Source organism: Ceratotherium simum, chromosome 18, assembly GCF_057802395.1.
Source record: "Ceratotherium simum simum isolate JZ-2026a chromosome 18, ASM5780239v1, whole genome shotgun sequence".
Classification (NCBI taxonomy): domain Eukaryota; kingdom Metazoa; phylum Chordata; class Mammalia; order Perissodactyla; family Rhinocerotidae; genus Ceratotherium; species Ceratotherium simum.
In genome coordinates this window covers 7192460-7264548 of record NC_141917.1, presented here as the reverse complement: position 1 = coordinate 7264548, position 72089 = coordinate 7192460, and the positions used below count along the sequence as shown (strand labels likewise).

At 38.1% G+C, this 72089-nt stretch overlaps 1 long non-coding RNA gene across 1 annotated transcript; it reads right to left on the bottom strand.

Moving 5' to 3' along the window:
* Positions 1-16719: 16719 nt before the first annotated feature.
* Positions 16720-37775, bottom strand: LOC147914576 (uncharacterized). Its single transcript, XR_015555046.1, has 3 exons — positions 37690-37775; positions 32727-32906; positions 16720-16923 (listed from the first exon to the last, which is right to left on the bottom strand). It is a non-coding gene; the product is annotated as an uncharacterized LOC147914576 (long non-coding RNA).
* Between the last annotated feature and the right edge of the window lie 34314 nt (positions 37776-72089).

Below are 72089 nucleotides of genomic sequence, written 5' to 3'. Positions count from 1 at the left end.
CTGGTATATCTATAACCTATGCTAATAGAATTAAAGTGTTTGGAAATATTAAATGAATAGTATATTATTTTATAGATTTTAAAATACATATTTTAGAAATAGAACAAATGCTTATAGTAATGAGTACAGTTTGAATAAAATATTGTAAGAAACTGAAAGACTGCTAATGAGTACAGAGTTTCTTTTGCGGTAATGAAAATATTCTAAAGTTAGATTTTAGTGATGATTGCACCACACTGTGAATGTATTAAAAACCATTTAATTGTATATTTTAAATGAGATAATTGTGTGTTATGTAAATTATGTCTCAATTATGCTATTAAAATTCAAAGGTAAAACAAAAAAGCTGGTAAATCAATTTGATGATTCTCTAGTTTTATTACATGTTTTACTAGTTTTATTATTGAAAATTGACTCCCCAAAAAAGCCTGATCCTGGATTTGAAGGTAAATATGAGAAGAATTTTAATTAAATGGCAGGTTCCCTTTCAACTGTCACAAATTAATTTCATAGTAATAGGTCTGGGCAGCATTCAGCCTCAATAAGGTCTTATCAGTGGATCTTTAGATTTTGGATATTGTAATAACATTAGCACTTGAATTTCTCCTCTGCACAGAGTAAAGTGAAAGAGCAAAGAGATTTTGATACTATATAGAAAGAGGGATGAAAGGAACATACAAACTCCTACTGAGCTGAAACGTATTGGACTCTTCACTGAAATGTTTCCCAGGCAACTTAGACCAAATATGTGCAAAATAGCAGACTACAAAAAATAGCAACTTCTACAATTACTCTTTCTTTTATCTCTGTTAGGGGCACCCAGCTGCTCAAGTCAGAACCTTGCATCATCCCTGACTCCTTCCTCTCTCTCACCGCCGCAATGGATTGTGTTTGTAAACTATCTCCTGGAACATTCCTTCCCCACCATAACCCAAGTTCATCATAACTTCATTTGTCCCCTAACTTCTGACTTCTCTCTAGTTTGCAAAGCCTTATCTCCTGAACCTCGAGATCCCCTCAGACTGGCTACTCCTGCACTTCAAGCTGTGTCAGGCAACCCTTGATCACAGCATGTATTTTCCACAAACAGCATTTTCTTCTTTGCATATGTTTCCCTGTCTTCCTTATGGATTTTATTCATATTTATAACTGCAGATAAAATTTAACAGTTTCTCTGAAGCCCTGGATGGCCAGCTGGGCTCACCAAGCTCTTTGCCTGGTATATGTTTGACATCACATTGCAATGCCTTCAGTTTTGTTTGTTTTTTTTTTTTTTTCAAATTTTCCATCTCTCCCACTAAATTGTGAGGTCTTTGAGGGCACTCGTCGTGTCCTGTCCATCTCTGAATCCCTACTGCTCGATCCAGTTTCTAGCAGTTTTTGGCCCTAGTAAATGTGTATCAAATTGGATTTAATTTGTTGTTTAATCCATGTATCCTTCTTAGACATGAAATTTTTGAGGGACAGACTCTTCTTAAACGATGTGAATTTCCAAGACTGGTATACAGTGCCTGATAGACAACCGTTTCTTAAAATATGTTTAATGTATATTAATGCGTGTTGATTAATAAAAATAAAAAAAAAATCTAACTCACTTAAAGGAGCACCAAACTGGAATAAAGACACCTGAATTTTAGTAGCATATCTGTGACTATAAGTTTTTAACAAACTACTTTTTCTCTTAGGCTGTCTACTGCATGTTAGGTGCACAGATTCTAGAATGTAAGTGCCTGGGTTTAAATCCTGGTTCTGCCACTTAATAGCTACATGACCTTAGAAAGTAGCTTAATATAGTAGACATCACCACAGTTTGCTGATTTCCAGTTCTCTCTGTTTGGTGCACCCAAGACCACAATCCTTAGCCTCATGCAGTTAGACAGGGACTTGAGATGAGTTCTAGCCAACAGACTGTGTATAGATGTTTGTCTCTTTTGGTACAAAACATTTAAGAACTGGTGCATGACACTCAGCTCTCTCTTTCCCTGACACAGTGACAAAAAAGATATGAACAAAACACATATAGAGAAATTTACACAAATCATATGTGTTCAGGTTTCTGAATTATCACAAAATAAATACAAGCGTATAACCACCAAGCAGATCAAGAAATAGAATTTACCAGCATCTGAAGAAACTCCTTATGTGAACTCTCAATTCTTATCACCTTCCTCCTCTCCAAGTTGATTATTATCCCAGCTTCTAACATCATGGTTTCATTTTGCCTATTTGCCTGAACAGTCCGTGTGTGCCCTTTTGTATACTTTTTATTTCACTCAGCGTCACATTTATGAGATACACCTGTATTGTCCTATGTAGCAGTAACTCACTCATTTCCATTGATGTAGGGTATGTTGTTATAAAAAGCCATCAAAATTTATACGTCCATTCAACTGTTGATGAGCATTTTAGATATTTCCAATCGGAGAGATGTAGCTAGCTTCCGAAATTATCACTCCCTTGAGGTCCTTGATGTATTGAGGCCAGAAGCTACTCTCAGTTCCTTGTCAGGTCATTCTCTTCATCAGCACGAGTGTGCAAGGGGAACCAGAGAGAGAGTGCCAGCAAGACAGAGGTCACAGTCTTTTATGACCTAATTTCGGAAGTGACATCCCATGACTTTCCCAGTGCTCTGTGTACTAGTCCAGCCCACACTCAGGGGCAGTGGATCACATGGTGTATGACTTCCAGGAGGTGGGGAATCATTGGGAGCCATGCCAAAATGTAGTTACCACATCATCTATAGACTCTAAGCCAAAGAATATAAGAAGCCATTAAGTATAAGATGTACTGTCATATTATGTACCACTAAGAAAGTAATACTTCCACCAATCATATTTTAAGACACAATTGATTATAGGATCACATTAATCTGAAATGTTAAAATGTGAAGAAAATATGCATTTTAGATCCAGTAAAATACAGTACTTGGGTTTTTCAGTGATAATCTCAGCAGCTCACTTACGCTATTAGTGGTGGCACTTTAATCATGTAAGCCAGGGGCATCAATAGGAAAGCCCTGCGATGCAGTGATAAGTTCGAAGAATTGCTTATTAAGACATCATCACACGCAACTGGACATCACTATTAATATTAATGTTTTTAAAAATCACTGTGAAAGGAATCTAAGCCGTATTAACATTTTCCTGATTGATCACAGAATTAGCCAAACAAAGCATCCACAGATTTCGAATTTCCTGTGGCACCAAACTTGATCCCATCTACTGGGATATTATTCCCTCAGCCAAAGGACATGGAAAATGTGTGTGTCTGTGTGTGTGTGCATGCACATACATGCATGTGCATGTCATCTGTGAAAAAGGAAGCATAAAATTATTGTAACAATTTGAGAATGGGAGATAAAAATGTTATCTAGAGTATGTTATAGTAAAAAGTAAGAATGAAAACGTATTCTAGCCTAGGCACTCACTAGGGACTGTTGGTATTACTGTGTTAGTTTTTCAGTAAGGAATGAATATATGATTTTTGTCTTTATTTCACACTTCTGAAAGTGGTGATCCAAATATGAGAAACATGCACAGAAAAGTGAGAAACTGTTTAAATAAATTATCCACATAATGGAATGCTACGCAATCATTTAAAATACTGTTGCAAAATAATGTTTGCTAGTGCAGAAATAAACGTTCATCATATTATATTGAGTGGAAAATGTGGCAAAATAATCTGTACATAACATTCACATTTATAATATAAGATATTTCTAGATACATAGAGAGGAATGAAAATATCTATAAAATATTAATACTGATTTTCTAGTTTGGGAGATTATGATTAATTTTTCTTCTCTATTTCGAATATAGAAAAATTTTAACATATATTTTATGTTTATAACTTTAAAAAATTAATTAGCTTACTAACAAGACTCATTGCAATGTTCCATAAATGATGAAGACATAGCCGGTAAGATTAATGTGAATACGTACAAAGTAAATCAATGTTTATGACTCATTTGCCATTTTAATTTAAAAAAGAAAAGGATTCTCTATTTGAAATAATGAAGTGATATGGAATTATTATGAATCCATATATTTCCTTATTAATTGCAGAATGCTATTATGCACAAATAATGTTCCCTGTGCAGTTTTGTTTTTATATTTTGAGGTATGCATTTTATCAGATCCAGAATTCAATTTAGTTTAGAACTCATGGGCAAATAAACAGATATTTCATAAAAGAGGAAACTTTCATGTTTAATTAATATATGGGAAAATCTCCAACTTCAATAGTCATCAAAGACATACAAGTTCAATTGAGAGACGATTTCTCACCCATCATTTTGGCAAAATTTTAAAGGTCTGACAATATCAAGCAGGGATTACAATGTAGGGCAATGAAGGTAGGAGCGTAAATTGGTACTGCCACTGAGGCAAACAAGCAGTGATATCGCTGTTGTTAGTGCTGTGGAGTGGATTCTGCTCCTGGTGCCCCTGTGTACAGCAAGCAGAACCTTGCCCCGTTTTTTGCACCACCCTCTCACTTTCTGGCGCTATATCAGACAACACTCCGCTGCTCTTCATAGAGTTTTCATGGCCAATTTTTTCAGAAGTTGGTGACTAAGTTCTTCGTAGTCTGTCTTTGTCTGGAAGCTCTACTGAAACCTGTCCACCATGAGTGACCCTGCTGATATTTGAAATACCGGTGGCATAGCCTTCAGCGTTACAGCAACATGCAGCCGCCACAGTATGACAACCAACAGACAGGTGGTGTGGTTCCCTGACCGGAAGACGAACCTGGGTCACAGCAGTAAGAGCCCGGAATCTTAACCACTAGACCACCAGATGTCTAGTCAAGTTTAAATGTACATTTTCTATGCCATAACCATTCTCTACACTACAGAAAACCTGCACATGTTTACAAGAACACATGCACAAAGATATTCGTTGCAGCAGTGTTTATAAAATCTCAAAAGAAAAACAATCTAAATGTTTATTAATGTATTATTAAATTAAAATATATTTATATAGTGCAATGTTATACTGTAGTTAAAATAAATTAACCAGTTCTAAAGGTGTCCCCAAATTAGATCTCAAAAATATTATTAGGAATGAAGCATAATTATAGATTTTCAATTATAGGTGGCTGAATGAACAGAGAAAGCAGGAGAAAATTATCAGTAAAACACTTTTAAAAAATCGCTCAGACATGAAGAACAAGACTTTCCAAATTCAAATGCACTGCGGATTGTCCAGCACAGTGGATGGAAATGGAGCCATAGTAAGGGATAACATCGTGAATTTTCAGAACACTGAGAATAAAAAAGAGAAGATTCAACAAGCTTTCAAGTAGGAAAATAATTTTACGTATATATCTATATTATGTATATATATATATATATATATTTGCACATATAAAAGATTAAGCAAAAAACTAATAGATACAGAAAAAATTGCTTTCCAGATTCTGAAGAAAAATTATTTCCATCTTAGAGTTCTACAGAAAGTTGAACTATAAGTCAAGTGCCAGTGTGAAATAAAGACGCTCCAGATAGGTAAGTTCTCAAAAATTTTACATCCCTTGCACCCTGTTCCGGGAAGCTACTAGAAAACATGCTCTACAAATTCCAGGGAGTGTCCTATGACATTTAGACATAAAGGACAAGGAAATTCGGGACACAGGCATCCACCGTTATGGAGAGGTGAAGGAATTCCTCAAGGTGACAGTGAAGGGGGATCCCAACACAGGGGCTGGACAGCAGCCCGGGAAAGAAAGCAGGCCAGACAGAGCAGAGCCAGTCAGAAGGCTGAAGATCAAGTTACTAGCACATGAAACACGCTGAGAACAGATTTATACGATAGGAGAATCTGGGGTTGAAATAGTGACAAACGCACAAGGAAGAAAAACTAAATCACATGCAAGGAAGAAAAATTAATTATAATGTACTATGCAAACACCTATCAATAACAAGCATTAGTAATAATAATAGAAATATGAAATATTGATCTAAGCAAAATTGTGACAATAGTATATTTGGAAGATTAAAGGAAGGAGAACATGTATGTGGGGAAGGGGACATCAGTGTTGTTGGATGCAGGCAAGGCAGCATGAGGTCAGGGGAGGAGGCACCAGGATGGCATGTCCACTGCTTGCCAAGCCATACCTGGGGAGAAAGGTTCTCAGGGATCTGTAGTCCATTTGAACCTGAACTTTGGGAACGAAGGGACGTACAGCACTCAGGGCATTTTACACGATAGATCACTACTCAACCAAGAAGGCCAGGACCCCCTCATTTACTGACCACAAAAGAGCCATCAGACAGCAGGTGTCTGAGAATTGCCACCCTGGCCTCTATAAAATTGATGCCGTGCAGAGGTGGAACTAACCTCCCTTTGCTAACCTCCTGGGCCCCCCTAGGGTTCTTAGCACTAATGCTTTTCTCTTTTTTAAAGCACAAATTCAGCTTAGAATGAGCATATTGCTGTTTCACTGACATCTAAGCAAGAGAAATTCAGTTTGGGCACACTAGTTGCCTTGGTATTTTTATAAGCTTTTTGAATTTCCAGTTCAGGTTAAAGAAAACTGGAATGGTATTTACAATAAGCAGCTGACCACATCTTATGCAGTTTCTAAAAAAAAGGAAGGCAAATCTCTCTATACCTATATGAGAAAATGCATTCCCTAAACACAGATTCTCGTCTTCACGCACACTCACACACACACACACACACGCACCAAAAAAACAAATAGAATATTTCTGAAAAGTAGAACTAACTAGAGTAATTCCATTGTTTATTCAGAGAATATCCTGGTACACATAAATCCAAAGAAAAACTAACCCTATTTTAGGTGGAGGTTATGCCCAGGTGTCAGGTTTCTTGAGTTCTAAGAAAGGCTTTATCTCCTCTGCCTTACCCACTGGAGGTCAAGGTCAACAAAAGACGAGTGTAATTATAGTCCCACCACACCGCCATTTCACCCCCAACTTCTAATGGATGGAGGTCACAACTAGATGTCCAGAATGGGTCTATATTTTTTATCCAGTTCAAATCCCACTCTCCTGTTTTGCTTATACAAAATTTCCCTACCAATATCAGCAAATTAAGCTCTTTGCTGATCATAAAACAATATGAGAGTATTTAAAGTATAACTTGAATGAAAAGCAACATTTAAGTAGTTTTTGACAATTAACAAAAAAAGTATATTAAAAAAAAACAGAATTCAAGAAATATTTAAGAAAAAAAACACCCATACCAGGGTCAATATAAATGGGACTGTATGATTTAATGATCCAGAAAAGTTTAATCAAATAAAAGATAAAAGTGATGGAATGCTGCCTGCTTTTTAAATTCTATTTTATTGTGTCTTATTAAGGAAACATATGGACAGTCCAAATGTAGAATATGAATTTTTTAAATTATAATAAGGTTGCAAATGTATTTAATATATTCAATAAAATTTCCTATTAAATTTTCAGTTTTCTGAAGGACTCCTTTCTTTTGTAATGCAGCTAATTGTCACTTAAATTAATTACACTTCAGCAGAAAATCAAAATAACTTTTTCATTATTCATGTTAAAATACCATGACGCCACAGCAGATTTCACAGGCTATCCATTTTGGTATCCAACACAGGTACACCCCTGGCTGGTGGGACCCTGAGTCTTGCACACTGGGGTATTTCTGATGTCCAATACATAACTGGATTTTTCAAGTGCATTCAAGCTTTTATGTAGGTATTCAACGGAATATCTGAGATTAATTTGTCAGCAGTGGTACACTGCAAAAATGTTTTGTTCTTTCCTCAAATTTAGTGGGTTTTAAAACTTAGGAAATAAGTCAGATTGAAAGTCTCTGACAGAATAAATTCAAAATGGCACAAAACAGCACAAAATATTACAGAATAAATTATCTCACTCTGTTCATAAAACACATCCTAACTCTGAGACGAACTCTGTGGAAAAACTGCTTAGTTCTAATATAAACATCCTAAATCACTTTCAATGCCAAAGAGACCATCAATTAGGGTTACTTTTTTAAAAAAAATAAAAATTGCATATATATAGTGTTTACGATACGAGGATTTGATATACATAGTGAAATGGTTACTACAGTCAAGTTAATTAATATATCCATCTCACATAATTACCTTTCGTGTGTGTGTGTGTGTGTGTGTGTCTGTGTCTGTGTGGTAGATCACCCGAAATCTACTTTGAACAGTGGATTAAGATGAGGGGTCCTTTGACAAGGTATGGCAACTCCCACATAATTAAACACCTCAACTTATGGCAGTATTGTGTCTATCTCTGGCATTTTAGCCTGTCCTTCCAATATTTTAGCTTTTTCTAATATCATCGGCAAGCTTTATTACATGGATTAGCGAAGATTCATGCCAACGTCCTACAGATGTAAGAAGTCATTTTGCACATATCACTGAGGGATGCTCTTGTATTCAAATGGGCTACATCTGCCTATCCATCTCCCGGCTCCATGTCTATGTTCTCCTCCTGCTTCATGGGGTTGGCTGCATCTCCTGAATGGAGAGAAAGCTAATCGGACTTTATTGTGTGGTTGGGGTCCTCACATATTCAGACTAATAAAACATTATATTAAAACTTCAAAGCACTATTCTAGTCACTGCAGTGGCAGGAAGGGGCCTTAAAAAAAGCAAAGCTAATGTTAGAAGAGACAGATTAAAAACCTGTCACCATTAGCACATACCAGGGTCGTATCTCAGAGGAAGCTAGAGCACAAGACTGAGCCTAAATACGGCACTTGTACTTCAGGGTGATGATCAAAGATTCCAGAAGATTCCAGGATTTTATGATAGACTCTGACAATTGCAAAAAACAGTGTGAATAAGATTACAGTTAATGTTTTCTTTTGTCATAAACCTAAAGGTTAAAATATGATTCAGTCCCGTGGACTTTCAATAGCTGCTGTACACTACAAAATTCATCATATCCATTTACGAAGAAAATGTATAATAATGACACTTCTACACTTTTATATTTAAATCTATTATTTCCTGGGCTTAGATCTTTAAATGTGCAAAATGGAACTTTTTTATCTGGAATTTGACAATTTGAGAATGATGTTAATAAAAACATATCTATTTTCCAAATTGTATTTAAACTATATTTTCCTTTCTTGGGAGTTCAAAAAAATATTTGAAAATGTAGACCTGTGGAAAAATGTTTTTCTGGAGTTAGTCTCTTTTCCATCTAAATGAAAATTGAACTTTTATATTGAATATTGGTTCCTTAGATTGAGGAAGAAAAATGTGAGTCTATTGTTGTATTTTGTGACAGAGTGTCAATAACTAATACATCAATGGTTTAGGGTGGAGAAGAAGTCAATTGACAGAAAAAAGGAGGAAAAATCTAAGGGAAAGCAGAATGCACTGCTTCCGTTTCCTAGAAGTAATACTAAAGTTCCCCACTAGCTAATCCATGTGCGCCCCACACAGAAAGCCACACCACATTGCTCCCTACCAAGCAGCACAGGACAGAGAATCTGGTAGAAACTCCATAACATTTAATGGATGTGTAAATAAATAGATGAGTAGACAAATAAATGAATGAATGCTAATGATAATTTTTGGATATCAAATGAATAACTTTCTGTTAGTTCTTAGAACAATACTTTTCTCCTAAAGCAAAAATCACATAGGAAAATGCATCTTCAGACAGAATTTTAATCAATCACGTCTCAAAACGTGAATTTGGGAGTAATTTATGGCATCTGGCTCTTACATTAGGCTCTGAATAAATATATTTAATTTTTAATTTCACTAAATCTCTCTTTCATGCTACTTTCACTCTTCCATCAAGTTGGAAAAACAGTAAATGGATATTTCCCTTAGTCTCGCTGGTACCCAGATAAGAACAGTCACTGTTGCCACAGTCCGAGACCCTTTGAAACTGTCTTCTGATTTGAGGTAGAAAGACTCAGGTCCTTGTGGTGTCCTCAGGGTCTCTGAGTTGTGCAAATTTGTGGGCCCTGGTTTCTCACTGCCTGAACAAAAGAAGCCTGGTGCATGAGACACAGTTCTCATGTACAGTAGTCCCCCTTGTCCATGGGACATACATTCCAAGATCCCCAAGTAGATGCCTGATACCTTGGATAGCACCGAACTCTATATACACTATGTTTTTTTTCCTATACAGACATACCTATGGTAAAGTTTAATTTACAAATTAGGCACAGTAAGAGATTAACAACAATAACAAACAATAAAATAGAACAATTATAACAATATACTGTAATAAAAGTTACCATAGATCTTAGCAACCTCAGCATACGATTTTTTTCTTTCCTTAAGTCAAGAACTTTCACCTTTTCCCTTAAAGGAAGCACTTTACGGCTTCTCTTTGGCATATCCGAATTGCCAGCATCACTATTCTTGTGTTTTGGGGACATTACTCAGGAAAATAAGGGTGGCTTGAACATAAGCCCTGCGAAACCCCTACAGTTGATCTGATAAGCCAGATGGCTACTAAGTGATTAAAGGGCGGGTAGTGTATACAGCACGGATCTGCTGGACAAAGGGATGATTCACATCCAGGCAGGACAAAGCAGGAGGGTGTGAGATTTCATCATGCTATTCAGAATGGTGCACAATTTAAAACTTATAAATTGTTTATTTCAGGAAATTTCCATTTAATATATTTTGACCAGGGGTAACAACCTGTGGAAAGTGAAATCATGGATAAGGGGAGGACTACTGCAGGTCTAACAGCAGCAGTCAGGCACCCAGCAGGGTTTGAAATAAGCATCTGGCTTCTGAATGTCCTGGCTCACCTCAGCAACCCTGGCCCACTTTGAAGTCTGGGGTGACCTTGCAGCTGAGTATATTGATAAAACAACTTGAAGTAATTGCTCTTACTTATGCCTCAGAGGCTCAACAGCAAGGTATGCCCTGGTTTATATCTTCCCATGTTCATTTATATTGATATCCAAAACCCCTTGCTGTGTGTTTGATCAAAATGGATCTCCACTCTACTTCCAGTCTCCCAGGTGGATGTACTGGACATTATCTGGCTGAACAGCCTCCATGAAGATTGGGGAGATGCTCAGAAGTTTTGACCATGTTTGCAAGATTCCTCTGAGGGTTTGCCTCATCTGGATTCAGAGAAGAGATCTCAAATCAATTACGTAGGATCAAAGCTGACATCATTGGTCAGATGAGACATGGCAGAATTATAGATCTGAACCTAGACAGATAGAAGCCCAGATCCATAGGTCTGTTTTCTGGAAGGGTGTGGTGTGTGCAGGGAATAGGAAGAAGAGAGAGACAACTGGTCTCCCTTCCTCATCCTGCAGACCCAACTCTTCTGCCTCAGGGCAGTTCCTTCCCAAGGGGCCCTTGCTTCTTGGTGGCCTTGTTGTTTGATAGATAAGAACTATGTAATATCCAACATCTGGAAGAAGGGGGGAAGTTTGAGATCTCTTTATTTTTACTCTGGTTTCTGCGAAGTTTCAAAGATTAGCATTTCTCTAAATCTTTGAGCATCTATACCAAAAGAGGAGTGAAAACCATGCCAAACAGTTCGTGTAACTGTACTGGAATTTCTACACTCAAGTACCACAGGAATTAAGAAGCAAAGTATCACTCAAGTTATTATCTAGTTGATGCTGTTGTGCTCTTCAGATTGACTTACAGCTTCCTGTGAGTCTATAACCACCATGCTGTCATGATGGACTCAATTCGCTTTACTCTCTGAAGCTTCCTCATGAGGATGCTAAAGAAAAGAAACACATTTCACAGGAATCAAAGAAAAGGAAACTACTGCATTTCTCAGTTCTAGAATTAGATACTAGTGATGGTTTCACAACTTTGTGACATAATAAAAGCCACTGAATTTACGCTTTAGAAGGGTAATTTTATGGTATATGAAATACATCTCAATTTTAAAAGGGTATTAAATTAATTTCTCTCATGAAGTGCAAAAAAAAACCTTTTTTAATTTTTAAATAAACTGAAATATATTACAACATTATGAGGAAGATGGAAGAGAGGGAAAATCCCAGAAATATCAAACTCTTAGACAAGAAATTAAGGGGAAAACCATTAAAAGTAATAAATAAGAAAGAGACTCATGAATATATACAATGTCACAGTGAGAAACATTAGTCCATGAGCTACTTTCCAGTCACAAGCCTGTCAGCCAGAGGGCTAAAACCCTCTTTGACATCACTTTAGTCTGTGTTGGATTAAAATGAACTCTCTTGTCCCACTTCTCAGTGGAAAGGATGATCCCCAGGGAAAGTTGGGAAAATCCTCTTGATTCTGGACAATGGGACCATTTTGGGTGGTTTTCACACTCTTTGTTTTTTGTATGCCTTGAAACGTCCTCCAGGACATCATTTTGCAAATGCCAACATTCTTATAGTGAGGAAGGCATGAGTATGGCCCCTGTTTTACAGCTCCAGACAAATTAGAACAGCAGACAGCTCTTGGAAGGGTGAATTACAAACGCATCAAGTCCAGTTTTATAACATTTTCCATCTCATACAATCTTTAGAAAGGCTTAAAAATGGAATATGGACATGATTTAGGGCAGTGGTTTTCAAACTTTAGCAGGTGTCAGAAACACCTTGGTAACACAGATTGCTGAGACCTTCTCCTGAGTTTCTGGTTCAGTTGGCCTCAGGTAGAAGCAGAGATTGCATTTTGAACAAGTTCCCAGGTAATGATGTTGTTGGTCCGGGGACCACACACTAGAACCACTGATTTATGGAATGAAGGTATAAAATTATATGCTATTTTTTTCAAGGGTCACAGAGGAAGATAATATGCTATTCATTAAATAAAGAACAGTATCATGCTTTTCTCTTCAGATTTTTTTTTCATTAGTTCTAGGGCTTACAGAGATTATGAAACCAGCCCTAATGATAAAGGAGTAATTTGCTTGCTAATCTGGTTTCTCCTTATTCTAGATCCCAGCTAGGAAGAAAATAGCACTTAGGGATCACCTTCTCACTTCTGTTTTGGAATCATTTCACCTTTGGCTTTCAACAAAACTGCTGTATCACCATTTGGATGTTGCATTATTCTTATCCTATTACTATTATAGAAGAGGAAAAAAATAATGTCTTCTCTTTCTTTTTTATTTTTCTGAAACTATCTCATATATGTTATTGCTATTTTCTTAAGAGAATAGTTCGGCTTACCTAAAATCTTTCCCCATAACGTCCATCAGTGCAGCATTCAGTTTTCCTCTTAAGTGGTCAACTGCTGATGATGCAGTCTCTCTACAGAGTTGCTTTTATTTTATTTTTTTCCAATTTCATTTGCTCTGAGTTGCTCTATCCAGCTCACTAGGTATTTTCAATAGGCAGAAAAGAGTCTTTATTTAGTGCCAGAGCATAGCTTGGAACAAGTTCAAAGTCAGCTACTGAAATGAATGCTTGTCGATTTATCTAGGCATTCTAAGGAGGCAATTCTTGGTGCTCATGGAGATAATAGCACCTTATAAATGTCTACAGTATCCACTTCTGCATAAACCACAGATTACTGCCTACAAAGAAACAGTTGTTCCCATTTATATCAGGCCAGTAATAGTTGGATTTTAATGAAAAAGCTTAAGAAACTTACAATAGACAATTGTGACTGTTTAGAATATGAGAAGTCTTCGTGAACTTGAAGACAGAGGGAGATGGAGATGAGACTGAAGCCTGTCTCCTGCTGGGGCAGGTCTGTAGAAGAAAACCTGAGTGGAGCTCAGCACTACATTTGTGGAGACTAGCTGGGTTAAAGATGTGCCTTCTATCTCCTTTCCTGGTCTTTTAACTCATACTTGCCTCTCTTCCTTTCTCTTGTTATTTCTTTGCTCTCTCTTTCAGCTCTCAAGTTCTTTTTTCCTTCCCCCCACTGCTATCAGCTCGTGTTCTCTTGAACTCACTAGAGTCTTTATTTGTATATGAATTCTATAATTTTTTAAAGACTTTATTTTTTAGAGCAGTTTTACGCTTACAGAAAAATTGAGAGAAAAGTACAGAGACTTCACGTGTACCACCTGCCTCCACACCTGCAGAGCCTCTCTCATTACAAACATCCTCCACCAGAGTGGTACGTTTGTTACAATCGACAAACCTACATTGACACATCATAATCCCCCAGCCCTGGAAAGACTAGGAATAGAGAAGGATGTGAGAGAGTGTACAAAAAGGGGATTTTTTTTTGTCTATATAATCACGAGTCAGCATCCTGTCACCCCAGCTGCCAGGAGTATAACTGCCAGGACAAATAAACATAAGTGGGGCATCTTCTCTAAAAAATGCAAAGAGCAGTCTGGGAACACCCAGAGTGGCCCAGGAGGACACCGTCACCCCAGAGTGCAGCTGACTGCAGCAGGCAGCAGAGTATCAGCTCCCTGTTCACACACCCTGAGAGCACTTCCATCAGCCAGTCCTGCCCACGAACACAAACTCCAGGCAGTTTTTCTAGTGCTTGTTCCTCACAGAGTGGACACAAGGATCTCAGAAATGAGAAGAAAGCCTAAAGTGTGAAGAAGGAAGGACCAGATGAACCAAATAAAAAAATCTAACTGATTGCTTGACCTCTCCACCTGAATGGCTGACATATGAAGCTAACACGAAGAGTTCAAAATGGAACTCACAGTCTTCCTCAGAAAGCCTTTCCTGCTTCAGTCCTCCTCATATCTGTGAATGACAATGCCATTCTTCCAGTTGCTCAGGCAAAGATCTCCGTGTCATCCTAAGCACTTAGGCTTTTCTCAGGTTTAACATTCAAACTGTTATCAAATCCTGCCGGCACTACCTTCCAAATCCATCCAGAACTTGACCTCTTCTTGCCATCTCCGCTGCCACCACCCGATCCAAGCCACCAGCAACTCTTACTGGATTACTGCAATAGCCTTTTCAGGATGATTAGTGTCACTGCTTCAGTTCTTTCCTCCTGCAGTCTATTCCCAACAAAACTAGACTCATTGATGGTTTCCATCTCAACCCGAGTAAAAACAAGTCCTTACTCCAAGGACTCCTTCACCTCTCAGTCCTCCCACTGCTCTCTCTCTGGCTTCACGGAGCTGACCTCCTCACTATTCCTAGCACTAGACACACTCCTGATTCATGGCCCTGGTCCTGGCTGTTCCCTCTGCCTGGAACATTCTTCTTTCAGACATCCACATGTCACTGCTTTTCCTCTTTCAAGTCTTTACTCAAATACCAGCTTCTCAGTCGCACTTACCTGACCATCTTATTTAGATAGTTATCCTCCCACCAAAATATGCACAATCCTATCCCCTTTCCAACTTCATCATCCTCCTTATAGCTACCACCCCAAATACTACACATTTCATGTTTCTTTTTTTCTTTTGTTTGAACTTTTGCTCACAATCTAGCAATGTAAGTTGCATGGTAGCAGGAGTTTTTTTCTGTTTGATTACTGCTGTATCTCTAGGGCTGGAATCAACGTCTGGAATATAATCCGTATTCAGTAGCTAACTGAATGAATACATATTTTACCCACAAAAAGATGTCATTGATACCAGTTTTAAGCATAGGCATATTTCAAATTAAAAGTAGTAATATAAGAATACGTTTTTTACATTTTATGTAAAATATAGATGTATATTTATCTTAGACCAAGTGATGAGCTGTTCATGTCTTTTGATGAGGACAAGGAGTATGAATAACGTGGTCTCTCCAAGGTTTTGGTGAATAATGACTGCTGTTACCAAATCATCACAGATTACTATTCCACTCACTTTTCTGAAGAAGTTTGAAATCTTAGAAAATATATATTTTGAACTCATCTTTTTTTCTGTTTTTCATCTTGGATTGGTTTTGTCCTATTGTACTGTAGGTGAGGAAGAAATTTTCCTCTACCCTTCTAGGTTCTTCTGGATGGCCTAAGAATTAAATTGACATGAGACAGAATAACAGGAGAAAAGCAAACAAAGTTTAATAATATGTATACATAGGAGAATTGAGTAACTCACCAAAATGGCCAAAGCCACCACCTTAAATACCATCTTAAGCTAAAGACAAAAGAGAATGTTGGGGGTGATGGTTTGGGATGTCAAAGGCAAGGAAGGCAATTCACATGGAGATAGAAAAGCAAGTGTTTGGTAAACAATGGTTTTTGTGCCTTGCAGAGACAATGGGACATGGAGAGGACTTTGATCAAATGGGCCTTCCTGGGTTCCTCCTTGTCTACCACACCTAGTTCATATTATACTGTAGTTATCTATGGTGATAGCTCCTTCCTGGAACAGGTCTTCTGTCTTATATTCTTTTAGGTAGTTAGAGGGAAGTTCAAAGTTTCTTTGTGATTCTTTTGTTCTTAAAAACAATCAAGCTGAAGGGACACATTTTTGGGTAGCAAATCTATTCCCCTACAGTAGTTGACTCAATCACTGTATTCATTGACAATGTTCTCTTCATTAGCCACTGTGCAGGATCTGGACTGGAATAAGAGTAGATGCCAGAGCCTCTCACTTTTCAGGGAGTTAACTTGTCACTATGCTTCACATGTAAAAATGTGCTCCCTGTAAGCAATGGAATTGACTTTGGTAGTTATGCTCCCAGGAAAGGAAGCAGTAGAGAGAAAATGAAATTTTGTCTGATAATATTGATCAACAGATAGTTTCCCATTTATTAGTAAACTATCATCCAAAATTGGATCATGTGGTGGGAGACAAATTGAGGATTAAATTTCATTCCTCTCAGCAAGTCATTAACTCTAAATTCATTAACTGATTGGATAATAAAAGGAAAACTCATTTTAGAAACCCCCACCTAAAATGCATAATCATTAGTACAGAGCATAAGTTACTTAATTATTTATCAGATTATTCAGGAAATAACTGTGGTCTGATGGAATGGAAACACAAGATGTGTTAGTTTTTTGTTTTGTTTTTTTTAAAAGGAAAAAAAAAATACAGGTGAAAAGCCCAGAGGGAAAAATTCCTAAAATGGAGATGGGGTGATCCGTCCTCCAAGTCTGAAAAAGAACAGAGAGGGAAAAATTTAGTTCAGAGAATAAGATTACTTTAAAAGTAACTTATCCATACATTCTGACCCAGGAAATTTTCGTTGCTATCTCTGAATGTAACTTTTAGAAAGTAGAAAGCCTTACCCCTTGATTGGCATAGGGACTAATTTGTAATTGTTCTCAGAAGGAATTTCAATTTCTGAAGGACTTTTTGCAGCTTTATTGAGGTATAATTAGCAAATAAAATTGCAAAATATTTAAAGTCTACAACATGATGATTTCATATACATAAACGTGAAAAGATTCCCCTCATTGAGTTAACTAACACATTCGTCACCTCACATATTACCTTGTGTGTGTGTGTGTGTGTGTGTGTGTGTGTGTGTGTGTTGGAGAACATTTGCTACTCTCTTAGCAAATTTCAGTAATACAATACAGTGTTATCAACAATAGTCACCATGTTGAACACTAGATCCTCAGACCTTATTCGTCTAATAACTGAAAGTTTGCACTCTTTTACCAATCTCTTCCTAATTCCCCCACACCCAGCCTCTGGTAACCACTTTTCTACTCTGTTTCTAAGAGTTTTATGTTTTTTAGATTCCACATATAACTGATACCATGCAGTATTTGTCTTCTCTGTCTGGCTTATTACACTTGGCATAATGACCTCCAGGTCCATCCATGTTGTCAAAAACGGCAGGATTTCCTTCATTTTTAAGGCTGAGAAATATTCCATTATGTATCTACCACATTGTCTTGATCCGTTCCTTCTTTGATGGACACTTAGGTTGTTTCCATACCTGGATATTGTGAGTAATGCATGAAATAATGCATGAAACAGAGCATGTTTGCACCGAGAAGGAAGAAGTCGCTTGTAGAGAATCAAACCAACCCTATCAACTGGTTGTTGTGTGGAAATCAAGCTCAAAGGTATAGCCTCCATCTCCTCCAGCTCTTGCTCTGTACACGAAGAAGACTGAGTCTCTTCCTTACTGAGGCAGCTCAGCTGAGATTGCTGGCAACCTTGCGTATGAATACGATGCACCCTCATTAAGGATATGAAGTCCGAGAAAACTGCAGACAATACATGTTTACTATATGTCTTATGCACATGCACATAAGGTTCTGCTTATGCACACAGAGCAATCAGAGAAGGATGAAATAATATTGATGTCATGTAAATATAAAAAATAAGCTTTGTCTCCATTGTTTTCCAATTTCAGACCATGAAATAGTTAAAACCAACATGAAAAAAAAGAATAAAGTAGGACAAATCAGACCAACTGATTTCAAGACTTATTATGCATCTACAATAATCAAAACAGTGTGGTACTGATGGAGGCACATATCAGTGGTACAGAACAGAGAAATCAGGAATGGAACCACAGAAGAACGCTAACTGATTTTTAATTAATTAATTAATTAATTTTTTTTTGATTTTTTATTTATTTATTTTTCCCCCCAAAGCCCCAGTAGATAGTTGTGTGTCACAGCTGCTCATCCTTCTAGTTGCTGTATGTGGGACGCGGCCTCAGCATGGCCGGAGAAGCGGTGGGTTGGTGTGCACCCAGGATCCGAACCCGGGCCGCCAGCGGTGGAGCACGCGCACTTAACCGCTAAGCCACAGGGCCGGCCCTGATTTTTAATTTATTTTTAATTGTGGTAAAAAGCATAGCATAAAATTTACCATCTTAACCATTTCTAAGTGTACAGTTCAGTACCGTTGAGTATATTCACATTGTTGTGAAACTAATCTCCAGAACTTTTTTATCTTGCAAAACTGAGACTCCATACCCATAAAACAACAGCTGCCCATTTCCCACCTCCCCAGCCCCAGCAACCACCATTTTACTTTCTGTTTCTGTGAAGCTGACTACCGTAGATACCTCATATAAGTGGAACCATACAGTATTTGTCTTTCTGTGACTGGCTTATTTGATTTAACATACTGTCCTCAAGGTTCATCCATGTTGTAGCAGGTGCCAGAATTTCCTTCCTTTTTAAGGCTGCATAATATGCCATTGTATGTATACACCACATTGTGCTGAATGAAAAATGCCAATCCCAAAATGTTACCCACCACATGATTTCACATATGTAGCATTTTTTGAAATGCAAAATTGTAGAAATAGAAAATAAATCAGTGATTATCACAGGTTAGGGATGATGGTGGAGGGGTTATTAAAGGCAAACTGAGAGATCCTTATGATGATAGAACTGATGAATAAACGAAAAGCAATAGGATATATTGGAGTATATGAGGAAGCCATTCAGTTTAAAACTAATTCAACCTTACCATTTTTTTCCAGAAAAGTCTGACATGGCCTGTTGAGCATGCATTGTACATCTGCTTTAAACATTTACAGTGTCCCAAAGCCAAGAATGATGCCCTTAAAGATAGGGATGCTGCCTCCCCCATATCAGCATTTCTTTAAGGATAAGCATTTCTTCCTTGAAACTAAGGATTAATTACTGACCTGCTTTAGCTCACCTTGTGACCACTGACCTACTGACCACCGACCTGCTGTGCTCACTTTGTGACCACCGGCCTGCTGTGCTCACCTTGTGACCATTGACCTACTGACCACCGACCTGCTGTGCTCACCTTGTGGCCACCGACCTGCTGTGCTCACCTTGTGGCCACTGACCTGCTGTGCTCACCTTGTTACCACTGACCTGCTGTGCTAGCAAAGCATCTCGTGACAGTAGTAAAAGAGAGATTCTTGTCATATGTGATGGATGCTCTTTGTTCCAAGATTGTCTATAACCACTCTGCTTCTTCAGAGAGCTTCCTTCCTTGATGGAAAAGTTCTCCCAGGCCATAGTCCCCAAATTGGCTCATCAGAAACTCATCCCAGTTTTGATTTATAGATTAATTATGGATTATTTGCGCCAACAGAACTGTTTAGAATCTTGACTATGGTACAGGTACACAAATTACACGTGTGATTAAATTGTATAGAACTAAAATGCACTTGCACACACACATACACACAAGTATGTATGAAACTGAGGGAAGTATGTATAAAAATGAATAAGATCAGTGATTTTATACCAATGTTAATACCTTGGCTGTGATAGTTTACACGACCAAGTTTACAAGATGTTTACCATTGGGACAAACTTGGCAAAAGGTTAATGGGATACTTATGTATTATTTCTTTCAACTGCAAGTATCTAAATAAAAATTTCAATTTAAAAACTAACAGTTCTCAAGACCTCTGGGTGTATTTTCTAAATCACGTAAACTTTTGCCTCTCTTTCTCAGGGCTACTGATACACTCTACTACACTACCCAATACTTTGTTTTTGTGGGACAGTAAAGCTTTACTCGTTTTTAATTCAGAAAGTACTGTTATTACAGAAGTTTAAATCATTTTTGGCTACTCTATCTGGTTAATAGAAACACACAGTTTTTTGTTAAAAATAAAAATGAATGTAAGGATTGAAAATTAGAAACAAGAGAACTCTAATCTTTTAAAATTCCCTACAGTTTATTCACTGGGTTTCCAGATTGTCTTTGTTCATTTAGAGTTCTAAAGACTGCCTCTGGGGCACAAGCATGAAAAAGAATACAGTAGACCCCACACATGGGACCTTTGCAATTCAATGCCCTCCTCTGCCTGGACAGCCACTGCAGTGGCCTGAACCATTTGTTTCCTCCCTGGAAGGCAAATCTTACATTCATCAGTATTGATTTCTTTGTCTGGAAATGGCAGCCACTAGTTTTAATCAGTGCCTGACATGTAGCTTTTTGCAACTCGGAGCTGCCTTTCTTTGAGTCCACTGCTCTGAGAATTTCACTATCATTATACAGCAGCACACCCTGACATACAGTACTTTACCTTATGTAGAAAAAAGTGCTCCTTAATTTGACTTCAACATTTATTTATTTGCCTGGCTTACTATGACTTTAGGTTCAGCTGGTCTAGAGGTGTTAAGTCCAAAGGGAGACATGGTTTCACCAGGGGACGCCAAAAATGATCCCATTGAACTGGAAGTTGAGACTGCTCCCCTGAATGAACAGGCAAAAAAGGGAATTACTGTGCTGGCTGGGGTGATTGATCTTGACCACGAAGGGAAAAATGGGTTGCTGCTACATAATGCAGGTAAGGAGGAGCGTGTCTGGAATGTAGATCATCTTGGGCATTTTTTTGTACTCTCACGTGCTGTGATTAGAGTCAATGGAAAACTAGAACAATCTGATTCAGGCAGGACTTGTAATGGCCCAGACCCTTCAGGAATTGTCTGGGTCACCCCACCAGACAAGGAATCATGACAAGTAGAGGTGCTTAGTGAGGGAATATAGAAGGTCCTCAAATTGCTGTCCAATGGTTCCAAAAATAAATAAATAAATAAACAAATAAATAAATAAATAAATAAATACGTGCATGCATACGAAAGAGAGAAAGCAAATGGGGCAGAACAAACAATTCCTGAATTTGAGTAAAGCGTATAGGGAAGTTCCCTGTACTAACCTAGAAATTTTTCTGTAAATTTGAAATTATAGCAAAATAAAAAGTTATAAAAATAAAATTATAAAATTGATGGTTTTAAATGGAGTTTGGAGAGCATTTCAGACTCATAGAAACAAAGTTGTTTTCTGTGGGAAATTACTTGATAATATTTTTAGTAGCTATAAATGTGTAACTATAAAACCTAACTATTACTGTGCACGTGCAGGTTTTTATTAAATCCGACCTTCATGGGATGAAATAGCTGTCCTGGCCTTTCCCCCTTAATCACTGCAGAACTATCATTTCCGGTCACATCTTTCACTTTACACTTTTGTGATCTACCCAGCTGCCACTCACAAAAAGCAGCTTTAATGCACGTAAGAAGATTTGTTTACCCCCATTAGCTAAATGTCCATTCTTCTTCACGGTCATGTTGTAACCAACAGCATAAAATCAGGCTACAATCACATTCCTTAATCAACAGTTCTCATCTTTTTTTTCATTCAAGTTGTGAAATGCTTGCACTTACAGATTACATTGGTTCAGGTTCATTAAAAAGAAAAACTCTAGATAAGAGCAATGCTAGACATAAAGTGTATAAGAGTGAGAAACTGGAGAAAAGGAGACTTCAGCAAGAGTGGTCAGGACAGGCTTCTCTGAAGAGGAGATCTATGAAATGGGTACTGAGTGTGGGCAGAGACTGACGACCTGGGAGAGAGTCTTCCAGGCAGATGGAACAGCAATTAGACCCTTGGTGGGGTTGATAAGCAAAGAGAAAGTCCATGTGCCTATTGCAGAGTGAAGAGGGAGCCAGTGGATTGAGATGAGGCTTGAGAGACAGAAAAACCACAGACTGTGTGTACTTCATTCTGAGTGGAATGAGGAATCCCTGGTAGATTTTAGCAAGAGATTGAGGTGATTCTGATACATTGAACCACATTCCTCAGCACTCTGCAGCTTGTCTGCACAACTGACCAGCATTTCAGAGAAACTGTTTATGTAAACTTGTGTGGGTTTCCAAGATGTCTACACATGAGGTCAAGCTTTCTTGATTCCTCATACATTCTTAGGATAACCACCACCACTAACCCCTCACTATATCTCCCAACTCTCTCCTCTGTTTTAGGTAATCCAAGGGAGACCCCGTCCCTTGCAACCATAAGAACCTTTTCTCATTCTCTATCTCTATCCTTTAACTGATTTAAATGTAAAATAGACGTATTTTTAAATTAGAGTCTGTTGATGAATAAAGTTTTCTTATCTATTAATTTCAATTGCAGAAGTTTAGCATTTGCATTCTCTCATAATTTATACTAACTTGGTTGTGTCTATACCTGCCTGTGCCCCTCTTTAATTTCCCTGTTTACATCATGGCTGTATTGATATAATACAATCATCAATTGCATTTGCATCAATTGCAATTACAATTGTAATTGTAATTACTCAGGTAAGAGAGTGGGAAATATTTGTCACCCAGTGAGTATAAACATAGATGAGTTGCTCTGGTTCAACATAACAAGCAGCTCCTCCCAATTCCTACCAAAATATGCTTTTGGAGAGACATAGATTTGAGGATACGTCCGACACTCCTTTAGAAAAACACCTCTTCCCTATTTTCAGTCCATGTGTTTCAGGTGGTGATGACCCCAAACTTCTGTTCCATTAGTGCTTCTCAGTTGCATCATTATCAGAAGATAAACAATTTCTCTTTGTCCCACTTTTAGTGATGTTGCAGTTAATTAGTGTATTTGGGTGTTGTCTACCTGGTATATCCGTTACACACATAACCATCAACTGTTCACCGAGTGCTATTAACAGCCACTGATGGTGGTCAGTTGCCTAGCTGTTGTTTTTTTAGGGGTTTCCAAATGACTTCCTACTTCTACCATTCCTCCATCCTCCTATCTTTATTAGCCCCATCTTTGGGTATTAGTCAGTAAATTCTTTTGATAAGCTTGACTTATTCCAATTAATACTAATTATTAGTTTTTCAAGGCTCAATTTGTCACCATGATCTCAGTCAACTGCCCTCTAAAATGTCCAGATTTTATTCAGTGGGAAACCACTGGAAAAATAACATCTGGGAAGAGTGACATATACTAAATTTCCACTTTTTTCACAATTGAAACTAAAACAGAAGGTGGACACTAAAAGATAAATCACTCTCTGTTATGTTTAATTTCATTTTGAAGGCTAACATGAAAAAAAATTTTCCCTGACCTTTTAGAAATGCATGGCTGGAAGATCATTATGATCCGAGACCTCTGGGCCAATCAATAACTGGGCTGAATTAGGCTCGGTAATTTTAAAAACTAGTGAGCACATAATGTTAAACATTTGAGAGGTTTTAGTTCTTTACCTCCTCTAGTCCTCAATGAATTACGTGAAAACTCCAGGATAAAAGACAGATCTTCAAGGGCTGATTCCAACCACTTTGACATTGCAAGTGAAGAAAAAATAGAGGTAACTGGAAACATGAAGTAAATGTACTGGAACTTTGATACTCTTGACATTTGTTGCCTGTATATTGCTGCTGTCTTCACAATATTCATTAAACGTTCATTTGATGCTACTGTAATTTGATTATGAAAAGTTTCTGCAGTTAACTGCTTTGGCTCCACATTGCATTTCCTTTGAAGTTACCAAAGCTGTTTGTTTAAATCATTCTATCTTCTGTGAATAGTCTTACTACTATTAAGTATATCATGAACTAGAATCTCATTACTATATGTGGGTCAGAGGATTTTTTAATATGATATTGAGAGCAGCATATATGACTAGACACACAAAGGACACAATTTGACCTTCAGTAAAATAAATCTACAAACCACATGGTATTTGAGATTTTCTTCTATTGGCAACATTTGTCATAGCTTTAGATATAATCCCTTATGTTTGCTAAAAAAAAAAATTGATTTTACTTGGATAGTCTTCATTATTGAAAATCTTTAGAATTTCTACTTCAAAATCAGTGTTTGTTAATAAATATTAGTATTAGAGGTCCTACAGAAACACAGAGGCAAAACTCTGGAATCAACTTCACCAAATATTTCAACAATTCTCTAGTAAAAGCCAAGTTTAATATTTGAAAATAGGAAATGGAAGTAATATTTTTCAGCAGCCTACTGAAACATTATGATATTATGTGGTTTTACAAATGTACTAAATGAGGTCTTTTCTCTAGGGACCTAGAAGACTATTCATGTTATTGTGAGAATATAGCTTACTTTTGGTAAAGAAAGATGAGCCAAAATTATTCTTCTCTTAAAAACCTTATTCCGGTATAATTCATGTGTTCTAAAATTCACTCATCTTAAGTACACAATTCAATGATTTCCAGCAAATTTACTGAGTTGTGCAACCATCATTATAATCTAGCTTTAGATTATTTTAATTACCCCAATAAGATCCCTCATGTCAATTTACAGTTAATCCTGATTTCCATCTCCAGCCGTAGGCAACCACTATTCTATTTTCTTTCTCTATAGATTTGTCTTTTCTAGACATTTCGTACAAATAGAATCATTCAACATGTTGTCTTTTGTGTCTGGCTTCTTTCATTTAGCATTATGTTTCTAAGGTTCATTCATGTGGCTAGTAGGTATCAGCATTTTATTCCATTTTATTGCTAAGTAATATTCTACTATATGAATATACCACATTTTGTGCATATATTCTAGTATTTATGGATATTTGGGTTTGTTCCAATTTTTAGCTATTATGAATAAGAAAATTATTCATAAAACAAATGCAAAACACACTGATGCATGGCTGGCTTGGGCATTATTTCTCTATTCTAGAGAGTATGTCATGTGATTAGAAATCGAGCTATAAGGGTAATACGTTGAACGTCTGTGTACCCAGTTGTCTGGGACAGTCCCAGTGTATGCCTATCATCTAAACGTAATTATGAATAGTGCCCTTATTTACTCTCCAAAGTGTCCTGGTTTGAAAGGAAATTACTCAGTGACTCTAAAATAAAGTTATTTTTGTCATCCTGGCAAGGCTACAGACATGAAAGACTCTCAAGTTTGATTGATTAAAAATGAGTATTTAGATCAGAGATGCTTGGACTGGGAGATGCCAGGATCACCATTTGGGGAAGCCACAATTATACTATTGATGAAGGCTAGAAATGTCATCCTTGATCGGTTAAATCAAGATTGGGCACCTTATAATGGGCCCCTTTAAACAAATATGTGCTTATCTGTGAAATCCCAAAGTCCAGGAGGTGGCTAATATGAAATCTATTTCTTGATACTATGGCCTAGTCATGGTTCTGGAATCATGGTACCTGCCTTAAAACCCCAGTTTCACAACTTCTTCCTATGTGTGACCTTGAACAAGTTACCATCACCTCTCTCAGACACTTCCCCTCCACTTTCTTTTAAATACAGTAAAGCCTAAACAGGCCAAGCACTAGCTTTCCCAACATCTCTTGCACAGTGTTGCCGGATTTAGCCAACAAAAATGCAAGACGCCCTGTTACATTGGAATGTCAGATCAACAACAATGAACATCACACAGGACATAATTATTATAAAAAAGTGTTCATTGTTTTCCTGACATTCCAATTTAATTGGGCATTCTGCATTTATCTGGTAAGCCCGATACAGGCATGTGACCCAATCCTGGCTAGTGGGAGCATGAGGGGAAATTTGCTGGGGGCTTTCAGAAGACATTTTCCTCCCTGATCATGACAGAGAGAGCTTGTCATCCCAATGCCCACTCTCCCCTCCTTTCATAGTAATAGAATCTTTAGCTGGGCCAAGGTCTCCATAATATGGACTACATTTCCTATACCCCCAGCTTGGTAGGATGATACACTGAGTCTCTGGACAACCATAAGTCAACAAAGAATCAATTGAAGCTCTTGGAAATCTTGAAAAGACAACATGCACAGACCATTTTCTCTTATTACTTGTTTCTTTTCTTCTCTTTGCTTGTATAAAAGCAGGTTTAACTATTGGGACTCCAATGGCCACCATGGACCTTGCAATGAAGGGCAAACCCTAGGGGTAGCAGAGCATAATAATAGAAGAGACCTGGGACCAAGAGAGAGTCATAACAGTATAAGAACATCCCTGCCTCCATCAACCTGATAATATTGTATCTTGTATATTTAAGCCACTGTGAAATTTAGTTTTGGGATGCATACAGCTGAACCTAACCCTTATTAATAAGCTGATGAAGAGAGACTAGTAAGTAAAATCTCTTCTCTTCCTGGATTTTGATGTAGTTGCATGAGGACATGATGCTAAGAGATACGGCAGCCATCTTGCAACCATGAGGAGCCACATCTGAGATGGAAGTATCCTCGCTGACATAGATAAATAAGACATAGCACATGAGTCAGTTACATAGCAATAAACAACAGATGTTAGCAATCAGAGGTATTCCCAAGAAATATTTTTATGTCATCTGTTGTCTCAGAAACAACATCTATATGTCTAACATGGTAACATCTCTAAAGTCGGGGATTATTGAAAGAACATTTGTAATTCTCAGCCCTCCTTGCAATTGGGCAGGGCCTTGGAAGTAGTATTGGGCAATGAAATTTGAGCAGGCGTGTCATGCCTCCTTACTGCTTCCTGGCTGATGTAGTGAGAAGCTCCTGCTGATTCTAGTCTCCGATCTCTCCCTCTGCCACCGGGATGCGAAAGTCATGTGGTCCAGATGCGAGAGCCTCCACTGTGAGGAACAAGGCCTCCTGCCTATCCACACGGAGCATGTTCTGTGACTGAGAAATAAATGTTTGTGATATGGAGCCCTGAGATGTTGGGGCTGTGTCAGCACAAGCCACACCTGGATAAATATATTCTGGAACCCATATTGATGTTAATAAAAATGCTACTTGTTGAAGACCACAAGTTCAAACAGTTCAGAAAACTATAACTGATAAAATAAAAGCTCCAAGTTCAGTCTCTTCATAAAATTAACCACTACTAAGTTTCTGACATCTCCTTTGAGGAAAATATTTTATGCCAATACAAATCTATATATTTTTTTTCTTTTTCAAAATTATTAACAGAAAAGAATCAAACTCCATACACTTGTGCAGCTTGCTTTTTAAAATAATCATGCGTCTTGGTCATATAGTTATATCTCACTCTTAAAAAAAATGCATTGCGTAGATGAAACACAGCTAACCAGTTATCTGTGGGAATTTTAAGATAAGACAGCATTAATCTCCACAGTAATAAAATAGACCATCGGGTGCAGGTTTTCACTGCCGTTTAAAGCACATCTCTCTGTGATGATCGACTCTATATGCTCAAGACCAAACCACAGCCTCAGAGAAGGGGCCAGATGTCTGCCAGGGAATCTGGCTCTGAAACAAATGTCCCTACAGGCTTTTGAATCAATTATTTTAAATTATTTTTCTTAGCTCCTTGCAAATGTTTAAACAGGTTCTTACGTTAATCTTGAATGTTAAAAATTAATCAATATAAGTGAAGGACTCGTTACTGAAACTGAGGTAGACTATTTTATCAGAAAGTAGACAATTCGAGATAATTATACAGAATTTTAAGCATCAAAGAAAGACTGCGGAGTTTCTTTGAGAGATGCCTATTCCCCGCTCCATATTTAAATGTGAGAGCATGGAAACAGCGTGTCTCAACTTTGAATATTATAATATGAACCTGCAAAAATGCACTTTATTTGGTTCAAATTTCCTTTAATAAATCACTGACATAATTTGGATTAGGAAGTGCTTTACATTAGGGTTAATATAAATAGGTTGTAACTAGAAACGAGGCTAGAACATGAGCATTTTCTCAAGGTCTGTGCTAAAAGGGAAGACTCTCTTGACCAAGATGCAACAGTCATGTGGATATGTTATAAGAAGCAGACTTAAAATAATTTTTAGTCCCAGATGAGACTTCTGAGGCAAGGGATACAGGAGTATTTTAGTAGGATGCATATACAGAAGGTGAGAGATTCTAACCAAGCATCTCAGCCAGATGCCCAAGGCCACATTTGCAAAAAGATGAAGATGGAGAGCGGGCACTTCCTCCTCCCACTAAATATGAAAGGACAACTTTTACCCAAACAGTGATTCCACAGAAAGGGATCCTGGAGAGAGAAGCTGAGAAGAAAGAGAGACAGAAGGTGGTGACTACAGGAAAAGAGAAGCTGGGGAGAAGAAGGAAACATAACAGGGCAGGTTCCGAAACGGGGGGATGAGAAGATACCAGCACCTGGGAAGCCAGTGCTGCTCTTCTGATTTTCCCCTAAGATCTGTGTAGCTATTGACCCACTTCCCTCCCCCTGAAGAACAGTCTGAACAGGGAGCATTCTGTTTGTTTATTTATTTAAAAATAGTCCAGGAGTCGCTAAACATGTGTGCTGGATTGAGTGTGGATGTGGGAGGACGAGAGATAACGAGGGAGTAAACGCAGTGAGGAGCACTATTTACTGAGTGTGGGTACTTGCAAAGTGACCATACCAGTTGCCACTGTGGGGCCACAAAGTTTCCTCCAGGCAAAAGTGTCATCCAATTCATGTAGGACATGTGAAATTCCAGAATTAGTTATCATTAGTCACCCCTCTTCCCAGGCTAAGGGGTCACACAACAGGGATGGGGAACACCTTAGCCAGCAAGCCCATACCTGAGATTATTCTGAGTACAACTCTCCCAGCTCACGGTCACTCAAAGAAGGTAGAAATCCCAAGAAAGCAAGACACCAGCTTCAGAGAGGAGGCCATTGAGAAACTTGAAGATTCCTACAAAGTCAGGGTGGAAGAAATGATTAAGACTAACTCTAAGCCTGCTTCAGGAGGTTAATGAGGCCTCGATTCCAGGAGAATCAGAATTTGTGGGGACCAGTGCAAACTGAAAACATGGAGTCCCTTCTTTAAAAATTGTTAAGACTCAAGACAACAATGGTAGAGCATTAAACCATACTTGGGGTCTTTCTGAGCATGGAGCCCAGGTGGCTGGCTCATGAAGCCTGCCCTGACTCCAGGACCTCCCTGGATTTAAGGGGAGTTTGGAAGCTTAATCAGTATATACAGCTGACAGATCAGTTTTGACGAAACACAGAAACAAAACAAGAGAAAGCCTAACATGTTGCTTTAATGCTGTATTTAGATCTAGCAGAGGCTAAAGGTGAGAGAATTGCTTCTTACAATAACGGTAATCCCCAAGGGTAAAGTACCTTATAAACCTTGTTGTTTAAGGATGCTATACTGTAGGAACACTTAAGAAAAGGTGCAGAGAAGTTAAAAAATTAAATAGCTACACGTAAGAGCTCTGGACCTTAACCACCCACAGGGATGCATTAGCCCTTTTAAGTCTACATATACAGGAGGCGAGCCCAACACCCCAAAGAAAAAATTTAATCCCCTGAATAATATTTAAAGAAAAAGATACAAAACTGTAGCCAATTAATTTTCTTCCAAGTGGAAAGAGTCAGATGTTATCATTGCAAATGTTACAATTATGTAATTCATTCATTTAGCCTTCTCCCAGTGCCACTGTGTAACCAACTTCCCATCCCGGCTGGCACCTCCACTGCAGCGCAGGCAAATGGCTTACACAGTGATACGGTGTACATAATTCACTTTCTTATCTATAACAAAACTCAGGGAAATAAATCCAAAATTATAAATTGGGTTAATTTCACAGTCTTTTGTGTCTAAAATGAAAGTTGTCATCTTTTCGCGTTATGTATTCTCTTTAGCCTTACAAATCATTCTCTATATTCTGAAAACATTGGCAAAGGCGGTTGGTAGAGGCACACGTTCTCCCTTAAAAGATCAATAAAATGGTAGTAAGCAAGCTTAAGTCTGAATCCTGAATTACTGCCACTCAATTTTACATTCTAAGGTTAACATTGCTTGTTGTCACAGACAGACACGTGACACTGGTTTTCAGAGGATGGTGGTGGTGTTTTCCTAGGGCTAGGATCTGAAAGTGGAGGAGGAATAAGAGAAGATGGTGTTCTGTCTCCTGATAAGTCCCCACCTTGTGAGGGCGGGCCCCGCTGCCCATCATGTGACTTGAGGAGAGGCCCCTCTTTCTCTCCATGGTAAGTTCTCTTGCTGCAGCCAAGTTTGTATGTAGATAGCATGACCCTTTGGACACTGGGCCAAAAATGGGCCATGACTGCTATTCACTAGGGCAAGAAGAACTCAGTGGGACCTGATGTGTGGCCACCTGGAGTGTCGGGGAGCCTCGACGGCTGTTTTCAAGAGAGCAGCATCACATAAGGGATGAAGATTGCACAACCTGGTGCAAAGCTGATGGCTCACAGCTTTTAAAGAGGGATGGGGTCAGTCATGGAACAGACACTCAAGGATGCCCTCGTTTCCCAAATGTTATAGCAAGTTTTAAGCCAAAACAGAAGGGAAAGTTCCTTAGAATGAAGGAGGCAGAGTGACTAACTGTGGTGTAAAATTGGGAAAATAGTAGTAACCGGTGCAGGACAGAAGAGTAAGGAGATTTTCGACTCATTCCATGATAGACGTTCCTATTAAAGGCAGTCTTCTCAGGGACTTTAGCAGCATTGAAAATTCGATACACTCTTTCATTCTTAAATGTGGCTTGAGCCTGTCTTAAAGTTTCAGAACTCCTATCGTATGTTGGGAATACAGCAGTGAAAAAGTCACTCACAATCCTTGCCTTTGTGGAGCCCAAGTCTAGTGGAAAGATGGTTAATTAAACACATATTTATATAGAATTCCATCAGGATAAGTGTGTAAAATGTCCTCTTATGTTTGACTCATAACACGATATCCACCAACGAGTTAATTCCTCAGCACCTCATCTTCAATTAGATTCAGTGCCACATAGGGGAGCATATTGACCCAGAAATGACCTTTGCCAATTATTTTACCCTGTTTATTTCTGTAAAATGGATCTACTCATACTTACTTTGCTGAACTATTATGAAAATGAAACATACGGAAATTGCCTAGAATGCTGTCTGACCTATGGTCCACACTAAAAAAATTATAGTTGATGTTACCCAGAGCATCTTTCTTTGTTCCAATGTTTTATCTACCAATGTCTGGCAAGCTACCAGACCTGTTTCCACTGACAGACAAGAGGGCAGAGTAATGAAAAAAGAGACCAGATATCGGGCACATTCGCTTATGTCATTTACCATTAAGATATCCTACAGTCCACAGAAAGAGATTGATTTTCAGGAAGAACTTGAGATGTTGCCTATTTTCTGTTTGTCAATATCATCAAGAGAATGGGTATGTATTTGTACTGCATGATTTTAAATGAGAACCTCTGGGGAATCACGCCTAACAAGTCTTTAAAGACCTTCCCAGGATCAGGACACACGTTCAGATCTTACTCTTAGTGTTTCCTGTCCTGACGTCAATAACGCAGGAAAGAAGCATCTGTTCCTTGGCGAGCTGACTGTGCCAGGAGCAGCTCAGGGACCCGAATGAATGTTTTATTAAAACTTTCCCCAACCTCCTTGTTGGAGGAAATTTTGTCTAAGGAAGCCTGGTTTTACAGTCTTTCTTAGGAACTCATGAAAGGAACAAAGGATGACATAGGCACGGATCAAAAATTGAGAAAAAAATCCTAGAGTTTGACCTGACAATACATGAAGAGGTGAGACTCAGAAGATAACAGATGATATTTTCTTTTCTATCAATGCAGGCTCTTTTTATTCCTAATCTCCTTCTTAACACTTACATAGTTGTCTGTACTAATGTTTAAAAATATATAAACTTATATTTAAATAGCATTTTAGATTTTGTGTGCTTTTATAAACTGTAGACTCTTCTAGAAGTGTTGGAAAATGCATAACACCCCTAAACCCCCAAGAAATAACTATAAGAGAAATTGCAGAGAACTTAAAATACAGTCTTATATAGATATACACACATGTTTTAAATTCATTTCATATAGATTATACAACTTTAAGCAATGGATTTTTCACTTATGTCACATCACAAGAATTGTCAATTATTATTATTTTCTAGGTACTCAAAAGCAACACAAAGAAGTGTTGTATAACTTACCCATCATTAAGCCCTTACAGACCCACAAACTATGGGATTTTCACCTGCAGGCTGAGCCCAAACTGAATGTGAAACAACCCTGACCAAAGTTCTGGAAATCCTTGAGTTCCTGAGCCAAGGACTCAACATGACCCTGGAGAGAGACTTGGGTCCCATGTGGGACCATTATCTTGGAGAGAAGGAATTGTCTTTCTGAGAGCAACATCAGAAAGACCACTTCGCAGGTTATGAATGCCCATATGTGGGGCTTGGCAATAGGATTACAAATTAAATAACATGCTCTCTGCTTTCAAGAGATCTCAGCTTGGTGATACAAAATCAGACAATCTGCAGAGCAGTAGGACAAGTATTTTTACGAACCAAGTGCTGAAGACTGATCAGGAAGACATCACTCATGTTGAAGCAACGTGGAGTGTGGGCTCTGTGATCTTGTGCGACTTTCTTAACCTCTTCAAGCCTGAGCTTTGACATCTGTAAAATGCTGATAAGAAGAGCACTCACACTCACTTATGGGGATGCTGTGGCCGTGACACCAAGCTCCTGTCAGGGGAATAGAAGTGGAATAAGTGGAAGTGCCTGTGGCAGCTTCTAGTCGCCTGCTTTTGGGTTTCTGTCTGCTTTTCCATGGATTTCAGACCTCTTTCTCCTCCTCTGTGTGCCATCCCTCTGGCCCACTCTTCCACACTGTGGGTGACTGAATAACGGTCCCCAAAGATAACCAGGTCCTAACCTCTGAACCTGTGAATGTTACCTTATATGTTAAAAGGAGCTGTGCAGATGTGATTAAGTCAAGGATCTTGAGATATGGAGATGAGTTTGGATTACCCGGGTGGGCCTTACATAATCACAAGTCTCCTTGTAAAAGGGAGACAGGTGGGTCAGAAAATAAAGAATGAGACATGATATAAGAGGTTGCAGTGATGTGAGGAAGGGGTCACGAGACAAAGAATGTAGGCCGCCACCAGGAGCTAGAAAAATCAAGGAAATGATTTTCCCTTTGAGCCTCTAGAAGAAACCAGCCCTACTGACACATTGACTTTAGCCCAATGAAACTGATTTCAGACTTCTGGCCTCCAGCCCTGTAAGAGAACAAAAGTGTGTTTTTTTAAGCCATTAAGTTTTTGGTAATTTGTTACAGCAGCCATAGACATATTAATATACGTACTTTGCCAAGGCCTGGCACATGCAGGAAATAAATAAGCTTGTGAGGAAACGTATCAAAGCACAACAGAGTCCTGGCAAAAGCGAGTCCTTATTAATCCTTTTGCAATGATGGTGACCAGGCGCTGTGGTGCAGAAATGATCGAGACATGGTTTCCATCTCTGCAGACTCACATCACATCCTTGTCAGAAAGCATCAATAAAGTGTGCAAGTAACCGCCACACAAAGAAGTAACAGGAGTAACACAAAGAAAAATTGTGCAGAGCAGAAAAGCCCGCTGTTGAGAGTAGCAAGCCAAGTCCTCCAAGAGATCACCTGTGACTTAGCCTTTGAGACAGGGGATTTGCTTTGCAAATTTGCTTACGTGGAACAAAAAGTTGCTCTGGCTAACAAATATGACAAAAGATGATGCTCAGAAAGTGAGTGAGGCAGCTCAGAGAGTGGGAGTAGAACCACCATGCTCAGAAAGGCGGGGACCTAGGAGGCAGCCAGGGCTGGACTCACTCGTCAACATTGAAAGGAAAACCAGCAGAGATGCTCATCAGAGTGCCCCTATGGGGGCATTCACCTCAGTGGGCGAACATGGTTTGAACCTGGTGCTACCTGCTTAACAGGCACCTGGGAGAGTCCACAACCTTGCCTTGGCCCCCTACCTGTTGCCATAGTAGATGTCTCACCTTGAGCTATCACCAAAATTGTAAACAGCTGAAGCTGAGTATTCCCCAAACTAGAATTAGGATGTTGTTCACTGAAAAATGAAAAATGCATATTGGACATAGTAAAACGGCAGCTTCCCACCGGCAATGGGAAGGATTTTTCCATACAGTCGTGGTGTATGTTATTCCAGGTACCAGGAGTGGAATGAACAGAGGAGCAGACAGGCAATCACAGGTGACAGGAAGGGAATGGTGAGGAGACCAGCTTGGCTGGAGTGTGATGGGAGATGGGGCTGAAATTGCATATTGGAACCAAGGTATGAAAAAGAATATCAATGCCAGAAAGGGAGATTCAGTTTTATCTTGTAGACATAGGAGGCCACCGAAGATATTTGATAATAATTATTCTTCTTATTTTGGTAGATTTTTGCAATATAATTTGAAGGCAGGAGGGTTGGGTGAGGGGGATCAGTTAAGAGGCTGTTAGAATTATCCAGGAAAGAAGTAATGAGGCCCTAAAATAAGGCTGTGGAAGTGGAAGTGAAGGTGCCAAAAATAAATGTCCCTACTAAGGAGGAATTTAAAAGTTTTCTTCTCTCAAATGATGCACCTAATCTGTTGCCCAAATTCAGCACTGAACAATCTAGCCACCCAGGCTTTGCACACCCTGAGCTGTGCCTTCAGCAGCCTTCCCTGGGTATTCTGACCCAGTGGGTGGATAGACACGAAGTCCCTATTACTTGAAACCCCATCCACGTAATATGGGAGTTTCTTCAACAGCTATTGGAAGAAACTAGGAAATGTTGGAGACAGACAAAATCATCCAACATGCAGGGGGAGAAAAGGAAAGGTTTTATACTCTGAGGGTGATGGATCAGGAGGTACCAACAGGAGGAGAGATGCTTACTGGAGGCAGAGAAGCTGCTAAAAGGAGGAATCATTAGGTATGTTTAATTTAACGGTTCGGGTAATCCAGTTCTGTTGTCAGTCACACTATAGTGGTATATCTCGCCATTCTCCGGAACGTACTCCCTTCTAGAAATCTCTGTAACACACAATGTAGGAATGTCTGCCCTCAGGACCTCCCAATGCCTCCTGCCTGGCCAGCCTCCAACTACAGAGGCCAGGGAGCCTCACATTCCATCTTCTGTTGTTGGAATGGCCTCCATGCCCAGCTCTTCTAATGAGAACTGTGGGGAAGTCAGCTGGAGGCTTCTGGAAAGGATGGAAAGTCTAGTCACTAGGAGAATCCCTCAAGGCCCAACCCTGCTGCTTCCTACCATACATGTGGTCACATGAGAAATGAAGCCTAGAATCGTGGCAGCCATTTTGGAACCTGAGGGGGAAGATCAAAGAATCACGGAGATGCTGACTGCCAATCCCAGCCCTGCAACCATGGAAAAGTTAATACCTTAGGGACCACATGCCTTCAGCTTCAAGTTAAGTAAACAATATGTCCTTAGGCTTTAAGCTGCTGTTTGTTGGGTCTGACAATACTTGCAGTAGACTGTATCCTAATTGTTATAGTCCCAATTGAAGAGTATTAAAAATGCATTGTCTGTATCACATGTGTTTCAATCTGAACTGACCCACGAGCTTCTGGTGAGAAGATTGCACTGAGGCAGTAAAGAATTATCGTTGACAGGGTCCTTCTGCCCCGTTACTTCCAAGAAAAAGGAAAAGCATTTATAGAACTAATAAATTAGTATTATACTTTAATTTCCAATATCTCAACCAAAATCAAAACCAAGATTATTCTTCTTCCCCTTGATCTCAAATAGTGACTCAAACAAAATCTCCTTTTAATAAAACCAATACAAATTAATCAATGGCTGGTTATTTATCAGCACATTATTCTTCCATTTCCTAAAAGCATGATAAGCAATCTGCCCTGCAGTAGCAATATTCTCCTTGGGATTACTTTTTTTTACTCTTGAAATGAATTAATGATTTTACTCAGAATTGGCATGCCTGAGATGATCTTATTTTAAATAATTTGAAATAGTAGTTATAATAAAGCTTTGAAAAGAACAGTTTTGTTTTTTTAATTATTCACAAATCTCTATGCCTCCAAGACATTTCAGGCCATCTTATTAAAAAGGCAGACTAATGACAAGAGACGAAAATTTTTTCAACAAGACATTGACATAGATGAATCTTGTTTAGTATAATGTGGTTTTGTGACTCAAGTGTGTATTTACTTTGAATTCCAATGATCTGATGTCCTATAGGTCAGTATATGAGCTATTAGCTTCTGGGGTTTTAAAAGTTTCTTTTGGGTCTTGGCATAAGTAAATCATAATTCATGAACTCCATCTGTCAGTTTTCCTGAAACAAAATTAATTCTACAGGCAAGAAATGATAAATAGAGTTTGAAGTTAAATTTGCTAATTGGTCTCTCAATGCTGCAATATTTCTGTTCTCAGAACCTTGTTCTCAAAACACTGTTTTACTTTTTTTTCTCTTGCTTTAGATGCTACATCAAAAGCTCCCAGCTGATTCAAATGGGCAGCCAGAGCTGGACATCACCGCATGGTCCCACACCAAGTTGGGTCAGCCATCAAATACGGCCTAGAATAAGTCCCGGAGCAGCCCGGGAAGCGCAAGCTGGGCCCAGAGACCTACTCTATGTCATTTTACTTAAGCCTGGCTGGACGCACCATTAAATAAGAAGCAGCATTGTGACAAAGCAGAGTTGAGAAGAGTTCAAAGCCCTCAGATGAAATGAGTGATGAGGCCCAATAATGACTCAGCCTTAGGAAGTGCTTTTTCATAAAGGCAACAGAAAAAAAGGCATTTTGTTTTCTCTCTTAAATATACAAATAGCAAGTGTCTTACATCTGGTTTAAAGAAAAAGAAAAAAAATTCACCTCCATTCAGTGTTTGTAATATTTCTGTGCACATCACAAAAGCATATGTGTCAATGGACTCTGCACTAATAGCAGCCATGAGAACTAAAACTGCATATTACACACACACACAGTCCCTTAAAATGATAGAAATTTTAAAACATTATATTATCACTATTCATTGTCAACTGTAAACAGGACATATTACTGAAGTTAATAAACTTATTCACAAGAGGCCTGTAAAACAAACCTTTATCATCTGGGGATAGAGGTTTGAAATGACACATAACGCTCTTCTGGTCTGGCCTTTGCCTGCTGCTCCCTCATCAACACTCGCCACCAGCCCTCAAGCAGTCCCTGTTCCCTCTGAGGAGGGCTCCTCACTGTCTACGAATGTGCCTACTTCCTTCTCTGTGGAATGTCTTGCTCCCTGGCTCTCCACCTCTGCTCCTTTCGCCTGACAGGTGCCCTGTATCCTCTCATTGCCTGTCTTTCCCTCTCTGACCCTGTGCAGCCCCTCCCAGGCACTGTTCCTCTGGGATCCCACAGCACTCTGCTTCTCTGTCCTTCACTAGACTATCAAGGTCAAAGATCTGTATGCTATCGCTGTATCCTCACCCCCTGGACTAGTACAGGGGACCCCAGTTCCTGCTTACTTGTGGAATGGACAGATGAATTCACAGCTGTTGATGAAGGGACATGTTGCTCTTCCAATGTAATGGTGTTTGCACCCCACGCGCTCTAGCCCCTGGAAGAAATAGAGACAGATGGATCAGAACTTTACTCCCTTATCTTTTCATTAGAACAGAACACAGTCAAGACCCTGGCAGCAAAACTGGTTTTGAACTTATAATTACAAGGTTTAAATTCAGCCTCATCATTTTATCAGAATGATCACTGATAAGTTTATTCCAAAGTGGAAATCACAACACTAAATCGGAGCTTAAGTTAAGGACAGATTTGTATGCAACATTGCTGAGAAATTATTTTTGAGCTGGAATGGGTGTGTAACCATTTTTCTTTTTTTTAAGGGACTGAAGCTCCTGATAACATCTCTAAAAGTTTGAGGTGCTCGGATTTGATATAGTATTCAATCTTCTTTTTCTATGCAAATTCTGTGGGGAAATCAGAACCAGATGGCATTGTGAAGGCGGGAAACTTCCAAACAGCCGTATTCTTCTCGGAGTGTGTACACCAGGATTTATTATGACTGTGATATTTTAAAAGCCAAACAATAGCTAATTGGATTCTCTGGATAAACTATTTCATTGTAAATATTACTACCTGACCACACATTTCAGAACGACCCTCATCTGTGAGTTGATATGTGAAACTTAAACCTAAGAACAATATACGATTTTGATTTAGCATTTTAACAGTGCACATTAGCCACTAGTGCCAGACATTGTCCCAGAAATGTTCATCTCTGGAGGAATTGACTCACCATGGGGTGAGTATCTTTTCTTTAAGTAGTTTTTATGTGACAGGCTCATAGAGCGGCCAGCATCTGCTTTAATAATGAAGCCTGACTTAAAATGTTTAAAAGCAGACGCGAGTTCTTTGAAATTGAATCCAAAAGAAGAACTATCAAGGCTATTGACGTCTGTGAAAAGAAACAGAAGGAAAACAAATCTATTATGTACAGAATAAAGGATAAGAGTCGCTAACTGTGCTTAATGACTTTGCTTGCTTTTCCAACACTTCCTAAAATAATGACTTGTTGTAAGATTTTTCTCCCTTGTGTTCTTGGTCAGACAAAGACCCTGGCTGCACACATCCTAACACACCCAGGTTATTGGCAGGGAACACTGTCATTTCCACTTCAAGATCAGGAATCACCCTGATCCCCAAGGTGCACACACAATATCTTTGTTGGGATTTCACTAGAAATAGAAGTGAAAAGGGAACACATTTGCCAAAATAACTGTTGGGAAGAAAATGCATTTGGGCTTCTCTGTTTTGTCTTTTATCACTATTGTTATTATTGGGAAGAGGTGGGAACACTATGTTACATGGAAGAAAAAAAGTCAATGAATTTAAGAAAAAAACAGGTACATAAAGTCACAGATATTTAACTCATTCTTTGTGGCTCTGGGTGACTTTGCTCCATTTTCGTGTCCCAGAAATGCAGAGAAGCAACAAATCTCGTTACCAACGTCCAGTAAATCTCTGGGATAAATCATGGCCACATGTGCATGTTCTCTGTGTGGGATGCATATTTTTACCTATTGTCCCTCTCTTCCTCCTCTTCATATGAGCTGAGGGATAATAAAAGTTACCACTGCAGGGGGCTGGCTTCGTGGTGTAGCAGTTAAGTTTGCACTCTCTGGTTCAGATCCTGGGCGTGGACTTACTCACTGTTCATCAAGCCGTGCTGAAGCGGTGTCCCACATAGAAGAACTAGAAGGACCTACAACTAGGATATACCACCATATACTGGGGCTTTGGAGAGAAAATAGAAAAGAAAAGAAAAGAAAAGAAAAGAAAAGAAAAGAAGAGAAAAGAAGAGAAAAGAAGAGAAAAGGAAAGAAAAGAGGAAGATTGACAACAGATGTTAGCTCAGGGCCAATCTTCCTCAAAAAAAAAAAAGTTACTTTAAAAGAAAAACGAAAATTACCACTGCAGGATTTAGGGACCCAGTGCTTGAGTTCCTGCCTCCTTCATTCCTCAGGTTTGTTGCAGGCTATTTCTGTAGCAATTGTGTGAATTTTATGTAGGGGGTAGGGAGGAGAGTAATGAGGGAGGATTTTTGTTGATGTTGGAGAGTATAATTAAAAACAAAGTCTTCTCCCAACCCAGAAAACCTCTTCATCAAGGTAGCAGGAAAAGGAAATAGTTTTATTATTGAATTAGCATTAAACCAGAATGTGACGTACATCACTAGCAATCTGCTAAGAGATTGCAAAGACAGAAATCTCAGCCTTTTATATAACCAAGCAGATACAACCCATCACATATATGTTCACAAGATAAACAATAACTAGTCCTCAAATTGACAGCACTATTTGTCACACTGAGTTCATTGTAAATACACTTGGTGACAGGCGTGACCACCTGTATTAGTGAATTGGCTTTACCCAAAGGAAAAATAAACCCCTCCTGTCTTTACAAGAGGCAGTTTTGTAACTTAGAGCCAGGAGCCCACCAAAGTTAGGGTCCTATCCTCGCTCTGAAACTCCGAGATAGGGACGTATCTTGCTACATGATTGCATTTCAAAGAGATGGCTCCCAGGTCCTTGAGATAGACATTCCAGGGTTGCAAAGCTGGCAAGAGTCTTTTTTAGCTTGTAAAAAGATTTGCATACATTTCAAAGAGACAGAGAAAGAACTTGAAGCCACATGTTTTCTTAAGTAAATGCTCTAAGAAAGGGGAGAGAGTGGGATATCTCTTTCCTTATTTTCAACAAAGAGAATTAAGCCTCTATTTTTAATTTGTATTGCTCTTATATTGAGGGAGTGCTAGGGACAACAATTCAACAAAGATATTTTAAGAATGTTTAAAAGTTAAATTGGAATTAAGTCTTTTATGCATGTAATCCTTTTAAGATCTACCGTTTGCTCTTGTAGAAGTTTCAAAAATAAATAGCATAAAATATATTTATTTCCAGAGTCTGAAAATAATTATAATGGAAAGTACAAGAGTAGAGTAGAACTTGAACAGACTCAGGCCATTTTTGTTTGGGCCCATTCTAGGAATCAACTATCACTACTTGACCAACTATCAATAAAAAGCATTTAAAAGAACTCTTAATTCCTCTGTCAAGCATATACGAAAGACATCTGTAATTCAAGCTGAAAACTGTGAAACTGCATTCCGTTAGGGTTAGGATTAGGGTGAAGATTAGGTAAACATCCAAGTTTAGGGGATCCGTGTGAGTGTTTGAATAACTGAGAGAACTCAGTAAGTCACATCCCTACTCTTCGGCTCTTATTGTGAATACATATTCCCCGCCTGGCTTTTTGAAATGCATGGCTAGAAAGTTTTGATTAATTATTCAGAAGGTCAGAAATGCCCTTTGCCTGCTATGTTTATGAAATGCAAATTACAGGTTCAGAAAAATAAGGTGGTGACTGAAAATAAAGCATAGAACAATGGTTACTGTTAACGGAAATACCTTAAAAGTCAGGACATCCAGGAAGATTAGGGAGGGGGAGGACTTTTTCTTTTTAAATTAAACTTTCTCAATGCTAAGCTCCTATGGAACTTGTTTTTTCTTCATTTGAAGGAATAATTTTATAATCAATAGAACTTACATGAAAGCAGCTTTGAGCTTTTAGAAAAGAACAGAACAGTTTCGAAGCAGGGCCTGCTGCTCAGAAATACAACATGGCCTCATTAAAACGAGAGTCACCAGCTGGGCAGCAGCATTAGCCAAGGTCAAAAAGAAGAGTGATCATTCATTAAGATTTTCTCCCTCAAAATCCATTTTTAAATCATTCTCTTAAAAATCTTATCTAAAATGTAAACGCATGATTATCTACCCTTCAAAAGCTAAACGGTCCACTTTACTTTATCTTGTCTGAGCCTGAACTAAATGCCAATATTTTTTTCTCTTCCAAAGGCAGGGGGTGGCTTTCAAAAATCAGTGGGAGGTCTTGAGGATGCAGAGGTCCTGGGTGGAAACCATGGAGTTTAATTTATCTGTCATAATGAGGTTTTTGTTTTTAATTTCAAATCCCAGTGTAGGTAGTTAAGAAATTTTCATGGAATATAATTCATGTATTGTAACTTTTGTACTGTTTATATTTACATAAACACATGCCTAACAGTATATAGCAAAATATATTTTTCCAGGATTAAAGTACATTTAAAAATATAATTTTTATATATTCATTTCTTTGAGAAATATCAATACAGATTAATTAGCCCTAACAAAGCAAATGTTTCCATGCCTATGTGCCAGAATAAGCAATGACCAGAATAGATACTATCCACTCTATACCACAGTCTGTTAATTCCACTGAGCAGGTGTTCAAACACCACTTTCTTCCAATATACTTTGAAAAAAATTCCTGATTATCTGTTAAAAACACATAAAATGCTTTAGAAATATGTCTATTCACTTAAAACAATCAAAAAAGTTAGCATTGAGTTGGATTCTGTTTCCCAAGAACTGGAGACAAGTTCTATCATTTTCTGCCTTAAATCTTTGTAAAAATAAATAAATAAATGTTTAAAAATGTCTCTGCCAACAGAGGATAGAGCAGGGCCTGGCATATAGTAACTGTCAGTTAATAGTAACTTTGGGGTCTACAGGAGCACCTGAGGCAGTAGAGATTTTATGGAACATCTTCCTTAGGTGTGCATGCAAGGAATGTTAGGATCTCAGCTCTTAGCTGTAGAGTTCAGTGTTCTCACCTGAAATATAAAATATAGGCCAAATAAACATTGAATAGATGTAAGCCTCTAATGCCGAGAGGCTCAATGCACATTCTCCAGCTTTGTTGGTCTTCCTTCTGGCGATTTCGTTACTCACTAGCTCTTCTTCCTACTGGTAGAACAGTAAAGAAAAAAGAAAATTCTAATGATTTTTTTCTACCCTTACAGCTCTAGTAAAGTGTTGTTTTGAGTCAATGTAACTATAGAATAGAAGAAAAGGGTGGTTGTTTCCCCTCAGGTCACTTGTCCTGTTGATAATTTTGTTTGTTTGTTTGTTTGTTATAATAGGTGATAAGTTTATATGAACAGAATTCACAAGGTATTAGGTGCAGTGAAAAACTCACTTCTGTTCTTGTCTCCCAGCCTTGATGTTTCTCTCCCTGAAGACAACCCATGTGACTGGTTTCTCACGTGTCCTTCAAAGATGTCTTCAAATGACTTTGGGAGGAGGAGGGTGTGATTTTAACAGGACAACTGAGTCACCGAGTGAGGCAGCATCATCTTGGGGGAAAGCTGGCCCTCGAAGTGGTGGTGCTGGAGGAGAGGCCAGAGGTTAACATCACAGATGAGCAAATTGAAGCCTGGAGAATAAAAAAACCACTCTAGTCCAATGTTGCAGAAGGTGTGAGCACTTATGAGCCAGGATTTGAACACAGGTCACGTGATTCCAAGTGTGACATGCTGTTACCAGTACACGAAACTGAATTAATTAAGCTTTAAAAAATTTATCAAAATCTTAATCCTAATCACTGTCAATACCTCTATCATTTGCCGTTACCATGAGTTATCAAGGTTGACCAGGTAAATGAAGTGGAAGTGAGTCCATTTTAACTTAAATGTAGCAATTTACTTGATAAGATTCTGTGACTATATATACCTATTCATGCCAAATGAATTTATTGTTTACTCAAAAATCTATATCAAGTCAGCAAAGAGAATGACATGGCAACCTTGAAACATTGGATGAAAGGAGATACATTGTTTATGAGCTGTAACAATTATATGCTAATTATGTGGCCACTTAAAGATGATGACGATGATGGTGATGATAAAAATATCCCCTCAAAATGCAAACATGGATAAGAAAGAAGTCTTTTTGAAAAAACATTTTAGGATGAAAAAAATAAAACCTGTGATGTCACAAAACTGATTGAGACAGTAACAGGCAGAAATTAAGAAAGTTGAAGAAAATGGTATGGTCTTAAGGAAAGATAAAAAAAAAATTCTCACACAGGTAATCCATATTAAAACAGAATGCTGGTATTTTGTCCCTGAATCTAATCCTCTGGAACACATCAGCACCGCAAGGCAGGAGAATTCCTGGAAAGAAAGCCTTTTTCTAAACCTCGTGCTCTGTAGAAAGAACCTAATAGCTGTGCTTACCCAGGCCTCCTTCCTGCTACCAGGTGTTCTCTGTAAGTTTGGCGACCTTGACAACAAATTCTTCTGGGCAGACATTATCTATCCATCTACTCTGAGTGATAGAGATAAGTACTAATTTTGCTGAAATACTGTTCTCCCAAACCAAAATCTCTCTCGAGCATGTCTGTTTTACTTTTACATTCTAAGATACATCCATAACAGCTGTGTCAGCCATCCTTAAAATCCATAGAGAGGAGGCATGAACCCTGAAAGAGAAAAGACAATAAAAAGGAGATGCCTTTTAATCACTGCTCTATACCTAGAGTCCTAATAGTGAGATGAAATAGCCACATCTCAAGGGTTTTTATAGCAGATGCATCATAGTGTAGTTGTGAGGAATATATGAGACAATTTAAAAAAATTGTTTAGTAGAGGACCTGGAATTTTAAGCAACATTTTTGCGAATGTGCTTTTTTTGTTTCTGGCATTAGTTTTATACTTTGAATAAAAAGGCACAGAGAGTGTTCAAATCATGCCTCAGACAGGAAGATAATCTCTTCCCTGCCAAGAGCCATGGAGGTTTGCAAAACTCCATCCAGCAGTCACAGATATGACTGGAATTGGCAGTGCACTTAAGGAGAACCGTGTGCAATAGCCAGCTGCAACAAAAATGATAAAGAGTAAAATGATATAGTGGTAGTCTATGCAGTGAAGGTCCAAAAATTCCTGTAATTATGAGTATCATCTGCTGCTAGGAAGCAAACAGTACACACAGAGCATCTCTGAAATGCTCTTCCTCAGATCTTGACAAGGCTCACTCCCTTACTTTAATATAACCTTTCTTCAAATGGCATCTACTTAGAGAAGTCTTCCCTGATAATCCTATTTAAAATAAACTCCAAACACATCACCCCAGACTCTCTCTGTTTCTTGCTTTCATCTATTTTTATATTATACACACAAATTGTTTACTTGTTAACATGCTTTTCTCCCTGACTAAAACGTAAATTTCAGGAAGATTGGGGGCCTTTGGCTCTTATTCTCCCCTTTTCACACTGCACACTCTGTGGCAAGCAGGATCTCCATGGACGTGTCTGTTGGTTGGGTGAATGAACGAATGGATATAGCAAAAGAGTCATGGTTACTAGTGCAGACTCTGGAAGTAGCCTAGGTTTATATCCTGTCCCTGCTGTTTACTGCTACATAACTCCAAAGCGTTGCTTTAGAGACTGGATTAATCCGTGAAATGTCTTTAGCACAGTGCCTGGCACATGGTAAATGCTCAGCAAATGATAGTAATTATGTCATGGGCAAGAAGTAGGACGTGTGTCCATTTCTAGACCAGTCTGTGGCAGGGGTAGTTGAATTACTAAAATCGACCCAGACTAACGACAATCCACTCTATCCTGAGAAGCTTGACATATCTAAGCACACAGGGTGATAATTGTAAGAAGACCCCAAACAGCATCTAACACTCAGTCAGGCTGGGCTGGTTGGTTGTTGATACCAGAAAGACATTGCATCCATGTCTGTGTTATTTGCAATTTGCTGTGTATGTAATTACATAAGTTATGAATAAGCAGTTTGTTACATAGTTTGATGAGTAGGTCCAGACTTTTCCAGCTAACCTTTTTGTTATATTAATGGAGGTGCATACATCATTGCAGGAAGCAGGATCAGGCAATGGAAAGTTCTTTTTCTGTTTCTAGCAGATATTGTGAAGTCTCCTTCCTTACCAAAACATCTACACCCTAAATAAAACATATTTTTAATGATTTGCTATTTTAAGTAGTCCAAAAGTTAGATAAACTACAAATTGCAAAAACATAACTAACGTTTGACTTCATAGGTATATATAGAATTGTCCACCTGAAAAATAGTGAATAAATATTCTTCATAAACACACTTGAAAGTTTAAAAAAGATTCAACATAAACTAGACTTAAATAAAGTTACAAAAAATTTCAGAGAATTAGTATTATATACATTGTAGCCTTTGAAAAAATTTTAAAAATTAAATTAGAAGTTAATAACATAAAATACACAAAAATACCTTATATATGTAGAAACTAAAACACATACTTCTAAATATTTAATTGGTCCAGAAAGAAATAATAATGAAAACTTTAATATATTTATAACTCAACAATAATGAAAATATCACAAATTAAAATTGGTGGAAGACATTAAAAGAAGAACTTAGAGGCAAATGCATAGTTTAAAATACTCATGTTGGAAAAGAAAAGGCTAATAACCAACGAGTTAAGTATAAGTCTTCAGTTGGACAAAAAAACAAAAGAAAAAGGCCAAACAAAATGGAAGATAATAAAAATAAGAGCACATGGCAATGAAATAGGAAACAAAAATACAATGAGAAGATCAATGCATCCAAAAGAAGTTTCTTTAAAAAGACTAAAGAGGACCAGCCCCAGTGGCCTTGTTGTTAAGTTCAGTGCCATCTGCTTTGGCAGCCGGGTTTGGTTCCTGGGTGTGGACCTATACCACTCGTCTGTCAGTGACCATGCTGTCGTGGCAGATCACATACAAAATAGAGGAAGACTGGCAACAGGTGTTAGCTCAGGGCTAATCTTCCTCAGCAAAAAAATAGAGGAAGATTTGCAACAGATGTTAAGTCAGGGCGACTCTTCCTCAGCAAAAAAGAAAAAAAAAAGAGAGACTAAAGAAATGAACAAACTGTTAAAGACTAATTAGGAAAAAAGAAAAAAAATGCCCAAATAATAGTAAATATGAAACATTTAATACAAAAGGAATAAAATTTACTCATAAAAGAGGAACTAAAAAGATAATACGTGAGTACTATGAACACATTTGTGACAGTAAATTAGAAACTGTAGATTAAATGGAAAATTTTCTAGGAAAATACTACTGTGCTGGGGGCCCCCAAGACTACCTCCAGGTTTGATGATATTCTAGGAGGACTACCAGGACTCAGCATATAGTCATACTCCTGGCTATGATTTATTACAGCAAAAGGATGCAAAGCAAAGTCAGCAGAAGGAGCAGGCTTGTGGAGCGAAGTCAGGAGGCAACCAGGCACAAGCTTTCAAGAGTCCTCGCCCAGTGAGTCACACAGGACATGTTTCATTCATCCAGGAATGCGTTGTTGTGACAACACGTGTGAAGCATTGTCTACCAGAGAAGTTCAGGAGAGACCCAGTGTCCAAGGCTTTTATTGGGTGCTGGTCATTAGGTACTCTCTGCCTAGCATGTACCAAACTCCAGACTTCCAGAAGGAAAGCAGGTGTTCAGCTTAGAACACATTGTTCCTACAAACAGCTTAGGCACAAGGAGTCACTCTAAACAGTTTGGGGAATGGAGGAAGCCCTCCCAAAATCTATTTTCGTGGCTACCAGCCAGGGGCCAATCTTGCAAGTAGGCTTTTGTAAGGACAGAAATCTCAGGCCTGCTATGTTAACTTTTCCACTAACTCAAAAAGAAACAGGAAGCACGAATAGCTATATTACCATTGAAAAAATTGGATCAGAGTTTCCAAGTATTTGCATAAAGGAAGTAATCAAGTCAAGATAATTTTATGGTGAGTTCTATCAAAACTTCAAAGAATACATCATTCAAATGTCATACAAACTCTTCCAAAATTTTAAATAAGAGGTTATACTCTTCAAATCAGCTCACGTAATAGGCAACAGGCTTGATATCAGGCAAGAGCAGTATGAGAAAAAAAATACAGGTCAATCTCATTCTTAAATAAAGATGTAAACAATAAATACAAAAATTATCAAAATGAGTCTTGCATTATATTTTAAAAAATCATAATTAAACAGAATTTTTTTACTTGGAATGCAAATTTCTGACTAGAAACATCTATAAATGTCATTCCCACATGAACCAATTAAGGGAGAACAAAACGATTATTTCAACAGATGAAAAAATGGTATTCGATACTTCTCCATGATTTTTTAAAATAAATAATTTTAGAAGTCTAGGAGTTGAATGGAATCTATTATCCTGTTAAAATCTATCTATCAAGCATATACTGAAAGCATCATTCTTAATTGTATAACATTATAAAATGCATTTAAAATCAGAAATAAGATATGCATGCCTACTATCACCATTTACATTCTGTGGCATACTAGAGATATACACAATGTTGTAAGATTAAAAACAAAAAAAAAATAAAGAAATATAATGTATATGAATACTGGTAAACAAGAAATATAACTCATGTTTACAGGCAGACCTCGGAAATATTGTGGGTTCGGTTCCAGACCACCACAATAATGCAAATATCACAATAGATTGAGTTACATGAAATTTTTGGTTTCCCAGTGCCTATAAAAGTTATGTTTACACTCTACTGTAGTCTATTAAGTGTGCAATAGTGTTATATCTTCAAAAACAATGTACATACCTTAATTAAGAAATACTTTATTGCTAAAAAATGCTAACAAGCATCTGAGCCTTTAGGGAGTCTTAATATTTTTGCTGGTGGAAGGTCTTGTAAAAAACACAACATCTGTGGAGACTAAACAACATGCTACTGAACAACCAATGGATCATTGAAGAAATTAAAGGAGAAATCAAAGAATATCTGGCGACAAATGAAAATGAAAATACACCATGCCAACTCATATGGGATACAGCAGAAGTGGTCATGAGAGGGAAATTCATAGCAATACAAGCCCACCTTAACAAACAAGAAAAATCCCAAATAAGCAATCTTAAACTACATCTAACAGAATTAGAGAAAGAAGAACAAACAAAGCCCAAAGTTAGGAGAAGGAGGGAAATAATAAAAACTACAGCAGAAACAAATAAAATTGAGACCAAAAAAACAGTAGAAAGGATCAATGAAACAAAGAGCTGATTCTTTGAGAAGATAAACAAAATTGACAAACCCTTAGCTAGACTCACCAAGAAAAAAAGAGAGAAGGCTCAAGTTAGAAATGAAATAAAATTAGAATAAAATAGAAATGAAATAAAATTAGAAATGAAAGAGGAGAAATCACAATGGATACCACAGAAATACAAAGGATTATAAGAGAATACTATGAAAAAGTATATTCCAACAAATTGGGCAATCTAGAAGAAATGGATAAATTCTTAGACTCATACAACCTCCCAAAACTAAATCAAGAAAAAATAGAGAACCTGAATAGAACAAGCACCAGTAAGGAGATTGAAACAGTAATCAAAAACCTCCCCCAAAATAAAAGTCCAGGACCATATGGCTTCTCTGGAGAATTTTACCAAACAATCAAAGAAGATTTAATACCTATCCTTCTCAAACTATTCCAAAAAATAGAGGAAGATGGAACACTTCCTAACACATTCTACGAGGCCAACATCACCCTGATACCAAAGCCAGACAAGGACAACACAAAGAAGGAAAATTACAGGCCAATATTGCTGATGAACATGGATGCAAAAATCCTCAACAAAACATTGGCAAGCCGAATACAGCAATACATTAGAAAGATCATACACCATGATCAAGTGGGATTTATACAAGGGACACAGTGATGGTTCAAGATCCACAAATCAATCAATGTGATACACTACATTAACCAAATGAGGAATAAAAACCACATAATCATCTCAATAGAGGCAGAAAAAGCATTTGACAAGATCCAACATCCATTTATGATAAAAACTCTCAACAAAATGGCTACATAAGGAAAGTACCTCAACATGATAAAGTCCATATATGACAAACCCACAGCCAACATCATACTCAACAGGGAAAAACTGAAAGCCATCCCTCTGAGAACAGGAACAAGACAAGGGTGCCCACTCTCGCCACTGTTATTCAACATAGTGCTGGAATTTCTGGCCAGAGCAAGTAGGGAAGAAAAAGGAATAAAAGGAATCCAAATAGGCAACGAAGAAGTGAAACTCTTGTTGTTTGCAGATGACATGATTTTATACATAGAAAACCCTAAAGAATCCATCAGAAAGCTATTAGAAATAATCAACAACTACAGCAAGGTTGCAGGGTACAAAATCAACTTACAAAAATCCATTGCATTTCTATACTTTCATGATGAACTAACAGAAAGAGATCTCAAGTATACAATCCCATTTATAATCGCAACAAAAATAATAAAATATCTAGGAATAAATTTAACCAAAGAGGTGAAAGACCTATACAATGAAAACTACAAGACATTATTGAAAGAAATGGATGATGACAGACAGAAATGGAAAGATATCCCATGCACATGGATTGGAAGAATAAACATAGTTAAAATATCCATACTACCTAAAGCAATCTACAGATTCAATCCAATCTCAATCAGAATCCCAATGACATTCTTCATGGAAATAGAACAAAGAATCCTAAAATTCCTATGGGGCAACAAAAGACCCTGAATAGCTAAAGCAATCCTGAGAAAAAAGAACAAAGCTTGAGGCATCATAATCCCTGACTTCAAAACATACTGCAAAGCGATAGTAATCAAAACAGTGTGGTACTGGTACAAAAACAGACACACAGATCAATGGAACAGAATTGAAACCCTACAAATAAAACCTCACATCTACTGGCAGCTAATCTTTGACAAAGGGGCAAAGAACATACAATGGAGAAAGGAAAGTCGCTTCAATAAACGGTGCTGGGAAAACTGGAGAGCCACGTGCAACAGAATGAAAGGAGACCATCTTCTTTCTCCACACACAAAAATTAACTCAAATTGGATCAAAGACCTGATGGTGAGACCTGAAACTTTAAAACTCCTGGAAGAAAATGTAGGCAGTACACTATTCGTCATTGGCCATAAAGGGATCTTCTCGAATTCCATGTCTACTCCGACAAGGGAAACAAAAGAAAAAATAAACAGTTAGGACTTCATCAGACTAAAGAGCCTCTGCAAGGCAAACGAAACCAAGATAAAAATGAAAAGATAACCCACCAACTAGGAGAAAGTATTTGCAAAGCATATATCTGACAAGGGGTTAATCTCCATAATATATAAAGAACTCACACATCTGAACAACAAATAAAACAAATGACCCGATCAAAAAATGGGCAGAGGATACGAACTGACATTTTTCCAAGGAAGATATACAGATGGGCAATAGGCAAATGAAAAGATGTTCAGCATCACTAATCATCAGGGAAATGCAAATCAAAACTACACTAAGATATCACCTCATGCCCGTTAAAATGGCTATAATCACCAAGACAAAAAATAACAAATTTTGGAGAGGATGTGGAGAAAAGGGAACCCTCAATCACTGCTGGTGGGAATGCAAACTGGTGCAGCCTCTATGGAAAACAGTATGGAGATACCTCAAAAAATTAAAAATAGAAATACCTTACGATCCAGCTATCCCACTTCTGGGTATTTATCCAAAGAACTTGAAATCAACAATCCAGAGAGGCCTATGCACCCCTATGTCCATTTCAGCATTATTCACTATAGCCAAGACATGGAAGCGACCCAAGTGTCTGCCAACAGATGGTTGGATAAAGAAGATGTAGTGTGTATATATATATGTATACACACACACACACACACACACACACATACACACACACAATGGAATACTAGTTAGCCATAAAAAAAGACAAAATCGTCCCATTAGCAACAACATGGATGGACCTGGAGGGTATTATGTTAAGTGAAATAAGCCATACAGAGAAGGACAAACACTGTATGACCTCTCTCATATGTGGACTATAAACTAACACATGGACAGAGAGAACAGTTTGGTGGTTACCAGGGGGAAGGAGGTTGAGGGGTGGGCACAAGGGGTGAAGGGGTGTATTTATATGGTGACTGACTAATAATAATGTACAACTGGAATCTCACAATGTTATAAACTTTTATGACCTCAATAAAAAAAACAGAAAAAACACAACATCTGCAAATGGCAATAAAGTGAAGTGCAATTAAACGAGGTATGCCTATACACATGATATTTTTTCTGTGGATTAAACCTAAATAATCTATAGATAAATTATTAGAATTGATGAGCAAATATTGCAACTTTGTTAGATATACAAGCTTAATTCAGAAAAGCTAATCATATTTATATACGTCAGTAATTATGATTTAGATTTTGTAATTGTTGCGTACTGGTTTGATATGATGTGAAATCCACTTGTTTATGCCTTAAGTGAAGTTGTTTTATCTACTTGTTTGTAACAAAGTCAAAAAAAAAGTTGTTTTGATGTAACAATGAAGTAAGTTGTGTCAGGATGTCATCATCTCGTCTTTTGTCCATGATAAGAACTCAGTAGCCTAGCTGCTGAGGGGCCCCGCTGGAGTTGACCAGTAAGAACATGGAAATTCTACAAATACAGAGAGTCTGTGAGAATTATTCAAGAGTTTCAGTGTGGGAAAGGCAATGCTTTGCTGACCTAAATAAACTCTCCTAAGACCTTGGGGCATTAGCCCCTACTATGGTGAGGGTGACTCCCTTATTGGTGGTGTTGACAAACCATGCAGTGGCCCCATGAAGGTGATCAGCCTGCCCACCAACATGGCGCCCTTGCTCCCTAGCAACGTGCTCTAGCAACAAGGGACTTCTATTTGGGCTGGCAGCTGGACATCAGCTCTTGGTTGGTCACGTCATCTCTCCTAAGTGCTTCTTCATATAAAAAGGTACACTTTGAACTAAATTTGGACTTTATTCCTTTTATCTCCCCTTGCCTGGAATAAGAGTGTGATCAAACTATCATTGGTTTGGACTATGGTATGTTATTTACTTATTGGCTTATTTAGAGACATTATCCGTATGCTATGGGCCTGTGAAACTATTATAAATCCCATAGCAAACCTATGCTTTTTTTTTTTTTAACTTTTTTTCCCCCCAAAGCCCCAGTAGATAGTTGTACGTCATAGTTGCACATCCTTCCAGTTGCTGTATGTGGGACACGGCCTCAGCATGGCCAGAGAAGCAGTGCGTCGGTGTGCGCACGGGATCCGAACCTGGGCCGCCAGCAGCGGAGCACGCGCACTTAACCTCCAAGCCACGGGGCCGGCCCAAACCTATGTTAAATAAACTATTGGCAAAGACAATCTCAGTCTTTGAGCATTAATTTGATACCCCCTGAAACTAAACAATCACTTTTCAAAAGGAAATTTAAAAAACAATGTTACTGCAATAAACAAAAAATTAAAAAACAAAAAAACAATGGAAGACATTTTATATCTAACAATAAAATTAACAAAAGATGTGTGAAACCAATATGAAAAAATGTAAAACTGTTCAAAGACAGTAAAGACCTATATAAATGGAGAGCTGTAAACTGTTCAAAAACAGAAACTGGATGATGATAAGGATTTCAGTTCTTCAATAATTGATTCATTGATTCAATACGACACCAATTAAAATTCCAAAAGTGGTTTTTGAGAAACCTGACAAGCTAGTTCTAAGTTATATATGGAAGAAAAAATACCCAAGAATTGCCAAGATACTCTTGAAAAAATAAAAGTAAGGTTTTCTACCATAATGTTGAAAAGATGCTTAAATTTTGGTTGTATTTATACCTTGGAATGCATACAACAGTAAAAATGAGTTAAATAACTAATACAGGCAGGGAAGAATCTTGTGGAGAGGAGTACAAACTTGCAGGGAAGCCCAGTGTGTGCAGTCCATTCTTAGGGAGCATCCAAGTCTACTGTAAGATGACGGAACCCAAATAGGACGAGGAGGGTGTCAGGGTGTCCATGAGAAGAACCAGCTTGGGTTGGTGTGTCAAAGCCCTAGGTGGGTGGAGAGATGTCCCCACAGGGAAGGGGCTGAGCCCAATGAGAAGTGTCAAAGATTAAATAAAGTCAGCGGGGTATTTATGTGAATGATCAGCTGGCATGGGATGCCAGGGCCTAAGGGGGAAGTGAGCATAGATGGGTTTGGCCTATCAAAGCCTGAGCAACATAAGGAGGGCTTTTCTATATTCCCTAGCTCTATTCAATGAGATCGCATGGAGCAGTGACACTCCAACAGCTATAAGAACACCTAGAACCAGATCCTGGTTTAGAAGATCACTCTCCACTAAAAGGAACCAGGGCTCCCTGGAGAAGTGGCCCTACCTGAGCAGTGGTAGGGAACTAGTACAAGATGAGTTTGGAACATCCTGGGCCAAAAAGCAAAGAAGGGATGAAAGAATGACGGTGAATGGTCACCAAGACAATGGAGCCAGCATGAATGGTCTCCCACTGGCCAAATCTGGGATAATTTGAACATCAAAATAAATAATGATAGTATGCATTATAACCCAATGAATCAAATAAACCAAATATGAATCCATATTGATATAAATTATTAGTTACATAAGGAGTATGATATATGCACAGTTTCAAAGATCTTCTCCACAAAATAGTCATTACAAAGAAAAACAGAGTAATTTTATAGTAGAGAAGCCTAATCCCTTGATGACCCCTTTAAGATCAAAACGAACATCACTAGTACTGGGACAAATTGAAATCGCTCACTACCTGGTAGAATGCAATGAGAATACAGTAATCATTTTGTGACTTTCCTGTCAAAGATAAAACCTTGAACTTAATTTTGAGGAAACATCAGACAAACTGAAATTGAGGAAGCTTTACAAAATAACTGGTGTGGAATTTTCAAAAATGTCATCATGAAAGTCAAGACTGTGGAACTATTCCAAACTGAAAGAGACTGACGAGACATGACAACTAGATGCAATGTATGATTCTGAACTGATCTCTTTTGCTATAAAGGGTGTTACTGGGACAATTTGTAAAGATTGAATGGAGATCGAGGATTAGAAGAGAGTAATGCATTAACATTAATTTCATGATTTTGATGGAGACATTACAGTTAGGCAGGAGAATGTTGTTTGTAGGAAATACATACTGAGGTTCTGGGGGTGATGGGGTGGTAACATTCTCAAATGGTTCAGAAAAAAGTTCTTTGTATTTTACTTACAATTTTTCTGTAAATTTAAAACGCCTTCAAAGTTAAAAAAAAAAGAGGGAAGGTAATGATAAAAATAATACACGGGTTACTGAGTTTCTCTAGGGATGAAGGAGGGGGATGGGATAAGAAAACCTTAAGAAAGTCACAATGATAGATCTAACAGTCCTGCCTGTTCTTAATGGGGTACTGACTTCACGGATGCTCATTTTATCATGTGTCATAACTTACATATATATTACATTTAATATTTTGTATGTATAAAATATTATAGTGATTTAAAAATTTTACATTTTAAAGACCATAAGATTGAGAGCACAGCAGACCTAACTTTGAAGGCTGGCTGTGTCATTTACTACCCACATGAACTTGGGTAAGCTACTTAAGCTTTCTGATCTTAAGGTTTCTCATCTGGAGAACGAGAATAATGACAACTATTCACAGAACTGCTGTGAAGACTCAATAGATAGTAAACATTGTCAATGCCCTTTAGTCAAAGCCCACCAGGAATACACCTGTACTTAAATATGTACAATTTATTACTCCTTGTAACGAGGGAGTATGAACATCACAGGCAACTATGGGGGTGTCTCAGTAAGAGGGTGTAAGAAAGAACTTACAGGATTTGGGCTTTGGTTGGGTGATTTGGCAGAGCACTTAAGGAAGTGGGGTTTGCTCTAGGTTGGATAGTGTCACAAAGCTGGGGTGATTCTACAAGCGGATATCTCAGTAAATCTTACGTGTAGGGAGGATAGACTAGTGCAAAGATAAAGCTCTAATTGGCAAAATAGCCAGCACTCACTGAGTGAGAGGAATGTGTGGTGCCTTGTGTTGCAATGACCTTGTTTGATATTCTCTGAGATTGTTCATGTCCCAGGGGAGAACACAGTGGTCTATACTTGAGCATCAGACTAGTTTGTTATAACACGGCAGTCTAATTGTGAACTTCAGTTCAGTTTTGGACATCAGGGGCTGTTTTTGTTTGTTTTCAATCTAAGTATTTGGCACAGTACATCTAGTTCCCCTGATCAGGAGCATTGCTCCACCAGGCAGGTCAAGCAAACATCAGTAGCTGCACCCCCTTACAGAATCTGAGCAGGGCTTGTCCTCTTTGGCTATGCCGCTGATCACACTCGAGTAATGCTAAAGATAGATTGGTCAGACATAATCAAACTCATCTACTTTAACATTTTCTCTCTCTGATAAATTCTTTTAATAACAAAGTATTTCCTATCCTAAGAAAACACATCACATCCTCTAGCCGTAAAAATCTACAGGATGTCAAAAATAGTATTTGGATAATGTTAACTTTAAGTAAATGTGGATGAAAATCTGGAATTGATCCAACATCAGCATACATTCCTGACAGGACTTTTATAAGAATTTGTTAATGTTTCTGTTTGGGTGAAGACAGTTTATTATATCAGATAAAGTATTTTAAACACATTTAAATTATTTGTTTTTACGGTTTTGAGGTAATAAGCCCCTGTGATGTGTGCGTCCACATGCTGTAGTCTACGCTTGTAACCATGACGCTCTACTGCCTCTCCAAAGAGCTGAAGCTCCCAAGTTCTCTGACTGCAGACCCCATGATTTTTCCTCTACATCATGAGGATGTAGAAATAGGGCCGACAGATCATATCTAGCATTGCACGTTCTTTTAGACTAAAAAAGAATTCCTTGGGCCGGCCCCGTGGCTTAGCGGTTAAGTGCACAGGCTCCACTACTGGTGGCCCGGGTTTGGATCCTGGGCGTGCACCGACACACCGCTTCTCCAGCCATGCTGAGGCCGCGTCCCACATACAGCAACTAGAAGGATGTGCTACTACAACATACAGCTATCTACTGGGGCTTTGGGGAAAAAAAAAGGAGGAGGATTGACAATAGATGTTAGCTCAGAGCTGGTCCTCCTCAGCAAAAAGAGGAGGATTAGCACGGATGTTAGCTCAGGGCTGATCTTCACAAAAAAATAAAAAAAAAATCCTAAAAAATAAAAAAAGAATTCCGCGTATCTATAGCTAAAGCCCCTTTTGCATCATGATGCTTTTTTCTCCTCATTTTCTTCATTGTCTTTATTAGCCATTTCAAAGAATATGGATTTGGGTTTTAATGATTAACTTTTTTTTCCAGTCTCCATGCCTATTTTTTCCTTATTATTTCCTTCTTCTACTTGTTTTATTTCTTTTTTTTAATCAAGCTCTCTAAATTTAAAGATCTGCTTATTTACTTTCAATGTCTTGAACTTGAATTCATGCAGTTAAGTCTATTGTATGTTAATAACTGGGGATTCCCATTATTCACCTATCAACAGTGATGGACCCAGTTGTCTCCTGCATTCTCCTTGAGATACTGTTGATAGTTCTCTAGTGCATCACATTCTTGAATTTCCTAACTAGCCATTTTTCTCAATCTCATTTGCCACTTTCTCCTCCCCCAAACCTCTTAACCAAAAATCTAGCATATTTGGTCCCCAGAGCATGTCATTTAATGCCCCCTTCAGTATACAACAGAAGTATAATCATGTACTAATTGATAACAATCAGTAATAATTATGTAGTAACTGGTGATAATCATTATTTTTTTGATTCATTTATTAGTGTTTAAAATAACAAAATGGAAAAGTAAGTTTCAGCTTAAAGTTTTTATTGAAAGTCAAAAAAATAGTTCATGTTTGCACTGAATTTATACTTTCCAAACAAAACTTTACAACTTGCAGTTCATAATGTTTTAAAACTTAAAAATTTTAAGTTGTCACATAGAAAGACAGAATCAAAGTGCTTGCTACCCAGTTTGTGTCTACAGTCACTGTGCTCTCCCCACATTCAGAGTCAGGGGGTTCATTCCTGTCAGTAAGTGAACCTTAGACCAGGGCATTCACGAGATTTTCTTCAAATATGATGCTGTTGGCATGGCCACAGGAAGTTATACAAAAACTGAAGTGCTCACTTATCATTTAATATGGTTTACTTGAACATTTTCAACTTAAAATGACTGCTGCTTTTGCCTTCAATTTCTTTCCATGCACCCAGGAATACATCAATTGCTTATACCATAAGTCCTTGTGAAAGGGAAGAGAGGTAACTCCCAGGGCCAGGGGAGGGCAAAAGATAGGAGGCAGAATGAGTAACGCCTGGAACACTCTTAAGCAGAAAGAGAAGTCCCATTTTTCACCTCTGCATGAATCTCCCTTAGAGGGCTTAAGAGTTCAATATAATGAAGATTACATCTGGCCAGACGACTTTCCTGTATTGAGTTTCATATATGCTGCTGCATACTTTCCACAAACTCAATGATTTTAATAAAAGACACTTCTGCTAAATACTTTATGTTCATCATTTTAAAGAATACAAAGCCATTTTTTAAAAGTACAAACTCACCCCAAACGAGAATTGTCAAAACACAGATAAAACTTGATATGGTATTTTCTTCCTTGTTTCTATTAAAGTGCAAATAGAATTGGCTGACTTTATTCATTTAAGAAATATTTATTTTGGGGCCGGCCCCGTGGCTTGGTGGTTAAGTGAGCGCGCTCCACTGCTGGCGACCCGGGTTCGGATCCCGGGCTCGCACCGACGCGCTGCTTCTCCGGCCATGCTGAGGCCGCGTCCCACATACAGCAACTAGAAGGATGTGCAGCTATGACACACAACTATCTACTGGGGCTTTGGGGGGAAAAATAAATAAATAAAATCTTTAAAAAAAAAAAAAAAACAAATATTTATTTTGGCCTGGCATGGAGCGTAAGTTTTAGTGTGTATGTATGGGGATGGGGAGAAGTGATGAAGGAAGACAGTAGAACAAACACATCGGTCAGGTGGTGATAAGCGCAATAAAGACTACAGAGGGTGAAGGGACAGAGTGGCAGGGATGGGTAGGGCTGCTCATTTACAGACAACGGTGTGCTAGGTTAGGTTGGCCTATGTTGTGGTAACAAATGAACTCCTGAAGCTCAGTGGCTTACATGACAAAAGTTTATTTCTTATTCACATTATATGTCCCACAGGTCAGCAGTGGCTCTGCTCCAGTCATTCAGGGACACAGACAGATGAAGCCTGCACCATCTGGGACAGGGGGCGCCTCCATAGTCCCTCCACAGCTGCTGCAGCAGTGAACACCAACTGGAGGGTCACAAGTGGCCCTTGAGTGCCCATATCCAATTGGCCAGACCGGTCTCATGGTCCTACCTACTGCAGGAGGGCTGAGAAACTGAGGGGAGCTCATGGGTGCTCCATGAGCAATAACCGACTCTACCACTGATGCTCAAGGGAGTCCCCTCTGACACAGTGAAATCTGAGCAGGAACTTTATAAAGTAAAGGAAGGAGCTATACAGATATTTGGAGACAATTATTGTCATTTATGACTCTGACAAATATACCCTGCCTGCTATTTGTTTCTAGTGAACAGCCACACCAAATCTTTAAATTAGATATTCTGATAGGAATAACGAAATCTCTCAACAATCCGTCTCTTTCTCTCTCTCTTGTCACTGCTTGGTTCAAGTAGTAACATCAGACCTTGATTACTTTAACAGTCCTACATACCACATAACATCACTGCCCTTACTTTACATCCTTCAGTAACTTATCACCTTTAGGATAAAATCATAATTCAAGAGCTGATGAGCACATTCCTGATCGACAGTAACCCACATCCTCAGCCTCCTCATTCACTACTTTTCCATATATTTAGACTCTATTGCTCTCTTATTACCTATTTAAAATTTAGCATTATAGATAACGCACAGGGATCTAAAAATTACTTCAAGGACTCCTAAAATAAAGTCATAGAGTGAAAAGATTGAAAAGAGTTCATTTTAAAAATTAACTTTTATAAAATAGCTCTTTAAAATAAAGAATCTCATAAACATTTTACAAACATTGTTTTGTTTTGGGGGCAAAATTATGCTCAGAGACTGAGACTGTCTTTGTCAATAGATTATTTAACACAGGTTCACTGTGGGATTTATAATAGTTTCAAAAGCCAATAGCATACAGGATAATGTCTCTTAATAAGCCAATAAAAAAATAACATACCATACTCCAAACCAATGATAAATTAATCACACTATTTTTCCAGGCAAGGGGAGATGAAAGGAATAAAGTCCAAATTTAGTTTGAGGTGTACCTTTTCATATAGGGAGGCACTCAGGAGATGGCTTGACCAACCAAGAGTGGATGTCCACCCGCCAGCACAAAATAGAAGTCCCCTGTTGCTACAGCACGTTGCTAAGGAACAAGGGCACCCATGTTGGTGGGCAGGCTGATCACCTTCATGGGGCCACTGTGCAGTTTGTCACTACTACCAATAAGGGAGTCACCCTCACCACAGTAGGCGCTAATGCCCAAGGTCTCCAGAGAGTTTATTTAGGGCAGCAAAATGTTGCCTTGCCCACACCGAAACTGGTCCAATAATCCTTACAAACTCTGGGTATTTACAGTCTAAATGCCCCCTTGTCATCGCTGCTTCTCCACATGCTCTTACTGATCAGCTCCAGCAGGGCCCCTCAGCAGCTGGGCTACTGAGTTCTTATCATGGACAACAGATAAGATGATGACATCCTGACACAATTTACTTCATTCTTACATCAAAACAACTTTTTTTTTGTCTTTGTTACAAACAGGTGGATTAAAATAACTTCACATAAGTCATAACAAGTGGATTTGAAATCATATTAAACCAGTACACAACAATCCACCCTGTGATTTCAAATCACTCACACACTAATTAATCCTAGGGGCCTAACGCCCTGTAGAAATTTAAATTCACAAAAATCTCAATCCATCTTGTGATTCTAAATCACTTACAGTCTTAATCACAAACAATCATATTTTGTGGGTATTTTTTCCTTTGACACACATTCTTTTACATCATAGTTTCATGACCACTTTAAGGAACCATATTCCTAATATTATCAATATAAGCATAGTAAAGAACTCTTTAACATAATGCCATATTCAATCACCAAAAGATTAAAAATTAAGTTTCTTCAACCACTCAGTTAAGCTTCCTTGACAATTGCATTTCCATGTAAGAACCATTTTTATAAAGCTGCAGGGGGTACAAGCTTGCATAGCATCATTGGGTACATGCTCAATTGTCATTACATCAGAATTTAGGGCTGTCATAACTTTGGGAAAAGTATATTTTTGTTGTTTTCAATTCCTGCAAAGCTATTTTGACTGTATTAGTCTCATTTTCTAGATGTTCTTTAAGTTTTCTACTGTATGATTTACATTTATTAAATTATTTTTTGCAATGTCATAAACCAATGTTACTGCAATAAACAAAAAATTAAAAAAAAATATTTTTAGGAGGTTCAATGTGAAATATTTCTCCAGTTATTTTAATGGTTCCTTTATCTTCTATTGCCCTCGAATAATATTTTTCCTTCTATTGTTACATTCATTACCTGTACTTTTACACATCCCAGAGTGTTGTGTTCCTTATTTTCCCCTTGACTCCAACAGATTAGGGTAAGGTTTGGCTTAGAGCATATTATCATGGTCCAGTTTCCCATATCATATAACTGGTTGAAGGAGGCATTGAGGCCACTGTCATGGGTACTTGTACTATAGGTATATCCAAAGTTTTAGCAGTAATAAGGGTATTTTGATTCCATTCCACTAACATATCCTTAGGAACATGTTTTCCTTCTATCATAAGGGGGCTTTCTGTGGCCTGTAGTTTTCGGTCTCCCTTCTGATATTGGGAATCAGCAATGTGGGGTAACTCTTTGAGTGCCAATATTCTAATTTCACAGTTGCCCAAGGAATCACAACCATTAGGATGTGTAGTATCTTCTCTATTTCTGGTTGGATTATCTGTTATCTCAGGCGACCAGTACTGCCCTGAGATTATAGGTGTTCTAAGAGTTTTCCACATATCGACCAATCTTAACTGCAACAACTGACAATCTACGCTAGAAAAACATCTTTTATGTCGTTTTTTTAGTATTTTGTTATTGCTAGCATTTTCCTCAATTGTTTTATGTAGACTTTCCATTGCTGTATTTACTTCTGTGTGAAATTCATGTTTTGTAATATATTGCTAATTGTATCCATCTGTGTACCCAACAATGATAAAGCTGCCATTGTACGTGTGTTAAATTACGATTGCTTGGTTTCAAAGTTTTTAAAATCTAATGTGATTCGATCAATTTGGAATTGAGAAAAAGCAGCTGCCATTGCTCCTCCAATTAAATCTCCTAAGAGTCCAAAAAGGAACTAAGGAACTGTAAGGGTTTTCTTCCTTTCAGCACATCTGTTTTGGGCATAGGTTGTAAATTGGGCATAAATGAAGATAGATAAAACTGCACAATATGAGGATCTATATCTGGCTTGAAAGTCTTGTATATTAAATTGCAAGGTAAGGGCTACGATTATGAGTTCCAATATGACTGTGAGAGGTTTTATTAACATATGTTCCCATATTCTTGAGGTAGAAATCTGTGGTGTGAGGTAGAAGCCAGATGTATACCTCCAAGGATAATGATATGTATTATATGCTAGGTTTTCTATGTATCTTTATATACCTTACAAGGTGTCCCTGTTCTTTTAAAGTTGGACATAGTATCCATGGATCTATTGTTAACTTTCTAATAGGTGAATATGGATTAAACAGTGTAAGTTGGGGGTGTAGCAAATGACCAATTTTTGGCCTATTTATATTTAAAGATATAATTGAACAATTGTCTTCATGTGTATGTGCTGTGACAATGTCTATTCTAAAGTATCATCATAACCCATGGCTGGAACTACATATTCAGTATCCCATGTGGTAAACTCATCTCTATAAGTTTTTAATGGTTTTTCTAGGTTGTTTCAAATTTTCTAATTTAATATTTTACTTCCCCCTCGTGGTTTCCACCAGTCATCTATTGATTCTTCATGGGGTCTGTTCTATAAATAGAGCACAATTTTATGCTAATTGGCAATTTTTGATATATTATTAGTATAATAAAGTTTTTTTACAGTGATACGACCATGCTCCTGCTCCCCACCTAGTGGTATTTATATCTACATTATTATTTGTTCATCCCAGTGTAAATATTGGTTCCAAGATTCTTGCCTCATCACTAGAACAACAATCTGCCTGTGGCTCATACTCACAATATTTGTATGTCATGTCACATGTTCTATTCAAGAATATATTATTTGTAAAATTTAAAGGTGAATATGTGACCTTAGGCATGGGCCACCATAATGTTTGGTTCATAGCTGCATTGTTTGGTGCATCCCTACACGGAGATTCAGTAATGTTTTGTAAAGGTAAAAGTCAAGTCATAGTCTACGCATGGCACCAAAATATTTATATGTGTTTTGTTATAACATCAAATTAATAATTCATATCCCTCTAGTATGAGTATGTCTGGTCCTGCAAAAGCATTTAGTATAGCATCAGACCACACAGAGGAACTGTACATAGCAACTTGCTCTATTTTCCCCAGCCAGGCCTCATTGTTCATTGTTGTGTTAATATTGTCTGTGCATGTGTTACTGGTCTTCTACCTGGGTTACCAGACTGTTTTGCATTAATCACGTTTCCTGGTCTATAGTCAGCTCTATAGTATTTGTTAAACGAAAGGATCTTTCTGTTATACACTGTAACATAACACTGTTTGAGTAACCTATTGGGTACTTATATATATGAGATAAGCCATGTTTATGTTTCATAATTTAGATTTGTTGGTACCAATGGAAAAATTCTGTGTTGCCACTTGAGTTCAGAATATAAGAGAATCACTACATGTTTTAAAAAACACGTAAGGGTTAAAGAATTCTGCTAAGGATGTGGCAATAGATGTCTCATCTATGGTTAGATTGCCATAATGGAACAGGTTAGGCCATTCTGTGACATAAAGTCTAACTTCTTTGCCGTCAGTGGTATTACATTCCCATGGGACTCCTAAATAGAGATGTTGTTTGTATGGAAATGGAGAAAATTTGTAGTTTATTTCAGGTATCTTTTTGGTGGAATCAATAAGTGTCTTATTAAATATATTGATTGGTATGGTGGGTGTTTGAGTGGTGTGGGTAGTATTTTTCCTATCCTTTTCACAATAAAAAAGAACAATCATCCTCCTCATCATCATGGTTCTCTACCTTATCCCACGCAGATATCCAAGGCCATATAGCTAAGTGATATAAGCATTTGAGTGATGTCTCTAAATATCAGTCACGTGTCCTGTGAGTGTCTGGTTGTGGTTCTATATGTGTCATTAGCATTGTCATTTTTTACCCTGCCAACTGATAAAATGTATTCAAAGAGTATCCTATAAGGGTGTAGCATTGCTACATTTCTACAGACAAATCTTTTGGGTCTGCGTGTAGAGAGCATGTATAATCTCTCCATTGTATTTCTTTAGTATATCTGGTCATATTCCACCAACATGGTATATGAATATTTCTTCTTACTGCATGTTTAATTCTTCCATAGCATGGGATATTAAATTGGTGGTTATACATTTCTCTGCATAATGATTTAAATCTCCTTTCTAATATATCCTTATTAATATGCATGTATGTAGACAATTTTGTAGTTTCTTGTAGCCATGCTTGGTCTACGGCTAAAGCCAAATATTTGCCTTTATATTGCAGAACATTGTGATCTACTGCATAAAGATCAGTGCTAGTGTTGATATGCATAGGAAATGTAGTTGTGCTGGAACTGGGTGCACGTAAGCTTCTTCCTATTAAACATAATAAGCAATTTAAGCAACAGACAATGCCTGGAGATACCAAATGGGTGAATAACTAGTCTCCAAATTCTGAATGAACAAGAGCAGCAAGATGGCCTAGTATATGAGTGGCCATAGACTTGAAATGGATTTTGGCTGTGGGTACCCAAGTACCCATTCTGTAAGTACAATAGTACGCTAAAACGCTTAATAGATCAGGATTTGGGCTGTTTTCAGTGAGTCCTTAAAATGTATCTAGTGCTGATCCTAATTCACAAAGATAAGGTAAGGGAAGAGTATGAAAGCCAATACCTGGTTGTACTGGTCTATACACAGGGGTATAACATACCCAGAGTCAGTTAGCAGTTCAGGCCAATCTTCACCCTCCAAGCCCGTGTCTAATAGGGGGTGGTCTTCAGGATCCCTGTTGATTCTTGTGGAGATTCAAGTGGAGGTTTCTACTGCTTCCTCAGCTTCCCTCAGTATTTGGTTTCTCCATCGATTGAAGGTTCCCCAGACTGTAGATGATGCTGATGGTGAAGGGTGGGGTGGAGAGGTTGGGCTTAGTGATGCAGGTGAGTCCTCAGTTGCAATAAGGTGACCAGGATGGTGTTTCATGGAGAAAGTAGAGGACGTCACAGACAGTAGAGTTGTATCTGGACTAGAAGGTGGCATTCCATTTTGGAATGGCGGCACAACTGCTGTTTCTGGAGCTGTTGGAGGAATATCCATAGCTGCAATGAGTATGGTATCCAATAGTGAGCAATAAGCAAAGCAGTGTGGCCATGACACACTGGCCCACTTGGCAATACTTATAGGGTTCAAGATGCATAGCGGATTGACTCATGCCTGCAAAATAAAGAGAGTGTCCCATACATTTCTAATTCTTCCTTGTTGTTGTTTTTGCCACTCAAGAAAACCTATAGCTGTTATGGCCATTACTGCCAATATCGCCTTGAGCATAATTGCCCTGCATCGTGCTAGGCTAAATATTAGGCATCTGATACAAAAATATGTCCACTGTTAGGTGCACTGCCATCATATAAAGAGTAAATATCCATGTTTTTAGTGCCAGCACCCAGTGTTGATACAATTGAAGGTGATGCTATTCATGCCTGAAAATTTTATAGAGGCATCATATTATTTTCTTTAATTTGATGTAATATGCCTTTTCCTTCAGACACCTAGTGGGTTTTATTAGTGGCAAATGCTAGTTTCCCCAGTACTGTATATATCATTACTTTTTAAAATTAATACTTTTCCATTTAATTTAGATTCTAGGGTGTTGATAGTGCTAATTCTTATCTCTGTGGGTGCCTGAAATATTAGTTCAATAGTTTTTCCATCCCTTCTATATCTATGGTTCAGAGATCTTGCTGTCTCTCAGATTGTTTTAGTCCAAGCTTTCATATCTAGACTGTTAGTAAGCAACCTAAGCTTTTGCTTGAGCAAGCGATTATATCTTTCAATTCTTCCAGAGGTGGTTGGGTTGTAGGATAAGTTTAAGTTCCACATTAGGCCCTGTTCTTTGGCCAAATCTTGACTTAGCTTTCCTATAAAATGGGTGCCCTGGTCCGATCCTATGATGGTTGGGATACCATAGCAAGCAACCCCGATTTCCAGTGCTCTGATGGTGAATTTTTGATCACTTTTCCTGAAGGATAGGGTAATCCTATTCCTGACCATGTGTTCAAAATAGTGCATGCATAGTTTATTCTCTCATAGAGGCAAGGGCGTGAATTTGTATTATTTGTAGGGTCTGTCAGCTTTTTCACCTTATCTGGAATATTCATTAATGACCCTCCAGCTTTAAACTTTTGGCAATTCTCACATCTCTTAACTTGAAATTGGAGGTATTTGGTAGGTATATATCTTTTCTCTAACCATGTTCTAGTGCCGTGTATGCCAGCATGACCTGTTTGGTGATGTGCCTATGCAATGATCTTATCAATTGGCATATCCCTGTGTTCAGGTTTTATGTTCCATTGTCCTTCTTGTTTATTTATGATTATGCTTTGAATTGGTTTCCTCCTCAACCATGAATCATTGTGTTTCCTAAGATAAATCTTAGGAATCCTCACTAGTTTTCCTAGTGAGTTTGTCTACCTGGTTATTAAATTTAGGTACTTCAGAGTTGTCCTTCTGATGTGCAGAGACAATTGTGACAAATATGGAGACATCAGCCAGTGCTATTTTCTGTTATGTCTTTATCTGTTATGTTATTTCCTATTTTCCAGTCATTTTCTTGCCATGTTCCTGACCAAGAGCTAGTCCATTACCTACTGCCCATGAGTTTGAGAAAAGATATGCCTCATTCTGATTTTTCTTAACAGATTGTTCAATTGCCAGTTTTAGGGTTATTAGATCATCATATCGTGCTGACTCTCCTGAGCCTGGTGCTGTCAGGGTTAGCCCTCAAGGCTGCAGCCTGCCAACAGAGGACGGTGTCATGGAGGCTGATCTATCTGTAAACCATGCACTGTTCAGTGCTGTGGACCACGGTGCTCCCCGTTGCCCGAGTGCTCAAGCTTGGATAGGCTCACCCCTCAGAAATTCCGGCAAGCCCAGTATTGGCACTGCGGAGATTTTCTCAGTTAACACTGAGGGTTAACCATCCATTTGTATATCCTGCTCGGAAATATACCATTTCCATGTTAGGATTTCATGGTCAGGGGTAGCTCCCCTCTGTCAGGATTCTGTTTTACCCACTCCAGAATAAGCTGCTGAAGTTTAATTGGTTTATTTTCTATTGATGGCTGTGTATTTTGTAGGGCCTCATAAAGTGTACAAGTGAGCCTCTCAATTGGTTGGTATCTATTCTCGAACCATGGAAACTTCTTAGGGCAAAACCCAAGTGGGTAAAATTTGGGATCCCGGTGTTTTAGTCCTTTGAGTATAGGCACTCTAGCTTGTATTTCAAGTCTTCATTAGCTGGTGCCAATGTGGTAAAAGTTCTGACAGCATTTTTCAAATAAGTAAAGGCTGCCTCTTGAGTTTCTGTCCATCTGAATTCTCTACTCTTCCATTTCATAGATGGGTTTTAATATTATCCCTATGTGTGGTATGTACTGTTTCTAATATCCAACCAGTCCTATCACTTTCTGAGATTCTTCTTTTGTAGTAAGAGTTGATATGCAATCTATATTGTTTATGACTAGGTCTGGTATTTTCCTACCTTCAGAGGACCAAATTATGCCTAGAAATTTTATAGTAGTCCTTGGACTTAGTACTAAGGTACTAAGTTGGTTGTCCATCCTGAGTGTATGGAATTCAATTAACTCTATCTTGACCCTAGTCTGTTCTTCCAAGTTATCGGCATAAATAAGGATGTCACCAATGTAAGAAATAATGGTTTGCGTGTGTTATGTTTTCCTGAAAGGCTTGGATGTCTCGTGTTAGTACGTTGTGTGCTGTCACCGGGCTGTTAAGATATCCTTGTGCTAACCCAGTAAACTGATATTGCCTACCTTCCCATGTGACTGCAGTCATGGGTTGGCTCTTCTCATCAAATGGAATAGGAAAGAACAGGTCAGATTAATCCATTACTGTATAAGTTCTAGATCCAGTGGTGATATTGTTTATGATAGTGCCTGTACCTGGGAGTGCTCCCTCAATTTTTGGAGTGTTTGTTTAAATCCTATAATCTACTGTAAATCTATATGATCCATCTGGCTTTTTAACAGGCCAGATTGGCTTATTTGGTGAAACAGTAGGCAAAACAATTTGTTCCTTTAGGAGTTTCTGAATTTTTTCCTTAATTTGAATATGTCCTCCCTTAAGATTGCATTGGTGTATATTTGTTATTTTAGATGGGACAGGCAGCTTAACTACAGTTTATTTTGCCATAGCCAAATTGGTTTTAGGAATTGTTACATCCTTACTTGTTATATGGTGTCCTATTACAACCATTCCAAGAATGTTTTCTAAATTGGGATCTGGAAGGCACTTAGCCTTAATGGGCGCTCTATCATCAATTGTTAGGAATCTATATACCCATGGGTTAATTTTCCTCCTAATCCTTCAATTAGTCCCTTTTTATTGTTAAAGTTTTCTAAATTAGTAGAATAACCTTATATCATTGTTACTTGGCACTCTGTGACTAACAACATAGTAGTATACGTAATAATTTTTTTTGTGTGTGAGGAAGATTAGCCCTGAGCTAATATCCACCACCAATCCTCTTTTTGCTGAGGAAGACTGGCTCTGGGCTAACATCCGTGCCCATCTTCCTCTACTTTATATGGGACGCCACCACAGCATGGTTTGACAAGCGGTGCGTTGGTGCACGCCCAGGGTTCCAAGCCTGCGAACACTGGGCTGCCGAAGCAGAGTGCGCGCACTTAACCGCTATGCCACCAGGCGGGTCCCATATATGCAATATTTTTATTTACAAAAGGGGTTTCTATTTATACAGCCACGGTAACACATGGGCAATTGTCTGCCATTTGGGCCATGAGATGGAGAAATGCTAAGTCCCCATAAGGGATTTGTCAGGCTTTCTCTTCTTTGCCTATCAGTGGCTTGTCTATTAATGGGATTAGGTTTAATAAAGGGCTATTATTTACAGTAAATGGGTCCGTGGATCTATCTTCCGTAGGTGTATTTCCTCTAAAAGGTTGGTTATTTCCATTTCTCTGCTACTCTAAGTAGTTTCTGGGGTTTCTATTTGGGTTTCAGTTTTTATAATTTGGTTTAAAGGGTGGTGGTCTAAATGGTTTAGGTGGCCAAAGAGTCCTTGTAGGTTTAGGTGTATACGGTCTATTTTGATTGGGTCTGTTTACATTAGGCGTATGCCTGTTTTGTCTACATACATTAGTGTTAAAGCTAGTGCTTTGATCTTGACTTCGCTCCTCACCTATTCTTACCAAGTCCATCAGCTCTCCTGTGTTCCTGGTGCCTGCGGACACTGTAAATAATGATATTCTGTCCTGTGGGGGTGCAGCTTTTAGGATGACCTTTTAAATCTGTTCAGTTGTTTCTGCTTGTAGTAGTGAGAGTGTCTGTCTCTGTCATAAATCACAGCCAACACTCCTAATCTCATTATTATATTAGTAGCTTCTCTTGCTGTTTTCCATGGAGATGTTTTAAGGGATAATATATTAGGTATAGGCCATCTTAACGCCCAGGTTGCTGCTATCCAGCCAAACAAAGATTTTCGTAAACTAGGATCATTTTCTCCAAATGCTCTCAAGTTGTTGATTAAATTTAGTATCGGTGGTAATGGGTCAGAGTTACACAAGCTCTGCTCCTGTGAGGTCCAGATTGTGTCCCCCTATTGACCATAAATCTAATAGCCACGGGTTTTGTGTCCAGATCAGCTTGTTGGAATTCCATTCTAATTTTTGTCATTTCTCGTCTAATATAAGTTCTCTCTTTAGTAACTCGGATTGGTTCCATATTATCATTTGTTGTGGTTTTGCCTATTTTCATGGGCCTAGCTTCTAGTAGGTTAAACTTATTGGGGTCAAAAGCGTTATAAAAATCGTCCTTGGGCTGTGGATTTGTGCCCTTAGGAGCAAAAGGGTCTGGGTTTCTTCCTACTCTGGAGATCACTTTTTGTGCTAGCACTTTTCCTTTCTGCCTATCATCATCTATGTTACTAATGTTCCTAATAAGACTGCTAGAATTTCTTCCTCATTGCTCTTTTTAATATAGGATATAACTCACTGGGGTGGCTGATCAGGCCGACATCTGGAGTTTCCTTAACTGCAAGTTTCGCCTGGACTAAGTCTTCAATAGGTCTCCAAGGGTCCTCAGAAGTTAATATAAAATCCATTCTACCCCTAAACCACCTCTTGAGTAATTTTGGTAGGGTTAACGAGCAAGGCACATTTGCTATGTCCTCTTGCCTTTCACAACAGAGTTCAAAGTATATTTTATTACAGATGCTTAACAGAGCATTCCAAATGGTTCCTAAAATGGTAAAGTAGTAGTAATTACGTAGTAATTATTATGGCCAATGTTAGCATCTGAACTATAACATCTCCATCAATTTGTCCATTCACAGCCTGTTTAAAATTTCAGCAGGACGCTGTTGATAGCAAGTAGTATATTAAGTTTAAAATTTGTCAATCTAGTAAGGGGCTTTACCAAATTTTGGTCAATTATAAATTTAACATAATTTATCAATCTATATTTCAAATTTGCAATGGAGTATGACATATCCCATAGCACCAACCAATTTTTATTATTATTACTTTTGGGTCAGTTTGCTGACTATGCCAATTGTTTCATTTTGGGGGCAAAATTATGCTCAGAGACTGAGACTGTCTTTGCCAAATTTATTTAACACAGGTTCACTGTGGGACTTATAATAGTTTTCACAAGCCAATAGCACACAGGATAATGTCTCTTAATAAGCCAATAAAGAAATAACACAACAAAACATACCATACTCCACACCAATGACAGATTAATCACACTACTGTTCCACAGCATGTTGCTACGTAACGATGGCACTGTGTTGGTGGGCAGGCTGATCTCCTTCATGGGGCCACTGTGCAGTTTGTCACCACTACTCATAAGGGAGTCACTTCATGGTAGGAGCTAATGCCCCAAGGTCTTCCAAGAGTTTATTTAGGTCAGCAAAGTGTTGCCTTGCCCACACCGAAACTCTGGAGTAATCCTAACTCTTGGTATTTCTAGTCTAAATGTCCCCTTGCCACAGTTAGGGCAATGTCCATAGCCAAGAACATGCAGAGACATGTTCTTACTGATCAGCCCCCAGCAGGGCCCCTCAGCAGCTGGGCTAGAGTTCTTATCATGGACAACAAATGAGATGATGGCATCCTGATACAACTGACTTCATTCTTACATTAAAACAATTTTTTTGTCTTTGTTACAAACAAGTGAATTAAAACAACTTCACTTAAGTCAAACAAGTGGATTTGAAATTGTATTAAATCAATAAATAACAATTAATATATTATTTTTTACACCTATTGGTAAGGTAAACACTATGTGTAACTGTCTTCATTCCAAGAAGAAATGAAATAAGGCTATTTTGAATACCAGCAGATTTAGAAAACATTCATAAACCCTCATTTTTAAGTAGCATAAACTCTCAGGTAACCTCTTCTCTCAGGCAGCACAGCAGAGCAGAGTGGAACTAAAACCTAAATTTGTGTTCTACCTTCTTCCATAACCAGCACTGTGTGCTGAGACAAGTTACTTCATTTTGCCATGCATTAATTAGTTTCTTTGCCTGTGATACAGGCATCAGAACCATCCCAGCTATTTTAAAGGCTATTTTAAGTAATCAATGTGAGAAAATCCATTTATTATCAAGCATATGTGTATATTTCACAGGTTACTTCATACCTGCCCTGAAATAGTATACATAAAAAGTTTGAAATTTGACAATGTTAGTCTCATCAACCAAAATCAATGTTAGAAATGAATATTAAAAAATATAAAAATAAAATTTCAAAATATACTTTACATCTCCAGGCTTATAAAACATGAACTCTATAAGCACTTTAAAATATTATCAGAAATATAGCTTTGATAATAATAGTTTGAAGAAGTTATACTAATTTATAATCAGGTATGCTGTACATATGCATTAAATGCAATAATCCAAAATCAATATATTATGAAAGGGATACCTCATAAGAATTCTAAATTAGTTTTACATTATCAAAATAATTTTGGCAGCATAAGTTCACAAGAGTTAAATTTAACCCTATTATCTACAGGCATACCTCAGTGATATTGCAGGTTCAATTCCAAACCACTGGAATAAAGCAAATATAGCAATAAAG